The sequence below is a fragment of the Zea mays genome, chromosome 5 (assembly GCF_902167145.1).
Source record: "Zea mays cultivar B73 chromosome 5, Zm-B73-REFERENCE-NAM-5.0, whole genome shotgun sequence".
In the NCBI taxonomy this organism is placed as follows: Eukaryota; Viridiplantae; Streptophyta; class Magnoliopsida; order Poales; family Poaceae; genus Zea; species Zea mays.
The window spans coordinates 11,165,480-11,236,835 of record NC_050100.1 but is presented as its reverse complement, the minus strand read 5'-3'; the positions used below and the strand labels follow the sequence as shown (position 1 = coordinate 11,236,835).

The window sequence follows — 71,356 nt, the reverse complement described above, 5'->3', positions numbered from 1 at the left end:
AAAAACCCAAGAGACCTTAAAGGGATTCTTGAGACGGGCTCAAAACGAGTTCGGATTAAGGATCAAGAAGATAAGAAGCGACAACGGGACGGAGTTCAAGAACTCTCAAATTGAAAGCTTTCTTGAGGAGGAGGTTCCAAGTCGATCCTAAGGAAGTTCACCTTAGGGCCATGAAAAGAATCATGAGATATTTAGTTTATACACCTAAGTTTGGTCTTTGGTACCCCACGAGATCCACCTTTGATTTAATAGGATATTTCGATGCTGATTGGGCAAGGTGTAAAATTGATAGGAAGAGCACATCAGGGACTTGTCAGTTTTTAGGAAGATCCCTGGTGTCTTGGGCTTCAAAGAAACAAAACTCAGTAGCTCTTTCTACCGCCGAAGCCGAGTACATTGCCGCATGCCATTGTTGCGCGCAATTGCTTTGGATGAGGCAAACCCTTAGGGACTATGGCTACAAATTGAGCAAAGTCCCTCTCCTATGTGATAACGAGAGTGCAATCCGCATGGCGGATAATCCCGTTGAACACAGCCGCACTATGCACATAGCCATTTGGTATCACTTTTTGAGGGATCACCAACAAAGGGGGATATCAAGATTGCTTATGTTAGCACCAAAGAACAACTAGCTGATATCTTTACCAAACCATTAGATGAGAAAACCTTTACCAAACTTAGGAATGAGTTAAATATACTTGATTCTCGGAACTTTGATTGACCCTTTGCACACATAGCTCATTTATATACCTTTGATCACTTCTCTTTTATGTCTACGACTAATGTGCTTTCAAGTATATTTCACGCTAAGTCGTAGATTGAAAGGGAAATGGAGTCTTCGGCGAAGACAAGGCTTTCACTCCACTCTATCGGTATTATTTACCCTTCGCCGTCACTCCAAACCACTCTCCACTTTGGTATAATCTTCACTCATACTCATGTGTACCATTGGGGGAAAAACTCAGAGGGCTCTCAAGAGTCTCCGTCTTTGGCGATTAATGCCAAAGGGGGAGAGAATATCAGCCTAAAGCAAAAGGACCGGACCACCACCAATTTCAAAGTTTTTTTTAAAAGAAGTTTTCAATTGGTATCTAAATCTTTTTCATATTGGTAAAGCCCTCTTGAACACTAAGAGGAAAATTTCATCCAGGGGGAGTTATGTTTTAGTCAAAGGAAAAGCATTTGAAATAGGGGAAGAAAATTTCAAATCTTGAAAATGCTTCTCAAAATCTTATTCATATACCTTTGACTATTTGCAAAAAGATTTGCAAAAACAAAACAAGTGGTGCAAATGTGGTCCAAAATGTTAAAAGAAACAAAGCAATCCACGCATATCAAGTGAAAGTATAAATTGGCTTAATTTCAAGCAACCTTTGCACTTATCTTATGCAAACTAGTTCAATTCTGCACTTATATATTTGCTTTGGTTTGTGTTGGCATCAATCACCAAAAAGGGGGAGGTTGAAAGGGAAATAGGATCAAACCTTTTCCTAAATGATTTTGGTGGTTGAAATGCCCAACACAAATTACTGGACTAACAAGTTTGCTCTAGATTATATGTTCTACAGGTGCCAAAGGTTCAACACAAAACAATAAAGTGATCAAAGTTAGGGTTCAAAAGAAAGGAGCAAAAAAAAACTGAAGAGAACCCTGGTCTGGCGCACCAGACAGTGTCCAGTGCACCAGGGGCCGTACAGACTTAACTCTTCACCTTTGAGTTTCTCAGGCGCCGCTCCATTATAATTCACCGGACTGTTCAGTGCGCCAAGCGGAGCAACGGCTAACAGCGCAACGGTCGTCTGCAAAAGTGTGAACAGTGCGTGAACAGTGCGCGCAGAAGTCAGAGGCGCACAGGACAGTGAACAGCACCTGTCCGGTGCGACATGAAGTCAGCGCTTCAACGGTCGAAACCGTCAGAACCCTAATGATTCGGTGACGTGGCTGGAGCACCGGACTGTCCAGTGCGCCCATCGACAGACAGCCTCTCCAACGGTTGAATTGGTGGTTGGGGCTATAAATACCCCCAACCACCACCACTCCAAGCATCCAAGTTTTTCAGACATCTCATTCAATACAATAGCTAGTGCAATCAATACAAGACACAATTTAATAGAATCAAAGCCTCTCAAAGTCCCAAATCCACTCCAAACAAATAGTGACTAGAGAGAGTGTTTTGCTCGTGTTCTTTGAGCTCTTGTTCTTGGATCGCTTTCTTCTTCCCCATTCTTGTTCTTCAAGCACTTGTAATCAAAGCAAGAGACACCAATTGTGTGGTGGTCCTTGAGGGGTCTAAGTGACCCGTTTGATTAAGGAGAAAGCTCACTCGGTCTAGGTGACCGTTTGAGAGAGGGAAAGGGTTGAAAGAGACCCGGTCTTTGTGACCACCTCAACGGGGACTAGGTTCTTTGGAACCGAACCTCGGTAAAACAAATCACCGTGTCATTCGTTTTATTTCTTGGTTGATTTGTTTTCGCCCTCTCTCCTGGACTCAAATTTTATTCTAACGCTAACCCCGGCTTGAAGTGTGCTTAAAGTTTGTAAATTTCAGTTTCTGCCTATCCACCCCCTCTTGGCGACTTTCATGGGGCTAACACAATGTGTAGGCATGAGCCACTGAGCAGCCCACACGTTGGTCCTGTAACCATATAAATGAATGCATGTTGTACCTGAAAATACAATAACCTATATGAATCAAAACCAACAACCAAGCACGAGCGGATAGCAAGACCACATTTTGAAGGCCAATGTTGTAGGTTACAATGCCTACCCCGATATATAGCTGGTATAACAGTTGACCTGCAAAGGAATAACCATGACAACGTTTGTATTAAATGTGATATTATGGGCATGCCTTTACCCTAACATGTGAATAGGGAGCAGGTGTACACAGGGTCACTGTGCATACATAGTTTAGTAAATATCTATGCACCCAAGTAGGCAATCTTGTCTATCGAAGGACTAAGAGAATCCTTGTTGCTAGTGCAGAACACTGTGGGGGGCATGCTTGTAAGAAAAGCTACAAGAAACCATAAATATGCTAAGGGAAGACCAATGTGTGCATGACTCGTCGAAATGATTAGGCTACTGTACACCAACTGCGGGATACAAGACCGTGATCCAATGATAGGACATGGATAGCTGGCCCTATGACAGACAGGGACCACAAGAGGTATATACATGTAATATTAATACTTCTTTGGACTATAAAAGGGGGTTGTAGAGCACCTTTCAATTTAGATCTCCCCACAAGAGTTCCAAGTGAGATCAACCAAACCTAAGCCAAAGAGAGTTGAAGACAATCCGGTCAAGGTGGCAATAGTGAGTGATAGTCTAGTATGTCTTATTCCTCTCCTCTCCAAGGAAGAATTAATCCTCTTTAGATTAAGGTTGTGAGCACCACCTACATACAATAATCCATGATTAACAAGAGATCATATCTATACGAGTGGGGCTTGTAAGTCTAGCGAGATTACACCAACTGCATTTATGGTGTGGCCGCCACATTGTGCTAGAAGGAATGAGGTCCACATCATTTCATCTAGAAACTTGATAGTGAAGATAACGACGAGCATCCGAGAGAGACCAAAATTGGAGCACCACTTGTGTATGGAAACAATCTCGAGGCTATCCATGGAGTTATTGATCGGAAGCTTGGCCCTCATGTGTGGGCATTCCTTTTATGTGGGGCTCCAATGAGGATTAGGGGAAGTTTGCACCCTTTTGATACCTCTATAGAAATATTGGCTGGTCAACTAAAGTTTGTATTTTTATTGCTCTTAACCTTCTACATTTATATTGTGTTACCTTGGTTATATGTTTTATCTTTCTAGTTTAGTTATATACTAGTAGATAGGTTTGGAGCCTATGTTGCATAACTCTTTGCGATAGAGATAACAACTCTTAGTTAGAACCATAATTGCACATAAGATTACTTTGTTTTTTTGTGTAGGTTTTAACTAGTAGAAAAATAGCGGCCATATAACAGGAGAAAAAATAGATTTCCTAACTCACCCCTCCCCCACTTAGATGTCACCGTTCTCTACACATTTGTTACCTAGCACTAGATTTCTTAAGTTTGCATCATCACTCATCACTAGGATTAACTAGGTTAAGATATCCATCCATGCCTCTGTTTATAGTATGGGTAAAGAAAAAATAAGACTCTATCGCTAATGTATAGTATATAGCCCGTGCTAACACTACGATCACGATAAGGGGAGAGGCGGCAACTGCGCGAGGGAAGGTGTTGACGACATCGATGGCGCGAGGGGAAGGTGACGGGGACACGGGGGGAGGGGAGGAATGGGGAATGATCCAAATAATATTGTCCATTGGTTTTGATGGTGTATTACGTCTTGTTGCAATTTGTTTGGTGGATTTAGTGGCGGTTATGGGTATGAGGGTGATTTGGTTGGGTGGGGTTTGCAAAGTTTAAACTGGTGGATTATATAGTGGAATAGATGTGTATAACAACTCTATAACACTTAGAACTAACTAATCATTAACCTCTTGTTCATCCTTCAAAAATCAATAGTTGATTTTCACTAATAGGGGTACAAAAACCATATAATCCTGATCAATCTCCATTAGTGTGACTGTCAAAACCCCAAATATGGGGTACCCACTCCTGCTGAGTCTAAGCGAGACCCATGTGGCTATCCATAGCCATATGATGACGGGCAGTCTACTCCAACTTAGAGTTAGGGCTCGACGGGGCCACTAGCCTCTAGGCCACCAGCACCATCACACACCCCATCGATTGGATTGCTCAGTGTCTACAGTCTAGGGCCTGACCCCTATGGGACGGTGCTGGACCCTTACGTGTGCTATCCAGACCTTTGGCTAGGGGATGTATGGTGCCACCACATGTCTAGGCCATCACGGATGGGACCTAGACCTCCACAAGTGCCTTCCGGTCCCCCAACCAAGGAGGGTCCATAACTGCCATGTCTGCATGCGCTCCCAAGTCCCAACCACTACTCTTCACCCAGGCGGTGGTGTCGTGCTGCCATGGGGGTCGAGACATATTGCGGAAGCTGTCAGACATCGCTTGATGTGGGCCTCTGACACGGGGCCCACCCACATTAAATATGGGCAGGATGTGTACTATCCACACCAAGGGCAGGTAGCGTGTGACACGTATTAAATGCGACGATCTATGCAATCCGTAAGGCCTCAGGCGTGTAGTAACCCACGCGTTACCGAGGCAAATACCATTGACCCACTGCGCCAAATGTGTGGGTAACTTCAATCACGACCCCTGTTGTTCCCACTACAGCACCAGGCGAAGAGACTGGCGAAAGGGACAGGACAACACCGTCCACCTACTCCCCTACGTAAGTCGACGAGCCAACCTAAGCCAGATCCTTCACCCACATGCTGACAAGACGGGGCGAAGGCGAGTCTGGCTAGATGAGCACCTGTGACGACCAAGAGAAGATTCATGTCCACCGCGGGAGAAGTCCTTGGTCCACCAGCCTTATTCAATGCTCCACGCTTCATATTATTGTATTCCTGGCCCACCTGTCGAGACCTAGATCTCTTGTATGTGTCCCCATTAGTCTATAAAAGGGAGGGCACTTGCGTAGCCAAGGGGGACACACACCACACTAGACTAGAGCCAATCTAGGGACTCGGGGACACGACATACTCACTTTAATCCCCACGGAGGCATCTCCAACCAGTACCAGGCTTCTCAATCTATCATCAATATAACTCACAAGTAGAGTAGGGTATTACGCTACGGTGGCCCGACCCACTCTAAATGTTCGTGTGTTCTTGTGTTAATCCTTCTTCCCCTAGGGTCATCCAAACTCTAGGCCATTGGCCTATTCTCTAGACCAGGGTCGTCATTTGGCACTCCATGTAGGGGGAATTCGAAATATGATTCTCCCAGCCTATCAATGAGGTTCCTTCAACGATATCCGACGAGCATGATGCACATGCTTTTCACCTCTTGGCTGAAGTCGACCCTCCTTTCTCGGCCATTCGGCGGTAGGGGAAAGTCGCACTCTGACTTCCTCTACCTGCTAATGGATTTCACGAAAGAAGCCAACAACGACAACGCCTTCGTCAACCTGACCTCCCCGGAGGTGGCTTGTTGGCTATGGGGGCCCATGGGGCCCACCACACATACCGATATGCTTTCAAGGGCGGCGCCAAGGCCTGCACGACCCTCTACGTCGACCTACTACCAGGATCCATGGCGCCAAGACCTAACGCGTCGGCAATGGCCCGAGCTCCATGGCGTTCAGATTAGCTCTCATCGGCCACCGTCAAGCTCCACCCTTGACTCGCACTGAGGCTATACGGGTCATTGCTTAACCTTCGAGACTGACGCTCATCTTTGCTCAGATGGTTAGGTCGGCCTCGTACATTCTACCCATAAGGTAGCATGAGAATAAACTCTTCCTTTGTAATATGATATCATTTATTCGTGGTCTAGCCCGGTGAGGCTTGTCCTCATAAACCCAGTCTGGCTCGTTGAGGTCCACCCTCATAAACCCGTTCTCTGGTGTTTACCGCACAAATCTCATGTATCAAGTAATAAAGGAGGAATTTGCTCTCAGTTCAATCCTTATGTATTGGTTCAATTACAATGTCTTTAATTTACGCATGTCGTTCCTTCTACCCCCACTCGAGATTCTCACTTCTATTGTTATCTCGAAGTCTGAGTTATGTAACTAACTTATCACTCAGTTTTGGATCCCCTTGATGATGAACAGGGATCGAACTGTTGGGGACTAGGTCCATGGGAAAGGTCTACGTTCTTGGGGGTGGTCCGGAGCTAGGTAGCTGCTTAGTCTGGTTCTGTACCGTAAGCCTACACCTTCCAGCACCCTATAGTAGCTGACTTAGTACCTCGGACTGGATCCCTAAAAGTCCAGACCCGTCCAAAATTAAGGGTTGGATCCCAAAACTCTGCTTAGCAAGATTCACTTGCATGATTCAATAGATTGAGTGCAACAAAGTAAGGATCACGAGGGTCCGCTACTAAGCATCGATCCTAAACCATACTCAGGATCGACGCTCTGGTCTAAGGTAGCCCCAGACCTTTGAGACTACCTCCTAGAGAGCCTTTATGCTAGGGGGCAAGTAGAGGGAAATTCTTGGCTTCAAACTAGGTTGCGCGTATCCAAGGTCCAGACCGGTAGGGGCCTATCCCTATAAACCTAGCCTACTAGCGTACGTCGCACAACTCATATATGCTGACCTTTGAAAGACTTCTTTGCTCACAGTTTTGACTTTGCTGCAGCGGCGAAATGTCACTAGGCGAACCTGAAAGGGAAATAGGCTTACACCTTTTCCTAATTGATTTTGGTGGTTGAATTATCCAACACAAATAATTGGACTAACTAGTTTGTTCTAGACTATAAGTTTTATAGGTGCCAAAGGTTCACAATAAACCAATAAAAAGACCAAGAAAGGGTTCAAATAAAAAGAGCAAAAGACAACCGAAGTGTGCCCTGGTCTGGCGCACCGGACTGTCCGGTGTGCCACCGGACAGTGTTCGGTGCACCAGGGAACCCGACTCCGAACTTGCCACCTTCAGGAATTCTGGGAGCCACTCCACTATAATTCACCGGACTGTCCGGTGTGCCAGCGGAGTAACGACTACACAGCGCCAACGGTCGTCTGCAAAGAGCAATTAATGCGCTACAGTGCGCGCAGAAGTCAGAGCAGCGCCAGAAGGCGCACCGGACAGTGAACAGTGACTATCCGGTGGCCTAGATGTCAGAAGCTCCAACGGTCAGAATCCAACAGCCAGATGACGTGGCTGGCGCACCGGACTGTCCGGTGCGCCATGCGACAGTAGCCTCCACCAACGGCTCCTTTGGTGTTGGGGCTACAAATACCCCCAACCACCCACCATTCATTGCATCCAAGTTTTCAGCCTTCAAACACCTTACAAGAGCTATAGCATTCAATACAAGACACAATCAAAGAGATCAAATCCTCTCCAAAGTCCAAAGATCATTCCAATCAAATAGTGACTAGTGAGAGAGAGACTTATGTTCATTTGAGCTCTTGCGCTTGGATTGCTTTTCTTCTTTATTCTTTCTTGATTCCAACTCAATTATAACCAAAACAAGAGACACCAATTGTGTGGTGGTCCTTGTGGGGACCTAGTGTCCCGTTTGATTGAGAAGAGAAGCTCACTCGGTTTAAGTGACCGTTTGAGAGAGGGAAAGGGTTGAAAGAGACCCAGTCTTTGTGACCACGTCAACGGGGAGTAGGTTTGCAAGAATCGAACCTCGGTAAAACAAATCACCGTGTCATCCGCCTTATTTGCTTGTGATTTGTTTTCGCCCTCTCTTTCGGACTCGTCTATATTTCTAACGCTAACCCCGGCTTGTAGTTGTGCTTAAGTTTGTAAATTTCAGATTCGCCCTATTCACCCCCCCCTCTAGACGACTTTCAATTGGTATCAGAGCCCGGTACTTCATTAGAGCTTAATCGCTCGAAGTGATGTCGGGAGATCACGCCAAGAAGGTGATGGTGACCGGCGATAATCCCACCACAAGCCACGGGAAGGCTCCATCAAGGTAGTCCGGCAACAAGAAGAAGGAGGGATCCCCTTCACGCATTAGGACGCACAAGAGTGGCAAGAAGAAGAAGAAAATGAAGAAAGTGGTCTACTACGAGACCGACTCTTCATCGCCCTCTACATCGGGATCCGACTCCGCGTTCGTCACCTCTAAGCGCCAAGAGCGCAAGAAGTATAGTAAGATCCCCCTATGCTATTCTCGCATTCCTAGACATACTCCATTACTTTCGGTCCCATTAGGCAAACCACCGACATTTAACAGTGAAGATTATTCTAGGTGGAGTGATATGATGAGATATCACCTAACCTCACTACACAAAAGCATTTGGGATATTGTTGAGTTTGGAGTACAGGTACCATCCGTAGGGGATGAAGATTATGATGAGGACGAGGTGGCCCAAATCGAGCACTTCAACTCTCAAGCAACTACTATACTCCTCACCTCTCTAAGTCCGGAGGAGTATAATAAGGTGCAAGGGTTGAAAAGTGCAAAAGAGATTTGGGACGTACTAAAGACCGCGCACGAAGGAGACGAGGTGACCAAGATCACAAAAATGGAAACGATCGAGGGGGAGCTCGGTCGGTTCATGCTCAACCAAGGAGAAGACCCGCAAGCCATGTACAATCGGCTAAAGACCTTGGTGAACCAAGTGCGCAACCTCGGGAGCTCCAAATGGGATGACCATGAAATGGTCAATGTTATTCTTAGATCACCTGTTTTTCTTAACCCTATTCAAGTACAATTAATTCGTGGTGATCCAAGATATAAACTAATGTCTCCCGAGGAAGTGATAGGAAAGTTTGTGAGCTTTGAACTAATGATCAAAGGCTCCAAACAAATCATCGAGCGAGGCGCCTCCTCCACACCCGATGTGCAACCCATTGCATTCAAGGCAACAGAGGAAAAGAAAGAAGACTCTACACCTAGTAGGGTCCCCATCGACGCCTCCAAGCTCGACAATGAGGAGATGGCGCTCATCATCAAGAGCTTCCGCCAAATCCTCAAGCAACGGAAGGGGAAAGATTACAAGTCCCGTTCCAAGAAGGTTTGCTACAAGTGTGGTAAGCCCGGTCATTTTATCGCTAAATGCCCTTTGTCTAGTGATAGTGACAGGGATAACGACAAGAAGGGAAAGAGGAGAGAAAAGAAGAGATACTACAAGAAGAAGGGCGGCGATGCCCATGTTTGCCGGGAGTGGGACTCCGACTAGAGCTCCATCGACTCCTCCTCCGACGAGGACGCCACAAACATCACCGTCACCAAGGGACTTCTCTTCCCCAACGTCAGCCACAAGTGCCTCATGGCAAAGGACGGCAAGAAGAAGAAGGTAAAATCAAGATCCTCCACTAAGTATGCAACTTCTAGTGATGAGGATAATTCTAGTAATAATGAGGAAAACTTGCTTACTCTTTTTGCCAATCTTAACATGCAACAAAAAGAGAAATTAAATGAATTGATTAGTGCTATTCATGAGAAGTATGAACTCTTGGATACTCAAGAGGACTTCCTAACTAAAGAAAACAAAAAGCATGTTAAGGTTAAAAATGCTTATGCTTTAGAAGTAGAAAAATGTAAAAAATTATCTAGTGAGCTAAGCACTTGCCATGATGTTATTTCCAACCTTAGAAATGAAAATGCCAAATTAATTGCTAAGGTTGAGGAATCAAATGTTTGTGATGATTCAATTGTTAATCTTAGAAATGATAATGATAGTTTAATTGCTAAGATTGACATGTTGAATGAATCTCTTACTAGCCTTAGGATTGAGAATGAAAAATTAATTGCTAAGGCTAAAGAGTTAAATGTTTGCAATGCTTCTATTTCCAACCTTAGGGATGAAAATGATAATTTACATGCTAAGATTGTTGAATTAAAAACTTGCAAACCCTCTACATCTACAGTTGAACATATGTCTATTTGCACTAGATGTAGAGACATTAATGTTGATGCTATCCATGATCACTTAGCTTTAATTAAGAAACAAAATGATCACATTGCTCAACTTAGTGCTAAGATTAATGAGCATGACTTAGAAAATGAAAATTTTAAATTTGCTAGAAGCATGCTCTATAATGGGAGACGCCTAGGCATTAAGGATGGCATTGGCTTCCAAAGGGGAGATAATGTCAAGCTTAATGCCCCTCGTAAAAGATTATCTAACTTTGTTAAGGGCAAGGCTCCCATGCCTCAGGATAACGAGGGTTACATTTTATACCATGCCGGTTATCCCGAGCATAAAATTAGGAGAATTCATTCTAAGAAGTCTCACTCTGGCTCTCATTATGCTTTTATTTATAAGAGTGAGGCATCTAGTTCTAGGCAATCAACCCGTGCTAAATTGCCTAAGAAGAAAACTCCTAGTGCATCAAATGAACATAACATTTCATTTAAGACTTTTGATGCATCCTATGTGCTTACTAACAAATCAGGCAAAATAGTTGCCAAATATGTTGGGGGCAAACACAAGGGGTCAAAGACTTGTGTTTGGGTACCCAAGGTGCTTGTCTCTAATGTGAAAGGACCCAAGACCGTTTGGGTACCTAAGAACAAGGCCTAAACTTGTTTTGTAGGTTTATGCATCCGGGGGCTCAAGTTGGATCATCGATAGAGGGTGCACAAACCACATGACAGGGGAGAAGAAGATGTTCTCCTCATACGAGAAAAACCAAGATCCCCAAAGAGCTATCACATTCGGGGATGGAAATCAAGGTTTGGTCAAAGGATTGGGTAAAATTGCTATATCACCTGACCATTCTATTTCTAATGTTTTTCTTGTAGATTCTTTAGATTACAATTTGCTTTCCGTTTCTCAATTATGTAAAATGGGCTACAATTGTCTTTTTACGGATATAGGTGTTACTGTCTTTAGAAGAAGTGATGATTCAGTAGCATTTAAGGGAGTGTTAGAGGGTCAACTATATTTAGTAGATTTTGATAGAGCTGAACTCGACACTTGCTTAATTGCTAAGACTAACATGGGTTGGCTCTGGCACCGCCGACTAGCCCATGTTGGGATGAAGAATCTTCATAAGCTTCTAAAGGGAGAGCACATTTTGGGACTAACCAATGTTCATTTTGAGAAAGACAGGATTTGTAGTGCATGTCAAGCAGGGAAGCAAGTTGGTGTTCATCATCCACACAAGAACATCATGACGACCGACAGGCCGCTTGAGCTACTCCACATGGACCTATTCGGCCCGATAGCTTACATAAGCATCGGCGGGAGTAAGTATTGTCTTGTAATTGTGGATGATTATTCTCGCTTCACTTGGGTGTTCTTTTTGCAGGAAAAATCTCAAACCCAAGAAGCATTAAAGGGATTCTTGAGATGGGCTCAAAATAAGTTCAGCTTAAGGATCAAAAAGATTAGAAGCGACAACGGGACGGAGTTCAAGAACTCACAAATAGAAGGCTTCCTTGTGGAGGAGGGCATCAAGCATGAGTTCTCTTCTCCTTACACGCCACAACAAAATGGTGTAGTGGAGAGGAAGAATAGAACTCTATTGGACATGGCAAGGACCATGCTTGATGAGTACAAGACTTCGGATCGGTTTTGGGCGGAGGCGGTCAACACCGCATGCTACGCCATCAACCGGTTATATCTACACCGAATCCTCAAGAAGACATCATATGAACTCCTAACCGGTAAAAAGCCCAATGTTTCATATTTTAGAGTCTTTGGTAGCAAATGCTTTATTCTTATTAAAAGAGGTATAAAATCCAAATTTGCTCCTAAGGCTGTAGAAGGCTTTTTACTAGGATATGATTCAAACACAAGGGCATATAGAGTCTTTAACAAGTCCACTGGATTAGTTGAAGTTTCTTGTGACATTGTGTTTGATGAGACTAACGGCTCTCAAGTAGAGCAAGTTGATCTTGATGAGCTAGATGATGAAGAGGCTCCATGTGTCGCGCTAAGGAACATGTCCATTTGGGATGTGTGTCCTAAGGAATCCGAAGAGCCTCCACAAGCACAAGATCAACCATCTTCCTCCATGCAAGCATCTCCACCAACTCAAGATGAGGATCAAGCTCAAGAGGATGAAAATGAAGATCAAGAAGATGAGCCACCTCAAGAGGAGGGCAATGATCAAGGGGGAGATGCCCATGATCAAGATAAGGAAGATGAACAAGATCCAAGACCGCCACACCCAAGAGTCCACCAAGCAATACAACGAGATCACCCCATGAACTCCATCCTCGGCGATATTCAAAAGGGGGTAACTACTCGATCTCGTGTTGCTCATTTTTGTGAGCATTACTCCTTTGTGTCTTCTATTGAGCCATACAGGGTAGAAGATGCATTAAGGGATTCAGATTGGGTGGTGGCAATGCAAGAGGAGCTCAACAACTTCACAAGGAATGAGGTATGGCATTTAGTTTCACGTCCTAACCACAATGTTGTAGGAACCAAGTGGGTCTTCCGCAACAAGCAAGATGAGCATGGTGTGGTGACAAGGAACAAAGCCCGACTTGTGGCCAAGGGATATTCACAAGTCGAAGGTTTGGATTTCGGAGAAATCTATGCACCCATAGCTAGGCTTGAGTCAATTCGTATATTACTTGCCTATGCTACTTACCATGGCTTCAAGCTTTATCAAATAGACGTGAAAAGCGCCTTCCTCAATGGACCAATCAAGGAGGAGGTCTATGTTGAGCAACCTCTCGGCTTTGAAGATAGTGAGTACCCTAACCATGTATATAAACTCTCTAAGGCGCTTTATGGGCTCAAGCAAGCCCCAAGAGCATGGTATGAATGCCTAAGAGATTTTCTTATTGCTAATGGCTTCAAAGTCGGAAAGGCCGATCCTACTCTCTTTACTAAAACACTTGCAAATGATTTGTTTGTATACCAAATCTATGTTGATGATATCATATTTGGGTCTACTAAAGAATCTACATGTGAAGAGTTTAGTAGGATCATGACACAAAAATTCGAGATGTCTATGATGGGGGAGTTGAAGTATTTCTTAGGATTTCAAGTGAAGCAACTCCAAGAGGGCACCTTCATTAGCCAAACAAAGTACATTTAAGATATACTCACCAAGTTTGGGATGAAGGATGCCAAGCCCATCAAGACACCCATGGGAACTAATGGGCATCTCGACCTCAACACGGAAGGTAATTCCGTAGATCAAAAGGTATATCAGTCGATGATAGGTTCTTTACTCTACTTATGTGCATCTCGACTGGATATTATGCTTTCCGTATGCATGTGTGCAAGATTCCAAGCTGATCCTAAGGAAGTTCACCTTAGGGCTGTAAAACGAATCTTGAGATATTTAGTTTATACTCCTAAGTTTGGCCTTTGGTACCCCAGGGGATCCACATTTGATTTAATTGGTTATTCGGATGCTGATTGGGCAGGGTGTAAAATTAATAGAAAGAGCACATCAGGGACTTGCCAGTTCTTGGGAAGATCTCTGGTGTCTTGGGCTTCAAAGAAGCAAAGTTATGTCGCTCTTTCTACCGCCGAAGCCGAGTATATTGTCGCAGGCCATTGTTGCGCGCAATTTCTTTGGATGAGGTAAACCCTTAGGGACTATGGTTACAAATTAACCAAAGTTCCTCTTCTATGTGATAATGAGAGTGCAATCCGATTGGCGGATAATCCCGTTGAACATAGCCGCACTAAACACATAGCCATTCGGTATCACTTTTTAAGGGATCATCAACAAAAGGGGGATATCGAGATTGCATATATTAACACTAAAGAACAATTAGCCGATATCTTTACCAAGCCATTAGATGAGCAAACTTTTACAAAACTTAGGCATGAGCTAAATATTCTTGATTCTAGGAATTTTGATTGATACCTTGCACATATAGCACATTCATATACCTTTGATCACATCTCTTTCATGTGCTATGACTAATGTGGTTTTCAAGTGTATTTCGTGCTAAGTCATAGATTGAAAGGGAATTGGAGTCTTCAGCAAAGACAAAGGCTTCCACTCCACTCCATCGAATTATCCATCCTTCGCCGTCGCTCCGCATCACTCTCCAACCTTGGTATAATCTTCACTCATATGTTATTTACCATAGGGGGAGAAAGTAGTTACAAGGGCTTATATTTCACTCACAAGTATCCGTTTTTGGCGATTCATGCCAAAGGGGGAGAAAGTATTAGCCCAAAGCAAAAGGACCGCACCACCACCAATTTCAAAAATTGTAGCCTTTCAATTTGTATGTTTTTAAAGAATTTCAAATTGGTATCTTATTTTGATACATTTTCAAATTGGTATACCCCTCTTCAAAATTAATATATAAAACCCTCTTGAACACTAAGAGGAGGATTTCATTAAGGGGGAGTTTTGTTTAGTCAAAGGAAAAGTATTTGAAACATGGGGAGAAAATTTCAAAATCTTGAAAATGCTTCTCAAAATCTTATTCATATATCTTTGACTATTTGCAAAAAAACTTTGAAAAAGAATTTCCAAAAGAGTTTACAAAAACAAAACATGTGGTGCAAGCGTGGTCCAAAATGTTAAAATAGAAGAAAGCATCCATGCATATCTTATGAGAATATATTGGTTCAATTCTAAGTAACCTTTGCACTTACATTTTTCAAACTAGTTCAATTATGCACTTATACATTTGCTTTGGTTTGTGTTGGCATCAATCACCAAAAAGGGGGAGATTGAAAGGGAAATAGGCTTACACCTTTTCCTAATTGATTTTGGTGGTTGTATTATCCAACACAAATAATTGGACTAACTAGTTTGCTCTAGACTATAAGTTTTACAGGTGCCAAAGGTTCACAACAAACCAATAAAAAGACCAAGAAAGGGTTCAAATAAAAAGAGCAAAAGACAACCGAAGTGTCCCCTGGTCTGGCGCACCGGACTGTCCGGTGTGCCACCGGACAGTGTCCGGTGCACCAGGGAACCCGACTCCGAACTTGCCACCTTCGGGAATTCTGGGAGCCACTCCGCTATAATTCACCGGACTGTCCGGTGTGCCAGCGGAGTAACGGCTACACAGCGCCAACGGTCGTCTGCAAAGAGCAATTAATGCGCTACAGTGCGCGCAGAAGTCAGAGCAACGCCAGAAGGCGCACCGGACAGTGAACAGTGACTGTCCGGTGGCCCAGATGTCAGAAGCTCCAACGGTCAGAATCCAACGGCCGGTGACGTGGCTGGCGCACCGGACAGTGTCCGGTGCGCCATGCGACAGCAGCCTCCACCAACGGCTCCTTTGGTGGTTGGGGCTATAAATACCCCCAACCACCTACCATTCATTGCATCCAAGTTTTCAGCCTTCAAACACCTTACAAGAGCTATAACATTCAATACAAGACACAATCAAAGAGATCAAATCCTCCCCCAAGTCCAAAGATCATTCCAATCAAATAGTGACTAGTGAGAGAGAGACTTATGTTCATTTGAGCTCTTGCGCTTGGATTGCTTTTCTTCTTCGTTCTTTCTTGATTCCAACTCAATTGTAACCAAAACAAGAGACACCAATTGTGTGGTGGTCCTTGTGGGGACTTAGTGTCCCGTTTGATTGAGAAGAGAAGCTCACTCGGTCTAAGTGACCGTTTGAGAGAGGGAAAGGGTTGAAAGAGACCCGATCTTTGTGACCACCTCAACGGGGAGTAGGTTTGCAAGAACCAAACCTCAGTAAAACAAATCATCGTGTCATCCGCCTTATTTGCTTGTGATTTGTTTTCGCCCTCTCTTTCAGACTCGTCTATATTTCTAACGCTAACCCCAGCTTGTAGTTGTGCTTAAGTTTGTAAATTTCAGATTCGCCCTATTCACCCCCCCTCTAGGCGACTTTCAGAACCACTAGACATGGATGTCGCAGACACGGAGCTGATGCATAGGACCAGCATGCTTGGAGCACGGTGCAGGTATGGCCCCACCTGCGGGTTCGCCACCTTACCTGAGGTGGGCCTAGGGCCTCTATCAGTACCCCAAATATGGGGTACCCCCTCCTATTGGGTCTATGCGGGACGCTTGTGGCTATCCGTAGCCATAGGATGACAAACAGTCTACTGCAACTTAGAGTTTGGGCTCGATGGGGCCACTAGCCTCTGTGCCACCAGCGCCATCATGCACCCCATCAGTTGGATTGCTCAACATCTATAGTATGGGGTCGGATCCTCGGGGGACGGTATCGGACCCCTACGTGTGGTATCCGGACCTCCAACTAGGGGAGGTTCGATGCCGCCACGTGTTTAGGGCATCAAAGATGGTACCTAGACCTCCATAAGTGCCATCTAGTCCCCCGACCAAGGGTGGTCTAGAACTGCCACGTCTGCATGCGCTCGCAACCACTGCTCTTCGCCAAGGCGAGGGTGCGGTGCTGCCACGTGGCCCGAGGCATATCGCAGAAGTTGCCAGACGTTGCTTGACACGAGCCTCCAACACAGGGGCCACCCGCATTAAATATGGGCAGGATGTGCACCTATCCACACTAAGGGCTGGTAGCGTGCGACCCATATTAAATGTGGATGACATGTGTAGTATGAAAGGCCTTGGGCGCGCCAATAACCCACATGTTACCAAGGCAAAGACCATTGACCAACTGCGTCGCGCGTGGGTAACTCCCATCATGACCCTCGTTGTTCCCACTACATCACCAGGCGAAAAGATAGTCAGAGGGGACAGGACAACACTGTCCACCTACTTCCCTAAGCAAGTCAATGAGCCAGCCTACGCAAGAGCCTTCACCCACACACTGACAAGACAGGATGAAAGCAAGTCTGGCCAGAGGAGCACGCGTGATGACCAAGAGAAGATTCGTACCCACCGTGGGAGAAGACCTTGGTCAACCAACCTTATCCAATGTTTCACACTTCATATTATTGTATTTATATGCCCACCTATCGAGACCTAGCTCCCTTGTACGTGCTCCCCTTAGTCTATAAAAGGGAGGACACTTGCGTATATAAAAGGGAGGACACTTGCGTAGCCAAGGGGGACACGTGCCACACCGGACTCGAGCCCATCTAGGTACTCGGGGACGGGACATACTCACTTGAATCCCCACGAAGGCATCTCTAACCAGTCCCAGGCTTTCTCAAGCTCTATACAATACAACTCACAAGTGGAGTAGGGTATTACACAAATGGTCCGAACCATTCTAAACACTCGTGTGTTCTTGTGTTCGTCCATCTCATCAGACAAACCCTAGATTGTCCATGTTCTTAGGATTAGACGGGTGCATTCCGCCACCCGGTTGGAGTTTTCTCTGCGACAATGACCTAACTTAATTTGTCTCTTTAAAATACATGTTAGTCATGATAATCTAAAGTTGTCATTAATTATCAAAATCTAACTAGGGGCTTCGATGCTATCAACTATGTCGTATCTTCTTCTATAAACCAAAATTACATCTATATCTTTGTCTTCACAACTTGGATTTTGGTTTTTCTCTTTCTTATTTTTAAGTGAAAGCTTGCTCAAACTGGATTGTTCAGCCATTTTGAAACCTTGCTCTCCAACTTGGTGTGGGCCTAACCAATCCTAACCACACACTTAGCAATTAAAATAGTTAGTCCACTACTTGTCTCAATTATCAAAATGAAACATGGAGCTTCCAGGTACATTGAGTTCATGAAAAAGAAGTATGTGAACATGTTCTCATGAACTATTTAGGAGTGCACCGGATGGTCCGTGGGAACAAGCGAGAGCGTAGAAATTTTAGTGCATGTGTATATTTCCCAATTGAAATTAAGATGCAAATGATCCTTATAATGATGAGGATGACCATAATTATGGGTAATGGGTCTTTTGCTAAAAATAATTCCAAATAAGCTTCTCTTGATGAGATTATGAAATTATAGTAATCTAGGCATTAAATTATATAATCTGCATCTATAATCTAGATGTTTATTTATTTATCAAATTATTTACGCCGAATTATATAATCTGAATAGATTATAATTTAAAACAAGCAGGGTCTTAGCAGGTGTAACATGGGGCACGGCTGATCGCACACGTTGGCCGACATTCTTTCAGCTAAAGACGTCGCTACCTAATACTTTTAAACCCTCTGGTCATAATAGAGAACCGCTTGCTTGATTAGTTGGTGTTCACACACAGGCGAGCTCTCATATCTCCCGCTTTTGTTCTAATAAACGCCTAACATGACAATTGGCGCCGGTACACCTCAATATTCTTTTGCCTAGTTACAAGTATTTTGCCGCTATTTCGTTTAATTAAAAAAATGCTTGTTAATCTATGATGGGCGGTACCTACCTCTCCAGATCAATTAAGCACGTGACGGTTTTATTATATGCCATGCATATGCATGGGAGACACTCGTGGGCTCGTGGCAAGTCTTCACGAGAAAATCCCAGCCACCCCTTACGAACCAGAGCCCACAAATATATTAAGGAAACCGGCTGTTTTCAACTATGGTCCACCAATAACAAATTCATGCTAAGTCCGATCGAAGCATCACCTTCTAGTTCTAGATTTTATTCAAGATAATTACACAATCAATACATCACAGATTGGTCAAAGCTACAAACACAGATAATGACTCAACGGCAGATGTATAAATAAGTAGCCGGCTAGCGATCAGACCATCGCTCGATCATTCATGGCTCTCGCAGGAGACGAGAGACTTCCGCCATTCCACCTCTCGCTGAACGTCCCCTCCCGTCCCGCCGTCCAGGAGTCGTCCTTCCGCCACGCCAACCCTCCAAGCTCGACCAAGGCTATCGCAAGAAACAAGAGACTTCCGCCGTTCCATCTCTCGCTGAACGTCCCCTCCCGTCCCGCCGCCCAGGAGCCGTCCTCCCGCCACGCCAACCCTCCTGTGGCCGCGCCGGAGCCGGCCTCGACTCCGCTCGCACGGTCGACCCAGTTCCGCCTCGCCGACTTCGACAGGCTCGCCGTCCTGGGCCGCGGGAACGGCGGCACCGTGTACAAGGTGCGCCACCGCGAGACGTGCGCGCTCTACGCGCTCAAGGTCCTGCACGAGGACGCCGGCGCCGAGGCTGACATCCTGGGCCGCCTCGCCTCGCCGTTCGTCGTCCGGTGCCACGCCGTCTTGCCGGCCAGCTGCTCCGCCGGCGACGTGGCCCTTCTCCTCGAGCTGGTGGACGGCGGGTCCCTCGACGCGGTCAGCCGCCGGCGCGGGGCGTTCGCGGAGGCCGCGCTCGCGGAGGTGGCGGCGCAGGCGCTCTCCGGGCTGGCCTACCTCCACGCCCGCCGCGTCGTGCACCTCGACGTCAAGCCGTCGAACCTGCTCGCCACCGCGGCCGGCGAGATCAAGGTCGCCGACTTCGGCATCGCCAGGGTGCTCTCCCGATCTGGCGACCACTGCACGTCGTACGTGGGCACCGCCGCGTACATGAGCCCGGAGCGCTTCGACCCGGAGGCGCACGGCGGGCACTACGACCCCTGCGCCGCCGACGTCTGGAGCCTCGGGGTCACTGTCCTGGAGCTCCTCATGGGCCGCTACCCCCTGCTTCCCGCCGGGCAGCAACCCAACTGGGCGGCGCTCATGTGCGCCATCTGCTTCGGCGAGCCGCCTGCGCTGCCCGACGGCGCGGCGTCACCGGAGCTTCGGAGCTTCATCTCTGCGTGCCTGCACAAAGACTACTGCAGGAGGGCGTCCGTGGCAGAGCTTCTCGCTCACCCGTTCATCGTCGGGAGGGACGTGCTGGCGTCGAGGGACGCGCTACAACAGCTGGTCGCCGAGGCGTAGCTAGTCCCCGGCGAGGTCGTCGTTGTGCGCGTGGCGTCGTCGATCACGCGTCCTAGCAAGCTCATCTCATCTACCGGTTATCGCGCTATGATGGACCTAGTTGCCGGTGCCATGCACAAAGACAAGAACTAACGATTTTGTTAGACCTGCAGATGCCGTAGAGTTAAGTGGTAGTTTTTTTCCTTTTTACAAAAAACTATGTAGAGCTTAGTTATCATCATATGCACATTGTTAGGATCTGGATTAGATAGCACGTAGAAATGTAAAAACTGCCGCTTTTGTTAGGATCTGGATTAGATAGCACATAGATCAGGGGAGGAGGAAGATGGTAACATAAAACAGATAGATTCAGACAAAAAATAAAGGAAGGAAAAAGAAAATAGGAAAAAAAGATGAAGACATTTCACCCGTTTTTATGTATCATGAGAAGTTGTAAACGTCGGAGCTTTAACTCCACCAAAAAACCAAAATATTGACGAACGAAGCAGAGATACACCAAATGCAAGATGCAAGCAACAAGAATAAAATATATTGGTTGTCATGTGCAGAAGCAACATACCTCTTTTTTAATATATTGGATGTTTGAATGTACTAAACTAATAGTTAGTTGATTAAAAAATTGCCAGTTGAATTAATTAGCTAACCATTACCTATTTTGCTAAAAATAGTTAATAACTAAATTATTAAGTAGATTGTCCGAATGTATTTAACTAATTTTAGTATAGTTCTAGCGTATTCAAAGACCTCCTTAATTGAAATACGTGAGCTAGTTTACCGCAATAATGGTTATGTACAGATAACTAAATAACTAATAAAACTAAACATCATAAATAATAAAATAAAAGCTACAGATAACATTCCAAACTAACATATATTGAACATAAAAATGTTTACTAATATTATAATCTGATCATAGAATATATGCGCCTACGTGTACACAAAAATTGATAATAAAAACTAAACATGTGTTTGCACTAACACATGTGTCTGCAAATGTAACTAATCTATCTAAACAACTTTACTTATGCACCAGAACCAAATTTGATTTAATCCATGTCTACCTAGATAACTAGGATTGCAAAAATATAATTAACATAGACCAAATTAATATGAATAAATTAAGGGGAAAAGGATGGATGTGTTGCCCATGAAGATCTAACGATAAATCCTTCTAAGCTTTGAATTAACAGATCAGAGAAAGTTAAAAGGATTTGAGAGAGATGATAAACAAATGGAGATCGACGTGAAACAGAGGAAATAAGATCTTGATCCGAGTGACAGGACCTCATGTTGAGCACTAAATTTGGCACTTGGTCACGGTTGGATGGTCCAGTCATGTGGTCTAAACGGTCCGCGCTTCGTACTGTCCGCGGGATAGCCTGGATGGACCGCGCGTGATCAGATTAAATCAGACGAGAGTACTTATCCCATGCATTATTATCCTAACCTATCTGCAGAAATATGTTGGACCTCATCTAGAAACATGTCCAGACCTCCTGTAAATATAAAGGGGTACAGTCAGTTGAGACCACAATCAAACCAATCCATTTACCTTATTTATCGTTCATGTCTTATGAGTAGGTGTGGCATAACTTTAGTTGTAGTTTCCACGTATCAATCTTCACCTCTATTCGACTCTACGTCGTTTAGAGACATATTGGATGGTCTGCCGACCCAAGACAATCCTAGTATTTTTCCCTAACGAGGCACTCCGGGGGCGAGATCCAGGTTATGTAGGAAGCTCTTTGCGCCATCACAGACGATTCGATGGCCTACTGCGGAGGGTCCAATGATCTACCACGGACCATCCGACACCTCCTAGAGCCAAACCTAAGGTCCCGCACATCACGTGAAGGTCATATGGTTCGTTGCTATTTGACCCTAACAAAGTGTCATTATAGAGATGTAGTTCAAGACTGCATTGTGGATAGTGTTATTTATCGCGAGCGGTCTAGTGACCTATCACAGATAGTCTGACGCCTCGTAGAGAGATTCTCCAAGGTCTTTTTCCTCGCGAGCGAGATATTGGGATCATTGGTCTTTGGCACAAAAAGGAGTGAACACACTTTTTGGCGATTCAACCAGGCTACAATTGTTGATTCTAAAGATCTCAACGACTGTCAATGTTTATGACCTGACTGCGCACCACGGGGTTCCCCCACGTGATGCTTTTATGTAGGACAACGTCGTTGATGATAATTCGATGGTACGTGTAGGTACATGTCGGATCACACAAGAGTTTATACATGTTCGGGCCGCTAAAATACGTAACACCCTACTTCCTATCGAGACCGTGTATTTGAGTATCATTGGTGCTTACGGGTTAACCTGATCATACAAAGTTTACAATATCATTTATGCATGGATTAATGTTCTGGCATTTGGATCTTGTGATCGGAAGGTGCAACTGTACCTTTCTGAAGTTCTAGATTGGTACAAGATTCTGAAGGAAGAGGGAAACTGGACAGAGAACATATTCCCCGGAAGAAGTTAATATCTACATTGGAGACCAGGCCGCACCCAGGAGCAACCATGAGGCCGTCGGGCTCCGCGCCATCGCTGCCCATTCCACGACCCCTCTGCAGCCATCTTCGGCCTCCTCGAGCCCGGTGTCGTAGCCGCCGTCGTGGCCAGCGGGCGCGCGACCCTCCTCGGCCGTGCGCAGGGGCCTGCACCAGTTGCCATCTCCGCGATCTCGTGCGATGCGGGCCTCCTCACGCACACCTCGTCGCCAACACTACTGGTGCGAGCGCGGACGCGGCGTGCGCACCGCAGCCACCACGGTCGCGGGTCCCCTCCCCGTCGCGGGCAGCCTCATCTCCCACAACAGCGAGCCTCTCGGGGATGGGACCCCCTTCATCGCCGGTCGTGGGCCCCTTCTCGGAGCCCCCCATGTTGCCCTTGCTGCGCACGCGGCCCTCCACGCTGCAATTGTCGTCACTTCCGTCGCGGGCGGTTTCCCCACTGGCCGCAGCCTGCTGAGCGCGACCCTCGGGTTGGGACCCTTCCACTTCTGCCTCACATCCATTCGTGATGGACTTAGGGCCCTTACACCACTCCCTCAGCGTCACCACGGAGCGCCGATCTAGGCTCTTCTTCACCGGCGCCAATACGTCATCGACATCCTAGAGCGGGTTGATATGTTCGACTACAATCCATGTTCCACGCCTGTCGACACACATGCGAAATTCTCTGAGGACGACGGGACGTCGGTCGCCGACGTCCTACTAAAGCCTGACCAGCGTGCTTCAGTACCTGACCTTCTCAAAGTCTGACATCGCCTACGCCGTCTAACAGGTGTGCCTGCACATGCACCCGACATCGCCCACGCCTCTCTCTTTATGTTCACAATGTATTATTGCTTTTGTGTGCCTTGATCCATTGACATTGTTGAGTTCTGGTTAAATATTTTGTTTAGGTTACCCAGAATATCTTTTGTACCACTGCAGCTTCAGATGCCAGAGCGAGCAGTTGCATATTGTGACCGCGTTTACGGGAAAAGAGAACAACAAACATCCAAGTCAAATATCTATTTTAATCTTCTACAAATTTATCTGAACCCAAGAAATGCTGAAAAGGAATTTGAGCAGAAATATATTCCAATCGCATCGCAATACTCTGGAATCGAAAAGGCTAGTGCTACTAAGCTCAAAGGGGGGCGCATGGGTAAAAAGGTCGTTGAGATTGAGGGGGCTGATGAAATACGCTTTAGCCCTAGTGGAACAGATTAGTGGCCGAAGTGATGGCTATGGAGAGGATGTAAATGACAGAGGCCCTATAATGTTAAATGAAGCACTGGAACTGTTAAGCCAACGGTGGGACAGAATAAATGGTGCTCAGGCTCTTAGGCTGTTACTAAGAGACACTAAACTCCAGGTATTTTTTCCTGGTATACTATGTATGAAAGATATTCTTGGTGTTGCTTACCACATAACAGTTGTTAGTTGCTCCTTTTATAGAGCTACTTGGCTTGGCCCTAACAGATGTTACAGATCAAACCTAATTTTATCTCTACCGGTAAGAGCAGTCCCGACCCATGAAGCCCATAAGTAGAGTCTATGCTTGTCGGCGTTTCGAGACAGGGGGGTCCCTAAGCCGACGAGTGAGTGTGCTGCGTGCCCCAGCCCAGATGGGTCGAGCGCGTGGGCGAGCGCGAAGGGGGGAGAGGCGAGGTGGCCGGAGTCGAGCGTGAGAGAGGTGGAAGTCCCGCGGCCTTCGTGTTCGTCCCGCGCCCAGGTCGGGTGCGCTTGCAGTAGGGGGGTTACAAGCGTCCACGCGGGTGAGGGAAGCGAGCGGCCCCAAGAGAGCGCCTGTCCCGTCCTCGGTCCCGCGCGGCCAACCTCCTCTGAGAAGGCCCTGGTCCTTCCTTTTATAGTCGTAAGGAGAGGATCCAGGTGTACAATGGGGGGTGTAGCAGAGTGCTACGTGTCTAGCGGAGGGAGAGCTAGCGCCCTAGGTACATGCCAATGTGGCAGCCGGAGAGATCTGGGCACCCTGCTGGCGTGATGTCGTGGCTGTCGGAGGTGCGGCGGAGCCTGGCGGAGGGACAGCTGTTGGAGCGGTCGAGTCCCTGCTGACGTCGTTCTGCTTCCGTAAGAGAGCTGGGGGCCACCGTCGTCATAGAGCTTGTGGAGCGCCATTATTGCCCCTCCGGCGGAGCTGGCCGGATGGGACGCCGGTCTTGTTCTCCGTGACCCGAGTCGATTCGGGGTAGGATGATGATGGCGCTTCCTGTTGACGTGGCGGTCTGTGCCCTAGGCAGGGCGACGTGGGGATTCCTCCGAAGCCGAGGTTGAGTCTGCCTTCCGTTGCCGTGGCCGAGCCCGAGCCATGGGGTCGGGCGAGGCGGAAGTCGTTCGGCCAAGGCCAGGGCGGAGTCCGAGCCCTGGGTTCGGGCGAAGCGGAGTTTCGTCGTCTTCCGGGTCTTAGCCCGAGTCCGAGCCCTGGGGTCGGGCGGAGCGGAGTTCGCCGTCTTCCGGGTCTTAGCCCGAGTCCGAGCCCTGGGGTCGGGCGGAGCGGAGTTTCGTCGTCTTCCGGGTCTTAGCCCGAGTCCGAGCCCTGGGGTCGGGCGGAGCGGAGTTCGCCGTCTTCCGGGTCTTAGCCCGAGTCCGAGCCCTGGGGTCGGGCGGAGCGGAGTTCGCCGTCTTCCGGGTCTTAGCCCGAGTCCGAGCCCTGGGGTCGGGCGGAGCGGAGTTCGCCGTCTTCCGGGTCTTAGCCCGAGTCCGAGCCCTGGGGTCGGGCGGAGCGGAGTTCGCCGTGGCGCCTTTGTCAAGACCTGACTGCCGGTCAGACTCACTCTGTCGAGTGGCGCTGCAGTCGGAGTGGCGCAGGCGGCGCTGTCCCTCTGTCAGGCTGGTTAGTGGAGCGGTGGAGTGACGGCGGTCACTTCGGCTCTGCCGGGGGCGCGTGTCAGGATAAAGGTGTCACGCCACCTTTGCGTTAAATGCCCCTGCAATTTGGTCAGTCGGTGTGGCGATTTAGTCAAGGTTGCTTCTGAGCGAAGCCAAGGCCTCGGGCGAGCCGGTGATGTGTCCGCCATAAAAAGGGGGCCTCGGGCGAGACGGAAGTCTCTCGAGGTCGGCTGCCCTTGGCCGAGGCTAGGCTCGGGTGAAGCGTGATCGGGTCACTCGTGTGGACTGATCCCTGACTTAATCGTGCCCATCAGGCCTTTGCAGCTTTATGCTGATGGGGGTTACCAGCTGAGAATTAGGCGTCTTGAGGGTACCCCTAATTATGGTCCCCGACAGTAGCCCCCGAGCCTTGAAGGGAGTGTTAGCACTCGCTTGGAGGCTTTTGTCGCACTTTTTTGCAAGGGGACCAGCCTTTCTCGGTTGCCTTTCGTTCCGGCGGGTGCGCGCGAGCGCACCCGCCGGGTGTAGCCCCCGAGGCCTCGGAGGAGTGGTTACACTCCTTCGAGGTCTTAATACCTCGCGTAACGCTTCGGCTGGCCTGGTCGTTCCCTCATGCGAACTGGCCGTAGCCCGGGTGCACGGTCGGGGCCCAAGCTCTCGGGCTGGTATGTTGACGCTGTCAACGATTTGGCCGGAGCCGGTTTTTGCGAGAGCAGCCCCCGAGCCTCCGCACAGGGCGAGAGGACGATCAGGGACAGACTCGACTTTTTACATACGCCCCTACGTCGCCTTTCCGCAAGGAGGAGGGGGGAGTGCGCCATGTTACCCTCGATGGGCACCGAACATGGTGTCTCCGGTGAGCTGCAAGCGGGTAATCCGAGTGGACGTCCGTGCCCCGTTCGTTGGGGGTCGGCTAGGGGCCCGGAGGCACGCCCAAAAGTACCTGCGGGTGATTTGCCGGACCCGGTCCCCTGGCGACGGGGTCCGAGGGCTCGATGCCTCCCTCCGATGGGATTCCGTTACAAAATCGTTCCCGCTGGTCTCGGAAATGTCCTAGGGTACCTCGGGAGCGCAGCCCGAGCCTCGGTTATGTATCGAACGTACCCCTGGTCATCCCTCGCTCGGTGTCTGAGGCGACTGTGAACCCTTCGGGGGCCAGCCTTCGAACCCCTGATCAGTAATGGGCGCGGAGCCCGAGTAGCCTGAGGCGGCCATGGAACCCTTCGGGGGGCTGGCCTTCGAACCCCTGACCAGTAGTGGGTGTCGGGCCCACGCGATCTGAGGCGGCTGTTGAACCCTTCGGAGGGCCAGCCTTCGAACCCCTGATCAGTAGTGGGGGGCTCGGAGCCCGGTTCCTTTGCGGAGAAGGATCCCTTTCGGGGCATCCCCCTTTCCCGGTCCCTGTTGCAAGAGATAGAGAAAGAGGAAAACGGAAAAGGATACGAAATCGGACGACGTGGCGTACCTTTTCTGACGCGGTTATTATGGCGAAGGTGAAGCGTCGCGCGCTCCTCCCGTCAGAGACGCCGCCTGTCCCGCCGCGGAGTAAATGCGACGGGGCGAGTGGTTGGCGGGGCGGCCGTTGCGCGCGTGCGATCCGTTCGAGGAACGGGTCACGGGTGCACCGTTTCCACGCCGTGAGAGGAGGCTCTCTTGCTGTCCCGGGATGGGACGTGAGCCTGGCTGACGACGTGACCGCTGCGCCCGCCCGCCTGCCACCGCTATTACTACCGGCCCACTTTCGGTCGCTTTGACCGACACGCCAGGCTGGCGCTGTTGGGTCGCCTCGAGTCGTGGCATTGGCTCCGCAACCGAAGAGGCGCGATGGTGGCACAAGTGGCGGTGCGGTTGCTTGCATGCAGCAACTGGCGCGCCGGTTGCCCGACGCGTGGGCCTGGGTTCCCAAGCTGACGTGTCAGAAGTTGGAGAAGCGCGTCCACCTGGCGCGGTTGCATGCCGCCTGCATGGCTGCCCGCCCCTTCTGCCCGTTGGTCTGGGCGAAAATGGGGGGTCGCTTGTAACCGCTGGACGGTCGTGCGCACCACGCGCGGCGGTTTGGCTTCTTCTGCCCTGAGCCGGCTTGCATGACATGCGGGACCCAGCCCCCGAGTCGCAGGGGAGGGCCTTGGAGCGTGTTGGAGAAGACTCAGCCTGTGGCGCCTGGGGGCGCACGTAGGGAGAGTTGCCTTTAAAAGGAGGGAGACTCCTTTCGGAAGGCAACCATGTCTTCTTCCTCCCTTAAGCGTCGTGTCTTCCCATCTCCCAAGCCCCCGGATGGGGGGCATGCGCCGCCTTTCCGCCTCCTCGTTGGAGGAACGCAACTCCATGGGAGTTGGTACCTCTCAGCCATCGTTCGGCTTCAAGGATTTTCATCATGCTGCCCGGCTGCTCCCCTCCGCCGGCGTTCACCTGAGATGGCGACCTCCGGCTTGATGGTGGGGGAAAGCGAGCCGGGCTGCGGCCTCTTCCCCTCCCTCAGCCTCAAGGATTTTCATCACCAGGGCTGGGGAGGGGAGTGCGCCGAGTTGAGGTCGGCCCCCGCGTGGGCGGCGGCCCGCTCCTTCACTCAGTGATCGGAGGGAAAGGCGGCCGTCGTCCGTGGCGCTGGCATCTGCAGCGTGCCTGGCTTTCAGGCGCGAGTGGCTTCGGAGCCGCTCGCGGTGCCGGCATCCGCCACGGCAGCTTGAAGAGGTTCTGCTGCCGGCGAGATAGCCAGGACCGGCCACGGGCTGACCTCCAACTCTACGGCCTTCTGCCCGTCCTTGCCTCACGAGTTTTGGCATGGGCGGGGGCCTCCTGGCAGCGGCATCGAGCCTGAGGTCGGCGTTGCCGCTGCTTGGTCCCTCGGAGCAGAAGGCGTCGTCGTCGCCGCTGCTGGAGCAGGTGACGGCGCACCATTCGTCGGCCTTCCGTTGCTCCGCAGGCCTTCCCCCTCGGAGTGGGGTTGTTCGTGTCTGCGGAGGGGGGAACCGGAGTTCCGTTGGTAATGGCATTTCGAATGCCAGTGTTTTCTGTTCATTGTGGCTGTCGGGGCCTGAACATGTATGTAATTTCGGCACGGAGCCGTGTTTTTTCCTCATTTTCGAGCACTAAGTCTCGCCTGTTGATTATCTGAACCGCTTTACCAAGCATGAGTCGCCCCGTGTTAAGGTGACGGGTGAGGTATCCGTATCCCGGAGGCGTAGGAATCCCTCGGCCCGTTCGACCTTGTTGTCTGGGGCTCCTCTAGCTTAGTTAAAGAGACCCCTCGGCCGCCCTTCGGTGGACCGAGGCCAGGGGTAGCGATATCAGTATGATCAGAGGCGGAGTTGGCTCGAGAATGGGAACCTGGTTGGCCGGAGCCTAGCCGTGTTGTCCGTCAGCGGAGCCGACGCCAAAGTCGATCAGTCGAGGCCTCGGGTCGGGCTGGCGCCCTTGGAAGCCGGTTGACCGAGGCCCTAGGGGTAACCGGTCGAGCCGCCTGCTCGGGCCGGATTCCCGGAGGAGTCCCTGGGCCGCGTCGCCGCCCGAGGCTGGGTCGGGCTTTGCTGAAGACGTCGTCGATGCCGAGGGTGCTACAGCTCCCTTCAGCGTGAAGACCTGAGCCTGCAGGATCAGATCATCTTGTAGCGTGTGCTTTCTGCGGCCGCCGAGGCCAGAAAAAACACACCCTCGCCACGCTTGCGAAGCTGCGCCTTTTTTCCTCTTGTTTCGAGCATCTGGACTCTGTCGGTAACAGGGATGTTTGTGTGAGCGAGAGTTGCTTTTCACGGAAGGGACGAGTGAGGTATCCGTATCCCAGAGGCGTGGGAATCCCTCGGCTCGGTCAGCCTTGCCGCTTACGCGTACTTTCACCCGTCCATGAGGCCCTGTCCCCGACTTAGCCGAGAAAGCTTGAAGGACTGCTTCGGCAGGAGAGCTTCCGAACGTGAAGACTTGTTCGGTCCACGGAGTCGCTTTATCCGAGCGCAAGTTACTTATCGCAGAAGGTGATGAGTGAGGTATCCGTATCCCGGAGGCGTAGGAGTCCCTCGGCTCGGTCAGCCTTGGCTGCTTACGTGTACTCCGTCGTTTCCAGGATCCGCTTTTCGAAGTAGTCAAGAAGCACGAAAGAAATCCTGCTAAAAAGAGATCCTTTTTCGAGGAAAAATTCGACGCAGAGGGGGTCTCCCCCCTTTTAGCCCCCGAGGGAGGGTCGGGCTTTGCCGAGGCTAGGCCGACCCTTCCTTGACGACTAAACTTTGCGTAGGTGCGAGGTATATGAACAACTTGAAAACATCTTAAGGGTAGGAGCGACGTAGCTGTTTGATGTTCCAAGCGTTGCCGTAGATTTCGCCTTGATTGTTGGCCAACTTGTATGTTCCGGGCTTCAGAACTTTGGCGATGACGAATGGCCCTTCCCAGGGGGGCGTGAGCTTGTGCCTCCCTCGGGCGTCTTGCCGCAGCCGAAGCACCAGATCGCCCACCTGGAGTTCTCGGGACCGGACCCCTCGGGCGTGGTAGCGTCGCAGGGACTGTTGGTACCGCGCCGAGTGTAGTAAGGCCCTGTCCCGAGCTTCCTCCAGCTGGTCCAGCGATTCCTCTCGGCTAGCTTGGTTGCTTCGTTCGGTGTAGGCCCTCGCCCTCGGGGAGCCGTATTCCAGGTCAGTGGGCAAGATAGCTTCAGCCCCGTAGACCAGGAAAAACGGCGTGAAGCCCGTGGCACGACTCGGCGTCGTCCTTAGGCTCCAGACCACCGAGGGGAGTTCCTTCATCCATCGCTTGCCGAATTTGTTGAGGTCGTTGTAGATCCGAGGCTTGAGCCCTTGTAGAATCATGCCGTTGGCACGCTCTACTTGCCCATTCGACATGGGATGAGCCACGGTGGCCCAGTCCACCCGGATATGGTGATCCTCGCAAAAATCCAAGAATTTTTTGCCGGTGAACTGGGTGCCGTTGTCGGTGATGATGGAGTTCGGGACCCCGAAGCGATAGATGATGTTGGTGAAGAACGCCACCGCCTGCTCGGACCTGATGCTGTTCAGAGGTCGGACCTCGATCCACTTGGAGAATTTGTCGATGGCAACCAGCAGGTGCGTGTAGCCCCCGGGCGCCTTCTGCAAGGGGCCGACGAGGTCCAGACCCCATACAGCGAAGGGCCAGGTGATGGGTATTGTCTGCAGAGCCTGAGCGGGCAGGTGCGTCTGCTTCGCATAGAATTGGCACCCTTCGCAGGTGCGGACAACTCTAGTGGCGTCAGCCACCGCCGTTGGCCAGTAGAAGCCTTGCCGGAAAGCATTCCCGACAAGGGCTCGGGGCGCTGCGTGGTGGCCGCAAGCCCCCGAGTGTATTTCTCGCAGCAGTTCCCGACCTTCGGCGATGGAGATGCATCGCTGGAGGATGCCCGAGGGGCTGCGATGGTAGAGCTCCTCTTCGTCGCCCAGCAAGACGAATGACTTGGCGCGTCGCGCTACCCGCCGAGCCTCAGCTTGGTCGAGGGGTAGCTCTCCTCGGCGGAGATATTGCAGGTACGGGGCCTGCCAATCTTGATCTGGCGTGGCCCCGCTCTGCCCTTCCTCGATGTTCAGTGCCCCGCCCTCGGGAGCCGAGGGTACCTCGGGCTGTGCCGAGGGTACCTCGGGCTGTGCCGAGGGTACCTCGGGCTGAGCCGAGGGTACCTCGGGCTCGGGCGCGTCGTCGAGCTTGACGGAGGGTTGATGCAGATCCCGGGAGAAGACGTCCGGGGGGACTGTCGTTCGTCCCGAGGCTATCTTAGCCAGCTCGTCTGCGGTTTCGTTGTAGCGCCGAGCGATGTGGTTGAGCTCGAGCCCGAAGAACTTGTCTTCCAGGCGCCGAACCTCGTCGCAGTAGGCCTCCATCTTCGGGTCGCGGCAGTGGGAGTTCTTCATGACTTGGTCGATGACGAGCTGCGAATCGCCGCGGGCGTCGAGGCGTCTGACCCCTAGCTCGATGGCGATCCGCAATCCGTTGACCAGAGCTTCGTACTCGGCCACATTGTTGGACGCCGGGAAATGGAGGCGCAGCACGTAGCGTAAGTGCTTTCCGAGGGGCGAGATGAAGAGCAGGCCTGCGCCAGCCCCCGTCTTCATCAGCGACCCGTCGAAAAACATGGTCCAGAGCTCCGGTTGGATCGGAGTCGTTGGCAGCTGGGTGTCGACCCATTCGGCCACGAAATCCGCCAACACCTGGGACTTGATGGCCTTCCGAGGGGCGAACGAGATCGTTTCGCCCATGATTTCCACCGCCCACTTTGCGATCCTGCCCGAGGCCTCTCGGCACTGGATGATCTCCCCCAGGGGGAAGGATGACACCACAGTTACCGGATGAGACTCGAAGTAGTGTCGCAGCTTCCGCCTCGTCAGGATCACAGCATACAGCAGCTTTTGAACTTGTGGGTAGCGGATCTTAGTCTCGGACAGCACTTCGCTGATGAAGTAGACCGGCCTCTGAACGGGCAATGCATGCCCTTCCTCTTGCCTTTCGACCACAATCGCGGCGCTAACCACCTGAGTGGTCGCGGCGACGTAGACCAAGAGGGCTTCTCCGTCCGCCGGGGGCACCAAGACAGGCGCCTTTGTAAGGAGCGCCTTCAGGTTGCCGAGGGCTTCCTCGGCCTCAGGGGTCCAAGCGAAACACTCGGCCTTCCTTAAGAGGCGGTACAGAGGCAGACCTCTTTCGCCGAGGCGTGAGATGAAGCGGCTCAGGGCCGCGAGGCATCCCATGACCCTCTGTACCCCTTTTAAGTCCTTGATGGGTCCCATGCTGGTGATGGCCGCGATCTTCTCCGGGTTGGCTTCGATGCCTCGCTCGGAGATGATGAACCCTAGGAGCATGCCTCGGGGCACCCCGAAGACACACTTCTCAGGATTAAGCTTGACTCCTTTCGCCTTGAGACACCGGAATGTCACTTCGAGGTCGGAGAGGAGGTCGGAAGCCTTCCTTGTCTTGACTACGATGTCATCGACGTAGGCCTCGACTGTGCGACCGATGTGTTCGCCGAACACATGGTTCATGCACCGCTGGTACGTCGCGCCCGCATTCCTCAATCCGAACGGCATGGTGACATAGCAGTACATGCCGAACGGCGTGATGAAAGAAGTCGCGAGCTGGTCGGACTCTTTCATCCGGATCTGGTGATACCCTGAGTAGGCATCGAGGAAGGACAGGGTTTCGCACCCAGCGGTGGAATCCACGATTTCGTCGATGCGAGGCAGAGGGTAGGGAACCTTCGGACATGCTTTGTTGAGACCAGTGTAGTCTACACACATCCGCCATTTCCCCCCTTTCTTCCTCACAAGCACAGGGTTGGCAAGCCATTCGGGATGGAATACCTCTTTGATGAACCCTGCTGCCATTAGCTTGTGGATCTCTTCGCCAATCGCTCTGCGCTTCTCCTCGTCGAATCGGCGCAGAGGCTGCCTGACGGGTCGGGCTCCGGCCCGAATATCCAGCGAGTGCTCGGCGACATCCCTCGGTATGCCGGGCATGTCCGAGGGACTCCACGCAAAGACGTCGGCGTTTGCGCGGAGAAAGTCGACGAGCACTGCTTCCTATTTGGGGTCGAGCCCGGAACCGATCCGGACCTGCTTGGTGCTGTCGCCACTGGGGTCGAGAGGGACGGCCTTGACCGTCTCCGCTGGCTCGAAGTTGCCGGCGTGGCGCTTCACGTCTGGCACCTCCTTGGAGAGGTTCTCCAGGTCGGCGATGAGGGCCTCGGACTCGGCGAGGGCCTCGGCGTACTCCACGCACTCCACGTCGCATTCGAACGCGTGTTTGTACGTGGGGCCGACGGTGATGACCCCGTTGGGGCCCGGCATCTTGAGCTTCAGGTAGGTGTAGTTGGGGACGGCCATGAACTTCGCGTAGCATGGCCTCCCTAGCACGACGTGGTAGGTTCCTCGAAACCCGACCACCTCGAACGTCAGGGTCTCCCTTCGGAAGTTGGAGGGTGTCCCGAAGCAGACGGGGAGGTCGAGTCGCCCGAGGGGCTGGACGCGCTTCCCAGGGATGATCCCGTGGAAGGGCGCAGCACCTGCTCGGACGGAGGACAGATCGACGCGCAGGAGCTTGAGGGTCTCGGCGTAGATGATGTTTAGGCAGCTGCCCCCATCCATCAGGACCTTGGTGAGCCTGACATCGCCGACAACGGGGTCGACGACGAGCGGGTATTTCCCCGGGCTCGGCACATGATCGGGGTGGTCGGCCTGGTCGAAAGTGATGGGCTTGTCGGACCAGTCTAGGTAGACTGGCGCCGCCACCTTCACCGAGCAGACCTCCCGGCGCTCTTGCTTGCGGTGCCGAGCCGAGGAATTCACCACATGCCCTCCATAGATCATGAAGCAGTCGCGGACCTCGGGGAATTCTCCTGCGAGGTGATCTTCGTTCTTGTCGTCGTCGCGGGCCCTGCCACCCTCGGCGGGTGGCCCGGCCCTGTGGAAGTGACGCCGAAGCATAACGCACTCCTCGAGGGTGTGCTTGACGGGCCCCTGATGGTAGGGGCACGGCTCCTTGAGCATCTTGTCGAAGAGGTTCGCACCTCCGGGGGGCTTCCGAGGGTTCTTATACTCGGCGGCGGCGACAAGGTCCGTGTCAGCGGCGTCGCGTTTCGATTGTGACTTCTTCTTGCCTTTCTTCTTGGCGCCGCGCGGAGCAGATGCCTCGGGAGCCTCTTCCGATGGGCGGCCCTGGGGCTGCTTGTCTTTTCGGAAGATAGCCTCGACCGCCTCCTGGCCAGAGGCGAACTTGGTGGCGATGTCCATCAGCTCGCTCGCCCTGGTGGGGGTTTTGCGACCCAGCTTGCTCACCAGGTCGCGGCAAGTGGTGCCGGCGAGGAACGCGCCGATGACATCCGAGTCGGTGATGTTGGGCAGCTCGGTGCGCTGCTTCGAGAATCGCCGGATATAGTCCCGGAGCGACTCCCCCGGCTGTTGCCGGCAGCTTCGAAGGTCCCAGGAATTCCCGGGGCGCACGTATGTGCCTTGGAAATTGCCAGCGAAGGCTTGGACCAAGTCGTCCCAGTTGGAGATCTGCCCCGGAGGCAGGTGCTCCAACCAGGCGCGAGAAGTGTCGGAGAGGAACAGGGGGAGGTTACGGATGATGAGGTTGTCGTCGTCCGTTCCACCCAGTTGGCAGGCAAGGCGGTAGTCCGCGAGCCACAGTTCCGGTCTCGTTTCCCCCGAATACTTTGTGATAGTAGTCGGGGGTCGGAACCGGGTCGGGAATGGCGCCCGTCGGATAGCCCGACTGAAGGCCTGCGGACCCGGTGGTTCGGGCGAGGGACTCCGATCCTCCCCGCTGTCGTAGCGCCCCCCACGCCTGGGGTGGTAGCCTCGGCGCACCCTTTCGTCGAGGTGAGCCCGTCGGTCGCGTCGATGGTGCTCGTTGCCGAGGTGGCCCGGGGCCGCAGGCGCGGTGTTGCGCGTGCGCCCGGTGTAGACCGAGGCTTCCCGCATGAATCGGGAAGTCGCGGCATGAGGTTCCGAGGGATAACCTTGCCTTCGGGAGGCAGTGCTCTCGGCCCGCCGGACCGCAGCGCCTTCCAGGAGATTCTTGAGTTCTCCCTGGATTTGCCGACCCTCGGTGGTTGACGGCTCCGGCATCGCGCGGATGAGCATTGCTGCGGTTGCCAGGTTCTGACCAACCCCGCTAGATGCGGGCGGCGGCCTGATCCTGACATCGTTGGCGACGCGGTGCTGGAGACCTTGGGGCAGGTGACGTATTTCTCCGGCCAGGGGTTGGCCCACCCACGCCTGTCCGACGTCCCGACGGATTGGCTCAAGCGCTCCTGTTCCCTCGTTGAGTCTGGCCTGCGCCTCGCGGACTTGCTCGAGTTGTGGGTCGTAACCCCCCGCCGGAGCGGGGACCACAGCTAGCTCCCGTGGGATGTCGGCGCGAGGCACCGGCCTAGGGAGATCACCGTCCTCCGGCATGCCAAGATGGTTGCCTTCGGAGGGATCCCCTAGCTCGATGTGGAAACATTCGCGGCTTGGGCCGCAGCTCTCGTTGCCAAGGCTGCGGCTTCCATCGGAACAGTCGGATAGGCAGTAGTCGCATGCGGTCATGAAGTCCCGCACGGCACTGGGGTTGCCAAGTCCGGAGAAATCCCAACCGATGCTGGGATCGTCATCTTCCTCGGACCCAGAGGGCCCGTAGGTCGAGACGTCCGCCAGTCGGTCCCAAGGCGACCGCATACGGAACCTCAGTGGGGTTGCACTCGCCTCAATGAGAGCGCCCGCCAAAACGAGGTCGTTTGGCGGGTTGAGGCCGAGTCGAAATGACGCAAGACGGGAGTTAGTCGTTACCTTTTGGTCGACGAGGAGCGACGTAGTCACATCGGGGACTGGTTGCACCATCATCTCTGGTCCGAGGGCGACGTCCTGCAGGCTTTCCGCGAGCGCGCCGGCGTCGTCTTCTTGCTCGGGGTCAGCGTGCCGCGGGGGGACGGCGCTTGCCTCCGTCTTGAACGCGAGGTCGACGTCCGGCGTGCCTTCCGTCGGGGTGTCGGGGGCGTCGATTCGCTCGACGGCCGACGAAGCGCGGCCTCCCACCTGGCCTTGACGGCCCCGTCTCCTCCTCCGTTGGCGGGGGAGAGAACGGAGCGAGCCCGAATGTTGCCCTTCCACCACGCGGGGAAGACGTCGTCGATTCCGCCGCCGGCGGGCGGGTTGTCGGCCGCCATTGTCGTAGTCGCGCGGCGGTGGAAGAAGTATCATGTCGTAGCTGCCGTCGAAGGACATGAACTCAAGAGTCCCGGAACGAAGCATCGTCCCGGGGCGGAGAGGTTGCTGGAGACTGCCCATCTGGAGCTTGACGGGGAGCTGTTCGTCAGCACGCAGCAGGCCCCTACCTGGCGCGCCAACTGTCGGCGTTTCGAGACAGGGGGGTCCCTAAGCCGACGAGTGAGTGTGCTGCGTGCCCCAGCCCAGATGGGTCGAGCGCGTGGGCGAGCGCGAAGGGGGGAGAGGCGAGGTGGCCGGAGTCGAGCGTGAGAGAGGTGGAAGTCCCGCGGCCTTCGTGTTCGTCCCGCGCCCAGGTCGGGTGCGCTTGCAGTAGGGGGGTTACAAGCGTCCACGCGGGTGAGGGAAGCGAGCGGCCCCAAGAGAGCGCCTGTCCCGTCCTCGGTCCCGCGCGGCCAACCTCCTCTGAGAAGGCCCTGGTCCTTCCTTTTATAGTCGTAAGGAGAGGATCCAGGTGTACAATGGGGGGTGTAGCAGAGTGCTACGTGTCTAGCGGAGGGAGAGCTAGCGCCCTAGGTACATGCCAATGTGGCAGCCGGAGAGATCTGGGCACCCTGCTGGCGTGATGTCGTGGCTGTCGGAGGTGCGGCGGAGCCTGGCGGAGGGACACCTGTTGGAGCGGTCGAGTCCCTGCTGACGTCGTTCTGCTTCCGTAAGAGAGCTGGGGCCGCCGTCGTCATAGAGCTTGTGGAGCGCCATTATTGCCCCTCCGGCGGAGCTGGCCGGATGGGACGCCGGTCTTGTTCTCCGTGACCCGAGTCGATTCGGGGTAGGATGATGATGGCGCTTCCTGTTGACGTGGCGGTCTGTGCCCTAGGCAGGGCGACGTGGGGATTCCTCCGAAGCCGAGGTTGAGTCTGCCTTCCGTTGCCGTGGCCGAGCCCGAGCCATGGGGTCGGGCGAGGCGGAAGTCGTTCGGCCGAGGCCAGGGCGGAGTCCGAGCCCTGGGGTCGGGCGAAGCGGAGTTTCGTCGTCTTTCGGGTCTTAGCCCGAGTCCGAGCCCTGGGGTCGGGCGGAGCGGAGTTCGCCGTCTTCCGGGTCTTAGCCCGAGTCCGAGCCCTGGGGTCGGGCGGAGCGGAGTTTCATCGTCTTCCGGGTCTTAGCCCGAGTCCGAGCCCTGGGGTCGGGCGGAGCGGAGTTCGCCGTCTTCCGGGTCTTAGCCCGAGTCCGAGCCCTGGGGTCGGGCGGAGCGGAGTTCGCCGTCTTCCGGGTCTTAGCCCGAGTCCGAGCCCTGGGGTCGGGCGGAGCGGAGTTCGCCGTCTTCCGGGTCTTAGCCCGAGTCCGAGCCCTGGGGTCGAGCGGAGCGGAGTTCGCCGTGGCGCCTTTGTCAAGACCTGACTGCCGGTCAGACTCACTCTGTCGAGTGGCGCTGCAGTCGGAGTGGCGCAGGCGGCGCTGTCCCTCTGTCAGGCTGGTTAGTGGAGCGGTGGAGTGACGGCGGTCACTTCGGCTCTGCCGGGGGCGTGTGTCAGGATAAAGGTGTCACGCCACCTTTGCGTTAAATGCCCCTGTAATTTGGTCAGTCGGTGTGGCGATTTAGTCAAGGTTGCTTCTGAGCGAAGCCAAGGCCTCGGGCGAGCCGGTGATGTGTCCGCCATAAAAAGGGGGCCTCGGGCGAGACGGAAGTCTCTCGAGGTCGGCTGCCCTTGGCCGAGGCTAGGCTCGGGTGAAGCGTGATCGGGTCACTCGTGTGGACTGATCCCTGACTTAATCGTGCCCATCAGGCCTTTGCAGCTTTATGCTGATGGGGGTTACCAGCTGAGAATTAGGCGTCTTGAGGGTACCCCTAATTATGGTCCCCGACAATGCTGCCACATCATCAAGACATGAGTTGTAGAAACTATATCTTCCAACCCAAACGGTGAAACTCACACATGTCAAGGGGTCGCAAGCTGCGTGCATGTCATCCGAGGATTTACTGTGGTCCCCATAAAACATGTGGTAGAAGTGGTGTCTTGCCCTCCAACGCATTTGGGGCGGTGTCCTATTTCATTAGAGATTGAGCCGACCAGTGGCGAATCTAGCCGAAAATATTGTCGGGGTCATCAAGAGCAGCTTTGCTATATTATACAAATTTTTATGAACTTTAATAGAGTTTTTCTAAAGGATTTATAAAATTTATCGGGGTCGGCTGACCCCGATAAACCCCCCTAAATTCGCCCCTGGAGCCGACATGGTTCCCTGCATGAGACCTAGTGTCTTCATTTTTTTTCCTTCTTTCATTAACGCTCTTGGCACATCATCATTTTGCCTATGTGGCAGTCTATTTAATGTTATGGAAACCCTTGAGGGTTGGGACTGCTCTAACAATCCCCTAATGAATCCGAACTAACCTTACCCTTGTTACCCAATCTTGTCCCGCAGCCTTGAAGCCTAGTGTGCTGTTCGCGTCACAACTCCATCCGTCCTTTCACAATTGACACTCGAGCTGTCGTAAGGTCTATCATCACAGTTCACATACCACCGTCCTGTTAGAATGTACAATGGGGTTGTTTAGCAAAAAAAAAAAAGATATGAATGTGTCTGCCTGTTAATCACCTGTTCCAGTATGTTTTTCTGAACGTGCAGTATAGCATGGTGTATTGCTCGAATCGGGTACCCTTGTCTTTGTCAAACCAGGTTTGGTTGATGCCAGCTTGTGGAATTCCTTCTCTTGGCTTTCACACTGGATCTGGAGTGGACTGCCTCAGACTGCTTCAGACCTTTATAACCGTGCGTGTGTACTCGCTCTCTGTTTTCTGGCGAGCGTATTGAAAAACTGGGAGCCCCCTCTGTTTTGGTTTTCTTGTATAGAATGTAAATGACACTGTAAAGTTTCAGTCATCAGATTGATGGTCTTGATTATAGTGCTGCAATGTGTGCTCCAAAGAGGTTTGGGCATTATATATATCCCTTTGTTTTTATCATGTCAGTGATAGCGACAGCAATGTGTGTGTGCTGTAGAAAGTTCCACATTGGAAAAGAAACAAATGAGTATCATTATATGTAGTTGCATATTGTTGCCGATCGTTCCTGCATTATCACGTAGGCTTCCCTCATCGTGCCGGCCGCGGCCTAGCAAGAAAAAGAGCATGCATAAGCGCCCAGGCAAGTTTGGGGAAGGGCAAAAGACACAGTTTTGGATGATCACTTTAGGGCCCGTTCGATTGTATAGGAATAAACCTGGATTCGTTTCAGCTCATCAAAATCTATATAAATTAGAGAAATAATCCGACTAGGAATCAATTCGAAGCTTCGATCCATAAAAACCGGACAGGGCCTTAACCATTTATTTCTACTATACAAATGGCTTGTACTATAGGGTTTGAAATAGGAGAACATATCTTATGCACATGGAAGATTGGTGCACATGGTGCACATATTAAATCATCACCACTCATTTTAGATCTAACGTCTCTAGTTGTTTGGTATATTTTGCTAAGGACACCCTCCAACGTGGTGGTGTGTAGTGGTGGAAGGTGTTATTTGTAAATTGAATGATCAACTAGATACGTTAGATTTAAAATGAGTGATGGTGATTTAATATGTGCACCATGTGCACCAATCCTTCATGTGCACCAGATATGTTCTCTTGAAATAGGAGATGTAATGCATGTCGACAACACACATGCAAACCGCCTAAAAAAGCATACAAAACAAAACAAAACAAAAGTTGGCAAACCATCAAGTCAACAAACATAGGATCGCATCAATCACAGCGGTTTTGTCATCCAACCTCCTCGGCTCCTCCTTTGATCAAGAGTTACCGGAATTGATGCGCCACGAGTTCTTCAGCGGCTTGTCCAGCAACGCCGAGAGATACATCTCCTTCCTGTCCGGTCCCCTGTCGAGCTTCCTACCCGTCACCCACCTCAGCTTGCCGAACCCGATGCTCTCCACCACACCCACGTACGTCGCCATCTCCGCCTCCCCGCAGAAGAAGTGGTCAAGCCAGAACATCCCGCCAGGCCGGAGCACCCGGTACACGTCGAACAGAGCGAACTGCAGCGCGACGGGCGGGATCCAGCCGCTGAGCACGTGCATGGAGTGCACGATGTCCAGCGTGTTGTCGAAGAAGGGCAGCCGCGCAGCGACGCTCACGTAGAGCGGCACGACCCCGCGCGCGGCCACGAAGGAGCTGAAGGGGCCGTTGAGGTTCACGGTGGTGGCCACCACGGTGACGCCGTGCTCGCGCATGCGCACGGCGAAGGTGCCGGACCCGCCGCCGATGTCGAGCCCGATGCGGACGGATCCCGGCGGGGACGCCGCCAAGAGCACCTCGTCGACGGAGAAGTTGAGCGGGTTTCTCTTCTTGTCTGTGGCGTTGGGCTTGACCCAGCGGTACCGCTCCGGGCCGCCGTCTAGGTCGAAGCAGTCCTTGCAGTCGTCGAAGCGCGGGGAGCGCGCGCGGTCAACGAGGCAGCGGAAGGACTTGCACGTGTAGGCGGACCAGTGGACGGAGCGGTCGGGCGGCGTGGACCAGAGCGCGTCGGGGAACGGCAGTGGCGGTGCCGGGTCCGGCGGCGCGGCGGGGCGGCAGCGTCGGCGCGGCAGGGGCTCGCAGCCGCGGAGAAGGAGCCGCTGCGCGTGGAGCTCGTCGTCGGGGCAGGAGCCGTTGACAGGGTACGACATGAAGGCGGCGAGCAGGTGCGGGAAGGCCAGGCACGGGTGGCCCACGGGCGGCCGCAGCTCGGCGGTGCCCCAGTTGGGGTTGCGCCCATACGGCAGCGCGTGCGGCCCCGCGAACGCGTGGAACTCCAGCGGGAGGTCCGCCAGCTGCTCCGGGACGGTGGTGGTCCCTGGAGTAGCCATTTTCGGTGCCGCCGTGGCGGCCGGAGGCGTCGCACAGGAAGAATAGCGGGAAGAGAAGAGGAACGTGGCCAGGTTAGAGCCAAGGAGGACGGCGACGTAAAGGATCGCGCGGCGGAGGGGGACTCCGGTGCCGGGGTCCACGTACGCGGCCAACCTTGTGATGGACATGGAGCCCGAGCTTGCGAGCGCTTGTTCGGAGTCGGAGAGGAGGAGCAAAGCTGCAAAGGTGGTGACAGTGAGCGAGGCCAGGTCCAGATGGATTCGCGAGGGGCAGATAAAAAAAAGGTACGGCAAGACAAGTGTGGAAAGTTTTAAGTGCTAGTTTAGTAACTCTATTTTCTTAAGTGATTTCTATTTTTATATAGAAAATGAACTAATTTTACTTTATAAAATGAAATTTTTTCTGAAAAAATAAGGTTCCCAAATTAGACCTAAAATTTTTTCCGACCTTAGAGGAAATTTTCTATACACTCCACATCCGCAAGAGCCGAGACCCGAACCTCGAGTAGTACTGTAGTAGAGGCATAGCCAAAAAAAATTAAGACAACTCCAGTAACTCATATTTAACAAGTTGCTAAATAACTATTAGGAGTAAAAAATAGCTTGATCTACAACAATTTCTTATATTTAGACAATAGTTTAATTTTAAATCTAGTTTTAGTAGGTCTGCGTCTGTCGAACCTGGCTGACGGTAGTGTCGAGGTAACAAACATTGAGGGCAGAGGAGAAGGTTGGTCGACGTGACCTGTAGAAAGCGATAGTCCGACGACGTGACCTATGGGTGAGCAGTGGTCTGACGATGGAGTAGAAAGTTGTGTCACGCGTGTTGGACCTGGCTGCCTCGTTGCACGGAAAATAAAAAGGAATATGTGATATCTGACTACCTTATGCAGGGAATGGTAAAATGAATATGTGGATGTGAAGAAATCGATGAAAATTGGATTTAGAGAGTTGCTATCGAGTTGCCAAATCTAGAGAGTAAATGAGATTGATAGCAAGTAACTAAGTGTGTGTTTGGTTGCAGGACAACCAGGACATCCCATGGCGTCCTCTCTTGTCCCTCCAGTTTTGAGGGACAACTGAGGACAACACTGAGATAGTCATGTCCTAACCCTTGTCCCTGAACCAAACAACTTTATTTAAAGAATCGTCTCCCGTCCCATCCTGTCATTGCAACCAAACACACTCTATATTTAGCAAGTCCACTTAAAGAATTATTGGAGAAATATTTTTCTGATGGCTTCTTAGATTTAAGATTTAGAGAGTTGTTTAGAGAACTTTAGAGTTACTCTAAAATTTATTAAAATGAGGATGAGACCCTTAGAGACGTATTCGCCGCTATATACCCATAATTATAATATCAATAAATAAAATATATAATAGTCGTTAGCTATAATAATGTATGCGCCAAATACATATAAATTTTAACTCGTTAGAAATTAACCTATTTATTTTAGTCATAGATACAAATTAACCTATTTATTTTAGTGTAGGCAGTGGCAGATTCAGAAATAGGTTAAGTGAACTGATTTTTTTAGTAACTAGTGATGAAGACAAGATAAACCGACAGAGGCTCTTTTTTCTCTTCTTTTTCCACCTTCTCTAGCCACCACCACTTTCCCCAATAAAATGGATGACTCATTTTTATGTCTTAGTTTTCCTCTTTTCTCCTCTATTCCACACCTGTTTATCCAATAGAGTTAGATGGATGTAACAGGGTGAACCCCCTTCAGATAACCTCCAACCAGGGGTGGACCTATATAGGTTCGAGTGAGGGCCTAGGCCCCGCTCATTTTCTCCTATGCAAGCAGTAGAGTCTAAATTTTTACCATGAAGTCTCCTGCTCAGCGTCATTTAGATACCCCTGTTCTAGTATTCTGGTGCCCATCTTTACAAGTATGCCCTACTTTCATTTTGTCCTAGGTCTGCCCTTGCCTCCGACGTTCCACCCCAAAACTCGCACCGTATGTTTGGTCGCTTGTAGGAGGGTTTTGGTGTCCAATGGTTCTCGTTCCCTAGCCCCATATCCAATTAGAGAGAACTCCCACCATATATAGGTGGACTTCTAATCTCACCTATTCTTTAATTACTCTATTTCTTTATAATATTAACTGTTTTGAGCACCATAATCTGATAACAATGTGTATTATGGTAGTACAAATAGTTTATGATTTTTTTAACCTTCAAAAATTGATGAAAAATATCAAATGACTGGATTATAGTAATATCTAGCAGCTGAGGCTAACTGCAGCGCTTCTCGCGCCCTCTCCCCTACGCTACTGCAGGGCCAACAGGACAACACTAAAAGCTACAACGCCATGTGCTATGTGCTCCACTAAGTGCTACGGTTCTAGGAAAGCGAACAGTGAATCGCCAGGGATAGGGGAGCTACAGCCAGGCCCCTTTGGGTCGATTTCCGTGCACACCGGTATTAGTTAGTTGAGGAAATATATATAAAGGATGAGAAATGGGTATGAAAAATGGTCATGGTAGGTAGGGATGAAAATGGTCGGTAACGGTCGGGAAAGTTCTCCAACCACTTTTAAATCCATATTTAATCTGAAATCGGGAACGGTAACGGGATCACGGGTCGGGAAAACGGGAACCGGAGTAATGGGATGACGGTAAACGGTACATCTGGTGAGGAACATATAGATAACGGTCGGGAACTGGTAACTAAAATAGGAACAACCATGCAAGTTTGCACTTTACTGATAAATACGAACATGTGCTCTATTATCTTAGCCAGTAGTTTAATATAGCATTCTCATTTCAAGTTTTCAAGCGCATAACATTATTAGCAAGACTATGCTATGAAACTAGAATATGCAGATACCTCACAAAATCACAATTCAGTTTTGAAGCAAGGACCGATTTTCAAAATTCAGTTTATACTTTATACCATACCTCACAATTCAGTGCTCGTGTGCGTGGATGGGGCTGGGGCTGCTCACAACTGTGCCTATGCATGCGTGTGACAGTTTACGAGATAGGGTATTTGGGATAGACTTGAAAATTAGGCTTGCATGAATGGATGTTGGTTGTTGTTACTTGGGCTGAAACGTATTGGTTGGCAGGTCTTAGGTAGGCTAAACTGTGTGGATAAAACGAGAATATTAATGGGATTTCCCGTATAAATACGGGTTCCATAAATACGGTCGGAAAACGCCTCAACCATCTACATTCCCGATTTCGCCACTTTTTCCTGGGGATTTTCCATTCCTGTTTTTTTGCGAATATGGTATATGGTCATTATTACGGTATACGACATCGATCGGTACAAGATTTTTCCATCTTGTTTTCATCCAAATAGTTAGGTATACAGAGAAATTTAGGGGGAACCGTTACGGGAAGGAGAAAAGTAGATGATGAAATCTAAACAACGTGGCTGCATAGTGTGATACAAGGGGTGAAATTTAGGACACCGTTGCAGATAGTCTCAATAGAGTGAATGGTTGTAGATGTCTTCTATACGAGGTGAGTATCTTTTGGGTGATTTAGTAAAATATAAAAGAAAGTATAGATAGCAGGAGAAATGTAGGAAGAATGGTTGAAGATGGTTGACCTCGGCCGGACGGCTGCCATGGCAACGGCAAAGGGATTTCGGCGAGCAGAGAAGTACACAGGGGCGGCGGCTGGGCGCAGGGCGAGCCATGGAGATGGGCGCCGAGCTGGAGGAGCAAGGGGCGCGCCAGGGAGAGGCGACCGCGGCCACCATTGGGAACAAGCCGGAGCTGCGCGCGCTGGAAAATCACCAAACAGAGGACGGCAACCTCGAGACCCTGGATCTCTGCACTTCCTTTTCTCGTCTCCAAGCTTCCACCGGCGAGTGGTCCGTCGCCGAACCCGCCCAACCTCGAGACCTTGGATCCCAGCTTCGCAGAGGTGTCCGAGTACAATCCGCCAGGATCCTACCGGCGTCGTTGACGAGAGCTTTGCTACAGGAAGAGGGCGTGAGAGGAAGCTTTCGTCTCCGCGCGGGAGGGAGAGAGACAGTGTATAGCGGACGTCTGAGATCCGCCACATTTACAGTCTCTGGTCACGCGCTCTAAATTTACCGGACGTTTTGCCGTTCGTTGTTGGGTGGATGCAGAAGGTCGCTGACCGCCAGATTTAGCGTACAGAACCATTTACCGGCTCTTGTTGGAGACAGTCTCAGTCTCTCAGATCCACCCTAGGGGCTAGGCGTAGGGTGGTGTGTTTTGGACGCGATGTCTTGGATCTTCCCCTGTTTTGCTTGGAATTGGAGCCCGGCTTGCTGCAGAAGGAAGCAACGGGCGCAGAAGCCCGGTTTCTTCACGTCCGGAAATGCTCTCCATAGGCCCAGTGGCCCACCCAACCTGATTACCAGATCTACCCCCTCCAACCCCACCCCACACCCAACAGTGTGTTCGATATAGCCTTAAAAAAACTATTCTGTGATTTGTCCCGAGAATAACGGCTATCAGACTTGTATTCGCCCCAACACACGTCAATCCACTAAAGCTTAGGGCTAGTTTAGAAACCACAATTTCCCTATTTAGCATGTAAATTAAGCTTAAAAAGCTATTTTGTAATTTAGCTAAAAAATCACTAAGATTTTGTTTGGATACTTTAATATTTATTTCAATCCACATATAGTAAAGTAGATTAGGGTGTAATTTAACTTAATTTATACCCTATCAACCACAGTACATGTAGATTAGAGTGTCCAAACAAACCCCTAAAGGGCTACTTTGGGAACCTCAAACCCCCTTCGGGAATGGAGGGGATTAAGGTAAAAATAAACTAATTTCATCTTCAATCCCCTTCAATCCCGAAGGAGATTTGAGTTTTCAAAGGAGCATGTGAAATGGAGAGAATTGAGGGGGACTATAATCTCTTGTTATTCAAAATTGAATAGCAAGATATTATAACCCCCTCAATTTTCTTTATCCCAAACAAGCCCTAAGGTTGGTTTGATGAGCAAGAAAATTGAAGGGATCATGGGAAGAAATCCTTCGATATTCAATTTGAATAGCGAGATAATTCCTTCCTATAGATCTCCTCTGTTTCCAAACTAACCTTAGCACTAGTTTAGAAAACCTATTTTACCAAGGGATTTCTATTTTTCACAGGAAAATTAATTCATTTTATCTTGAAAAAACAGAAATCACTTGAGAAAATATGATCTCCAAACTAGCCCTATTGTTTTTTTTCTTGAAAGACACAGGAGAGCTGCATCAAGCTTGCTAACGCTGTTGTGCGATTAAACCCCCAGTTGTGCGATTAAACCCTCTAGTTATGTGGCAGTGGCAATGGAATCAGACGTGCCCCACCCTCAGAAAAAATAAAGCTAGTGCATTGGGAAAATGATGAACATATCTTATCTGGAAGACATGCACCAGGGAATAGCACACAAAAACAGACGCAACGCGAACAACCTTATCGAGCTTCTGCTGAACACGAAAGTACAGTTTGTTTCTTTTTTAAAAAAAATGTATAAACATGTCTTACATCACAGACCAGAACATCTTGGTTAGGTGACAGCAGATAGTTTTGGATGAAGCTGAGCTATGCACAAACGGAGGTCAGAAGTCTAAACACCACAAAATTTGACTAATCTGTTCCTCGAATCGACAAAACCCTTGGAAGAAGAGACTATAATATTCATCTGCGCTGTACTATACTATGAATACTTCTGTCATATAACTCTCAGCAGCTGCAGTGCTTGCTGCACTTCATGCACCACAGCAAAATTTCTACTCACAGATGTAACGATAGCAGCAGAATTGTGGTGCCATGTACTCAATCCACGTGTTGTTTTCTTGTGAGCCGTAGATTTACATACCAATTTGCAAGGCAGCGCAGTATCAATCCCACGATTATCTTGAATATGGCGAGCATAAAATAGGTCAGAACTGACCAAAGTAAAATCCAGAATATTCTCCAGATAAAAGGGCCAGCAGGAAGGAGGGTAGCATATACTGGGGTCAATACACGAATTACCTAAAGAAACAAGGCATTTTTCCCATGTAAGTAGTCTGTACAATGTAGAATGGGACGATACAGCATGGTTAGTTGGGTGTGTACTTACAACACAAGCTGGGGCAAGTGGGATGAATGTTAGGTCCTTCTGACGGTCATCAGGTTTGTCATTCAAAATCTGTAGAGAATATGGTCATTAATGGTAGTTTAATTGATAATAATCAAATTCTAGGTAATTGAACTTCAATGACACAAACTTTTGGTATGCTCAATCAATCAAAGCAAGGGAAACTGTGCGGCTGTGCCCCAGGAGGACCTGGAACATATTGAAAACTAATGCTCTATGCAAGTCAATCATCAGTTCAAATGGCAAGTTGACCTTTTCAGTAAATGCATCAAAAGGTCACTGGCAGAGAATTACAGAAATCCAGTAAGCAATGCGGCAATAGTATAGCCATCACAAAGTACATGTCACTTAACAAAACTAAACTGTTATGTTTTTGTGCATATAAGTTTTATTTTCTTTAACAGTTTAGCTTCATAATAATCAAATACCTTTTATTTTTGAAGATGAACAGCTACCTAATTATTGCTTAGCTATCAATTATTTTATCAAATGGCACACATCATTAAGCCTGAAACACGGATAGAATTGAGATAAGCATCAACGCCTCACCTGCTTGCAAAGATCTTCCAAAAATTCTGAATATGCAACTGGCTTTATCTCATTAAATTTTGCAAGGAAAGAATGTTTGATAGCATCGATAAGTACTTCACACAAAAAAACCAATGACGCATTCTGTGGTGGTAACAAACAAAATATTTGAACGAGTTTTTGGATTTGATAAAAAGAATCTTTGCATCAGGGGTACTGCAAATGGAAGAATGCTAAACTTACAATAAGAAAGCTGTCAAACCATGGGCCCTCTGCTTCCAAGATATTTTGAGCAAGAACAAATAGCAGAAAGGCCATGATGTGAAATCGCTCAATGATGTCTGCAATTTACAATGTTATAAGCAAATAAGCAGCATCTTCATATGAATATATTATCAAGAAAAAAGCATGTAAGATTGAACAAAGGTGAATACTGATAGAGGTGAAACCCTAACCCTAATCCAGGATTGGGTGTGTATTGTATGATCAATAGGTGGGCCAAGCCCATTACACAGGGGTAGTCAGGTAAATACAAGAGGGAGGGCTCAAGCCCAAACCCTAAACATGAGTCTAACAAATATGAAGTTTGCTCAATTTACAACAACATGATGATTGCAACAACAGCAATAAAACCTTTTATCTCAAGCAAGTCAGGGTAGGCTAGAGTTAAAAAGTCAATAGAATCCATAATTCAATTTTCGAGCACATAGATAGTCGTTTTCCTCTTATTCAAGGCTAAATCTTTGGTATATCCCATCCTTTCAAGTCTTCTTTTACTGCTTCTTCCCATGTCAACTTTGGTCTTCCTCTTCCTCTCTTATTTTTGCTATCGCGCCTTAGGATCCCACTACACATTGCACCACTAGAGGTCTCCGTTGGATATGTCCAAACCATCTCAACCAGTGTTAGACAAGGTTTCTAAATTAGTGCTACCCCTAGTCTATCACGTATGCCAGCATTACAGACTCGATCCTTTCTTCTATGGTCACAAATTCAACACAACATATGTATTTCCACAACACTTATCTGCTGAATATGTCTTTTTTAGGCCAACATTTTGCACCATACAACATAGCAAGTCTAATCGTCATTCTATAAAACTTGCCTTTTAGTTTCTATGGTACACTCTTGTCATATAGAACGTCAGATGCTTGACGCCACTTCATCCACTCTGCTTCGATTATATGGCTAACATCTTCATTAATATGCCCATCTCTTTGTAGCATTAGTCTTAAATACCTAAAGTTGTTCTTCCAAAGCACTAATTAACCTTCCAAACTTACATCTCCTACCTCATCTGTAGTGCCAAAATCACATCTGATATATTCTGTTTTAGTTGTACTAAGTCTAAAACCTTTGTACCCTAGAGCCTCCTACCCCAACTCTAGTTTCTTATTTAGTCCTATCCGACTTTCATCAACTAGCACTACATCGTCTACAAAAAGCATACACCAATATACCACCTTCTATGTCCCTTGTATGTAGGGGTGGGCACATTTTTACCGGAAACCGAAAACCGAACCGAACCGGAATTTTGGTTTTTTCGGTAGTTCGGTTTGGTTTCGGTTTTTGTATCCGTTCAATTTTCGGTATCGTAATCGGTTTTCACCGTATACCAAACCGATATACCAAAAAACCGAATTACCTAACTTTATCAATTCTAAAATTTGGCTATTCGATTATGTGAACTAAATGTGTGAAACAATTAAATTGTTATTCACTTATTTATATGTGATGTATGATGTATCTCTAAATATTTATACATATATAATTTTGACCTTTTAAAATTATGTGTAATCTATCATATAAACTTTTTGTATGTGTTGTCTTGAGTATAAAGTTTGGTATTCGGTTTTTACCGAAAAACCGAAGTAAAAAACCGAAACCAAACTTCTCGGTTTTTCATTTTCAAGAAAATCGATCGGTTTCTAATGTGTAGAAAACCGAAGTTTTTTAAAACCTAAAAACCGAACCGAAGTTTCAAAAAAACCGAATGCCCAGCCCTACTTGTATGTCCCTTCCAAACTAACATTGATAAATGGTTAACCTTACATTTGTCTGCAAAAAGCATACACCAAGATTGAATTTAGAGAATATGTATGGTTTTTTACCATCAAACTGCTGGTTGAAGCTAGTTGTTTAGATCAATGGTTTTGAACCTTACATTGATAAAAATGTACACAAAGCTGTTTGAAGATGGTTCAGTTTTTGTGAAGAAGCCTATGTAGATAAATATTAAAGTCCAGCTTAGCATTTTTTTAACATGGCTAAAAGGCTAAGATGATGAAGTAGCTCAGCACATAAAGAACCAAAGAACAAATACAAAAGCACATGGTTTGGAATAATATGCGTATAAATAAGCACACTCACCATAGTATACCAAATTATGAAGATTCTCTTTGCTAACACGCTTAAATACATTACTTTTAATCTCAGCAAAATTGTTTGATACCAGTAGAGCCAATAATGCATTATTGTGGGCAATAATGCATGTTGACAGGGTGATCGCCTGAGCTAACAAGACAAATGAATGGACAAGTATAACTTATTAAGGGATTCAAAATTCGATGTTTATATTATAATAGCAACAGTATTGATAATACAATTAAATTTTACAATGTAATTAGAGCTCATTGATGTCAAGCAAATCCATACCACTGTATATTCAATTGAAAATTTTGCTATTGCAATCACTAGATTCACCACCAGATCTGTGTGTGACCTTTATCATTAGGCAGTCAGGTGTCTATGATCTTATCTAGTTCTAATTCAAATTACACCTAACATTTAAAGGGAAATTAACTACTGACAGATTAGAACTCAACTAACTTAACCTACAGTGACTAGCAAGAAAATTAACTGATGCAATCTGCAGAAAAGGATATCAAATGCAACAACGGCTATAGCCTCATCCAAAATGAACCGCATCAGTTCAAATGTCACATTATCTGTCGAGCATGCTGACAACCCCTCAGCTGAGTTGAACAGAACTTGCAGCACATCCTCACCGAATGATTGACAGAGTTTGTCAAAGATCTAAAACAAAAACACAGGTCAAGCACACAGTATTAATAATAAACAAACATATACTATAAATAAATAGTATACTCACCTCTAGTACGTTGTATACGACATAAAGCTTGATTGTGCCCTGACCACGAATGACATGGTAAATTAAGCTAATATCTGACACCAAAAAAAAACAATCGTAGGCCGATTAACAAATACGTAGGATGGCCACTTGTTCAACAAAAAACGGTTGGGGGGGGGGGACCTATCATTTGCAAAGAGGCAACTCCAAGGGCTAGAACTACAAAACATCCATAATCTGATAAATCAGCAGCATTTGGCCGCCGGAACTTCCTGTCACAAATACATTGGATAAATAATTACATGATCTAATATGTCAACCAAAGAGGGACTGAATGGGAAAGAGTGGCCTTGTAAAAATAAAGCTGGTAAAAAGTCAATGGTAGAAAACACACAACTACAAACAAGTAGAGCATCAGGAAAGGAAATGATGTAAAACAGTAAATAATGCTGGTGGTTTCTTGCACCTCTAAAGTTTATTATAGTAAATGCTACAAACATAAGTATATAAGCCAATCTACCCAGTAAACTAATATTGACAATGGAGGATACCAAGCATAAAATAGCCACTTGATTGGAAAATAAAAATAAAAAATACTTTTGCCTTGTTTTGCAAAGTATTGCTTCGAAGCAGGTTATCTCTGTTTATAGCAATTATTCCATGGTTCACATTTCCTCTCAAAGTAAATCATGTACTGTACAAGGAGCTCAACTTCTTTCAGAAAGCTACTGCTGGTCTGCTGCATTTCAAACTGAGATTATGTTAACTAGGAAGTGAGTTCCCATACTTGTAAAGTTCCCACATGCAAGTTCTCTAAAAAGTAATATACTAAAAAGTAAATCATACTTGTACATCACAAATGTACTAAAGCTCTCATGGTTGGGTTAAACATCCCATAGCAACTAGGGTGCTGTTTGGTTCAAAAAATGTAACGCAAATGGTAATGGTAATGGTTTCGGCTCGATTACACAAATTTGAATAGGCTGGTATCAAATTTTAGTGTGGTATCTGATTACGGTTGGACTAAAACAAACATGATTTAACGTTATCCGTTACCCATTACATTACAAATATATGAACCAAACGGCACCTAGCTTATCAGAAAGTTGTGGTCAAAGTGCATTAAGTTTTCACTGCAACAGAGTACTAGGTTTACGGAGCAAGGTTAACTAGCTTAAGCAGAAGCCTCCCAACCAGAGCCAGAACTGGTACCCTAAGACTAGTTCAACAAGTAATGTTTAGGTGCAATTATCTTAAACAAAAATTATATCATTACGAGATAACTTTTTGTGAACATCATATAAGACAACATCTATCAGAATCTACAATTATATATCACAGAATGTTTCCGCACCGTTAATATGTTGCTAAACGATAGTTGTCGAAATTTGTTTCAGGCAACAAATAATTAAAAGATAGAACATACTTCACTTAATTTAAGTAAAACTGCAAACCCACCTGGTCTTCATCACCCGCCAGATGGTAACGACAATTCGTGCAGGCATAATTGTAAGCAATGACAGAAAGGAATCCAAGCAGACGAAGAATCCTGCGACAATTAGCTGCAGCATTTTATCATTATCAAACATCTCTCTCATCACACAAACAAGTGCATAATTACTCCTGAAACATGTGAAGTGCACACATAACCAAGTATGAGGTTCATCACAGCACATTCTGCCCTTTTTTAAGTCAATATACATTTTTGCCTATCAATACCCAAACCAGGACAAGAATTCGTTCATGATTGTTCAGTCAAAAGTATGTGATGAGTTATTGGTTTCATCAACATGCAAAATTAGTTTTTAAAAAATGCCAAATTGTGAATAACTCTTGCATATTGGATCCATTTTCCAGCAATGCCTGACACCAAGCAAGATAATAAACTAGAACAGCATCAATACTCGAAAGTTCAAATAACATACATGAGGTTTACACAAGTATTGCCATTAGAAGTGCAGATGCATACCCGTTCACATCTCCATGGGACATGAAACATAGTGTTGTACACCCGCTGCCGCTTCTTCTCATTGCCCACTGCAATTGTGCTTCTCAGTGAATTGCCACCATATAGTTCCCCAAGAAAGTATCTGAATGGTGATTTGTCAAGGCGCTCAAATTCTGCAACAGCAAATGGTTTATAGATGTGTGAATATGCATATCTAGGGCTTGTTAACTCAATATACAATAGCATGGTATTAAATCAGAATTCAATTTGAATCTACCAGTGCAATGAAAATTGGTCCACTAAATCCATTATTCTGTTTTGTGATCAGATCTCCCAAATTTAGTCAGATATCAAAATCCGCCAAGAATGGACCAGCAATTAGTATTTCAGACTGTGACGTCTTTCCAGCCTAATGCTCTAATTCTCTAGGATGCAACAAACTTCACAGGCAGCATGTCATGTTCTACTTTGTTCATATCACAGAAATGAAGCAAGACCATCTAAGAAATTCAGGGGTTCTCTAGAACGAGGAGTGGTGAAAGGACCATCAAATTATCACAATAAAAGGCATGTGGCTCTGCAGAATTACAGTGAACAGTGAGATCTGAACCTCCGAGAATTTTGTTATTGTCCTTCATGTACTTCTCCCAGTCCAGCGACGACTCCTTCTCCAGCTTCTTCTTCATGCCGCCATTTGCCTCAGGCCGCCACGCCATGGCTGCCACATCCGCCACAGCCGCAGCAGCTGCGGCGCTCTCCCGCGTGCTGCTTCCGCAGCTGCTGGTCCCATCATCCGCGGACGCTGCCACCACCCTCCCGCCCCCGGAGACGCTCCTCTGCCTCAGCTCCACGCCAACATAGGTCACGCAGCTCGCCGCAGACCTTTCCGCGTCCGAGCTCTCGCACACCGTCTCCGCAGTCGACTTCAGATCCAGGACCCTGAACGCCGCGGCCGAGTTGCCGCCGCCCTCCACGCGCGGCTGCTGCTCCCCCTCCGAAACCGCCTCCTGGATCGGGGGGCTCCGGAACCCACGCTTGCGCTTAGACCGCCTCCTGCGCCGGCGCTGCCCATCGGACGATGTATCGGGCAGGGAGCGCGGGGAGATGTCGTCCGGGTCGTCGGCGGTGAGGTCGCCCGCGAGAAGCTCGAAAGATAGCTGGCGGCCGCCGGATCGGAGCGACATGGGAAGCAGCGGCGTCGGTGGAGGGGGACGGTGTGGTGCACGGCAAGGAGGATTCGGGAACCCTCTCACGAACCCTAAGATTGCACGTCGCCGCGCCGCGCGGCGGCGAGGAGCGGAGGCGGCGGGTGGAGTAGGGGCGCAGAAAAGAACAATGTCCTTTTCCGGTCGGGGTTTATTAATTGCTTGTTTAATCGTTTTCTTTTTGTTTCCCGACTCTATCCCAAATTAAAATTCGTTCGTTTTAGTTAATTAATGATAATACTTCAGTGTATATTATACTTCATCCGTTATAAAATATAGTTTTTTCTAATTCACATTTTCGTTCACATTCATTCAAATAATAATATATATAGACATATATGTAAACTACATTTATATATTACTACTAGGTATATACACGTGCGTTGCAACGGGGGACACTTGTGCAAGCATATGTCACTATTTAGTGATGCTATCAATAATCAACTCAGCAATCATAACAAACATCGAAATCTACCATTTCGAACAACCAAAATTGGCTCAATACCATTGTTAATTGAAATAGGCAAATCCTAAGTTCATAATACATGATATGATGATATACCATGGCCTCCATATAACATTTTTTCATTGTAGGGTGAAAAATATAAAAAGGAGATCCTAAGCCTATTGAAAGAGGATGGTGAGTTGTGATTATCAAAATTATTTTAGCACTCAAATATGGACCTCTTATGTTGTGGCATGATTTCTACATTACTACATAAAGACAAGTAATATAACAATATTCAACTCATCTAAAGACGAATTCTCTAAAAGCAGTCAGAGCAACTGAAGCTGTACGCATTCAAATTCACGGGTTCCTTACATAAACCATGAGGCAACCATGTAAATTTTATTGGAGAGCATCTCGCAACATTTAGATCAAACAATTAGTGCCATCTTCTGCATAGATCAAACAATTGTGTTAGTTTGTTTAAGCAAATTGTTAACTAATATGAATCTACATGTGAGGTTCTCAACAACATAGTTTTGTGGACCGGGGACATGCTCAGTTGGGCGAACCATCGTGCTAACGTTGATGTCGATAGAATTCACCATAGCTCAGTTGACAGAAGAGACAAAGTACAATCCCAGTCGAGCACGCGAGTCAACTCGTTAGAGAATATTTTGCTGCCAGTGAGTCCATTTTGAGGAGCGACTGGTACACTAAGGCTACTGGCACCTCCGGTACGACGCTGCTGGTAAAACTTATTTCACCCTCCTATAGGAAAGGGAAGAGACAACATTCTTTCGCATAAGCAGACGTAGAGCCAACATTCTTTCGCATAAAGTTCTGAACCGATGGCTACGAACTATTCTAAAAATTGACTTGCTAATTTGTATACGGATATATATTTCATTAAGATGTGGAAACAATTTGCAAGTATGTGTGATATGTTGCTTTACTAAACGACTTGACCAATCTATATTTTTCGGTCCAAAACGACTAAAAAGTAGTTGTCATAGTTATATCTGATATTAAATGCATTGAAAACTATATAGATCATCAAGGTAGCAAATTCACGTAAAAAAGTATCATGGTTGGCCTGATCATGACCCGGTTTTATTTTTCCCCTATTTTTCATAAGTCTCTATATTATATTTGAGTATAGAGTTTAAAATAAAAAAAATGTGTGTGTTCTAGTGGCTAGGTGGATGTGAATATGAGTTTAAAGCAAATAATCATGGTTCAAATCCTATTTACATATATTTTATCTTATTTTTACCGTTTAGTTCCTTGAAACTGTTCAAACACATGTGCTGATTAGCACATTTATTTTTAACATATAATTCCTACCGGGTATCAAACACATGCTCAGTCACTCGCATGCGCAGCAGGCTTTGCATTCACGCTTGTGCACATGCAGGCTTTGCATGTAGTGGTGGCATTTGCATGCACGGTTGTATGCGCAGCTTTAGTTGCATTCGTTGCATGTGTGGCTGGCTGGGCTTGCATGTACGTAGAGGACGGAGCTTGTATGTATGCAGAGGCTTGCATGTACGCAGAGGGCGGGCGGGGGCACGAATCTGGCCTACATTAGCCTCTTATAGCATCTCCAACAATGCCTCAAACTAGTGCCTCAAATTGAAATATAGGGCTCTACACAGGAAAAATCACTCCAACAGTGCCTCAATTCAACAAATTTTGTCAAAAAATTATAGGGCACCCTCTCAAGTGCCTCAAATATACTACACCGTAGTGGGCTGCCCTATAATCTAGATTTGGGGCTTTACTGTTGGAGCGGAGTGCTTTGTTGGTGCCCTAAATTCTATAAAATTTACTTATTTTTAAATTATAAGGCATTTTTATAGGTCACGTTGTTGGAGATGCTCTTAGTAGATAGTATAGATTTAAAATATATATAATTAGTCTAAACAAATTATATTTTAGTACAAGGGAGTATATGCGTCTATTATATTTATTCATTTGAAAATATTCTTATTATATTTATTCATTTGAAAATATTCTGACCAAAAATATTAGTCGTTTTAGTCCTTGAATTATATATATATATATAAAGTATAAGTATATATTAAATATTGTGTCTCTATCTCTACTACTCTATAAGTTTTGACTGTAGGCGTCCACATCTGGTGCACCATGCCCCGCCCTAACCCTCGTTCGACGCCCCCCACCTCTGTTCCTCGCGGCTTTGGCGTCGCGATCGTCACGCCACCCCCCCCCCCACTCTCGTCGGTACAACCGTCGTTCTCACCCCACCCCGCCCAACCCCCTCGAGCAGGAGGTATTCTCCTTCGTCGAGCCATTTCACATTGTGGTCCTAAGGTGAGTACAGACTAGCCATCCCTCTTCTCATTTGGTGCACTTCCAGGCGAGCGCACAACCCTACCGCTTGACCAGTGGTGGGCCTAGGATTTAGAGGGTGTGTATTCAAAAAATTTGTAGGATGATTCTTTTGGAAGACTAAAACATGTCTATCGACATATCACATATATATTTAATATATATATATGTATAGTGTATAAATAAGTACACAAGCTATGGTCATAACTGATTCAATAACTAGTCTACTAAGCTCAAATTTCACATAACTATTTCAAAACTTTTAAATCGAAATACATTTGTTGGTTGTTGCTCAGTTGCTAATTGGCTGCTTGTCCTCTTTGGAATTTCCAATCACTAATGCCCCACCTGTAGCCCAGTATTGCAAGCGGCAAAGCAGGGGAGTCGGAGGTCAGGGTCGGGTGGCCACAGATTGGGCGGACATTGGCACGATGGGACCTTGCCCCTGGCTATCTATCCTGGCACGCGGTGACACCCTGACTATGGTGAATTGAAGCCTTGGACGTCGGATGACGCAACAACGAGGCTAGACGCAATGCAACGCAATGCAATGACAGTTAACCGGTCAAGTATGGGCACCTAGCTACGTCGCGGAGGTAAGATGGCGCAACGGAGGTGCTGGTGTCTCCATGTCACATGGGGCTGCAAGACGTGACCACGACTTGGTGGCTAGCGCATCTGGTGGCTCTGTCGTGGTGCGACTACAATAGGGTTTGGGGTTTTTGAAAGTCGCCTAGAGTGGGGTGAATAGGGCGAATCTGAAATTTATAAACTTAAGCACAACTACAAGTCGGGTTAGCGTTAGAAATATGAACGAGTCCGAGAGAGAGGGTGAAAAACAAATCGCAAACAAATAAAGAGTGAGACACAAGGATTTGTTTTACCGAGGTTCGGTTCTTGCAAACCTACTCCCCGTTGAGGTGGTCACAAAGACCAGGTCTCTTTCAACCCTTTCCCTCTCTCAAACGGTCACTTAAACCGAGTGAGCTTCTCTTCTCAATCAAACGGGACACAAAGTCCCCGCAAGGACCACCACACAATTGGTGTCTCTTGCCTCAGTTACAATTGAGTTGATCACAAGAAAGAATGAGAAAAAGAAGCAATCCAAGCGCAAGAGCTCAAATGAACACAAGTCACTCTCTCACAAGTCACTATTTGATTTGGAATGAACTAAGGATTTGTGAGAGGATTTGATCTCTTTGGTGTGTCTTGTATTGAATGATATAGCTCTTGTAAGGTGTGGGAAGTCAGAAAACATGGATGCAATGAATGGTGGGTGGTTGGGGGTATTTATAGCCCCAACCACCAACCTAGTCATTTGGTGAAAGCTGCTGTCGCATGGCGCACCGGACAGTCCGGTGCGCCTGCCACGTCACTTGGCCGTTGGATTCCGACTGTTGGAGCTTCTGTCTTCTGGGCCACCGGACAGTCCGGTGGTGCACCGGACAGGCACTGTTCAGTGTCCGGTGCGCCATCTGGCTCTGCTCTGACTCTGGCGCGCACTATAGCGCATTTAATGCCTTATGCAGACGACCGTTGGCGCGAAGTAGTCGTTGCTCCGTTGGCACACCGGACAGTCCGGTGCGCCACCGGACACTGTCCGATGCTACACAGGACAGTTCGGTGAATTATAGCGGAGTGGCCTCCAGAATTCCTGAAGGTGAGCAGTTTGGAGTTTGAGTCCCTGGTGCACCGGACACTGTCCGGTGGCGCACCGGACAGTCCGGTGCGCCAGACCAGGGCACACTTCGGCTGACTTTTGCTCTCTATATTTGAATCCTTTTTCGGTCTTTTTATTGCTTTGTTGTGAACCTTGGGCACCTGTAGAACTCATAATCTAGAGCAAACTAGTTAGTCCAATTATTTATGTTTGGGCAATTCAACCACCAAAATCAATTTAGGAAAAGGTGTAAGCCTGTTTCCCTTGCAATCTCCCCCTTTTTGGTGATTGATGCCAACACAAACCAAAGCAAGTATAGAAGTGCATAATTGAACTAGTTTGCATAATGTAAGTGCAAAGGTTACTTAGAATTGAACCAATATTAATTCTCATAAGATATGCATGGATTGTTTCTTTATTTTTGACATTTTGGACCACGCTTGCACCACATGTTTTGTTTTTGCAAATTCTTTTGTAAATTCTTTTCAAAGTTCTTTTGCAAATAGTCAAAGCTAAATGAATAAGATTTTGAGAAGCATTTTCAAGATTTGAATTTTTCTCCCCCTGTTTCAAATGTTTTTCCTTTGACTAAACAAAACTCCCCCTCAATCAAATCCTCCTCTTAGTGTTCAAGAGGGTTTTAGATATTAGTTTTGAAAGGGTTGTACCAATTTTGAAATTCTATCAAAAATATGATACCGATTTAAAAATCACCAATTGAAAAATCTTTTCTTGACTCAATTTTTTGAAAATGGTGGTGGTGCGGTCCTTTTGCTTTGGGCTAATACTTTCTCCCCCTTTGGCATGAATCGCCAAAAAACGGATACTTGAGTGAAATATAGGTCCTTTTTCTTTCTCTCCCAATGGTAAATAAGATAAGAGTGAAGATTATACTAAAGTTGAAGAGTTGCTCGGAGTGACGGCGAAAGATGAGTAATTTGATGGAGTGGAGTGGAAGCATTTGTCTTCGCCGAAGACTCCAATTTCCTTTCAATCTATGACTTGGTTTGAAATACACTTGAAAACACATTAGTCATAGCACATGAAAGAGATATGATCAAAGGTATATTATTGAGCTATGTGTGCAAAACATCAAAAGAAATTCCGAGAATCAAGAATATTTAGCTCATGCCTAAGTTTGTTAAAGGTTTGTTCATCTAGTGGCTTGGTAAAGATATCGGCTAATTGTTCTTTGGTGTTAATATATGCAATCTCGATATCCCCCTTTTGTTTGTGATCCCTTAGAAAATGATACCGAATGGCTATGTGTTTAGTGCGGCTATGTTCAATGGGATTATCCGCCATGCGGATTGCACTCTTATTATCACATAGAAGAGGAACTTTGGTTAATTTGTAACCATAGTCCCTAAGGGTTTGCCTCATCCAAAGCAATTGTGCGCAACAATGGTCTTCGGCAATATACTCGGCTTCGGCGGTAGAAAGAGCTACGGAATTTTGCTTCTTTGAAGCCCAAGACACCAGGGATCTTCCCAAGAACTGGCAAGTCCCCGATGTGCTCTTTCTATTAATTTTACACCCCACCCAATCGGCATCCGAATAACCAATTAAATCAAATGTGGATCCCCTAGGGTACCAAAGACCAAACTTAGGAGTATAAACTAAATATCTCAAAATTCGTTTTACGGCCCTAAGATGAGCTTCCTTAGGATCGGCTTGGAATCTTGCACACATGCATACGGAAAGCATAATATCCGGTCGAGATGCACATAAATAGAGCAGAGAGCCTATCATCGACCGGTATACCTTTTGATCTATGGATTTACCTCCCGTGTCGAGGTCGAGATGCCCATTGGTTCCCATGGGTGTCTTGATGGGCTTAGCATCCTTCATCCCAAAATTGTTTAGAATGTCTTGAATATACTTCATTTGGCTAATGAAGGTGCCCTCTTGGAGTTGCTTCACTTGAAATCCTAAGAAGTACTTCAACTCCCCCATCATAGACATCTCGAATTTTTGTGTCATGATCCTACTAAATTCTTCACATGTAGATTCGTTAGTAGACCCAAATATAATATCATCAACATAAATTTGGCATACAAACAAATCATTTTCAAGTGTTTTGGTAAATAGAGTAGGATCGGCCTTTCCGACTTTGAAGCCATTAGTGATAAGGAAATCTCTTAGGCATTCATACCATGCTCTTGGGGCTTGCTTGAGCCCATAAAGCACCTTAGAGAGTTTATATACATGGCTAGGGTACTCATTATCTTCAAAGCTGGGAGGTTGCTCAACATAGACCTCTTCCTTGATTGGTCCATTGAGGAAGGCACTTTTCACGTCCATTTGGTAAAGCTTAAAGCCATGGTAAGTAGCATAGGCAAGTAAAATGCGAATTGATTCTAGCCTAGCTACGGGTGCATAGGTTTCACCGAAATCCAAACCTTCGACTTGTGAATATCCCTTGGCCACAAGTCGGGCTTTGTTCCTTGTCACCACACCATGCTCATCTTGTTGGTTGCGGAAGACCCACTTGGTTCCTACAACATTTTGATTAGGACGTGGAACTAAATGCCATACCTCATTCCTAGTGAAGTTGTTGAGCTCCTCTTGCATCGCCACCACCCAATCTGAATCTTGAAGTGCTTCCTCTACCTTGTGTGGCTCAATAGAGGAAACAAAAGAGTAATGTTCACAAAAATGAGCAACACGAGATCGAGTAGTTACCCCCTTTTGAATGTCGCCGAGGATGGTGTTCACGGGGTGATCTCGTTGGATTGCTTGGTGGACTCTTGGGTGTGGCGGCCTTGGAACTTGTTCATCTTCCTCATCTTGATCATGGGCATCTCCCCCTTGATCATTGCTCTCCTCTTGAGGTGGCTCATCCTCTTGATCTTCTCCTTCATCATTTTGAGCCACATCCTCATCTTGAGTTGGTGGAGATGCTTGCATGGAGGAAGATGGTTGATCTTGTGCTTGTGGAGGCTCTTGGAATTCTTTAGGACACACATCCCCAATGGACATATTCCTTAGCGCGGCGCATGGAGCCTCTTCATCATCTAGTTCATCAAGATCAACTTGCTCTACTTGAGAGCCGTTAGTCTCATCAAACACAATGTCACAAGAAACTTCAACTAGTCCAGAGGACTTGTTAAAACTCTATATGCCCTTGTATTTGAATCATATCCTAGTAAAAAGCCTTCTACAGCCTTAGGAGCAAATTTGGATTTTCTACCTCTTTTAACAAGAATAAAGCATTTGCTACCAAAGACTCTAAAATATGAAACATTGGGCTTTTTACCGGTTAGGAGTTCGTATGATGTCTTCTTGAGGATTCGGTGTAGATACAACCGGTTGATGGCGTAGCAAGCGGTGTTGACCGCCTCGGCCCAAAACCGATCCGAAGTCTTGTACTCATCAAGCATGGTTCTTGTCATGTCCAATAGAGTTTTATTCTTCCTCTCCACTACACCATTTTGTTGTGGGGTGTAGGGAGAAGAGAACTCATGCTTGATGCCCTCCTCCTCAAGGAAGCCTTCTATTTGAGAGTTCTTGAACTCCGTCCCGTTGTCGCTTCTTATCTTCTTGATCCTTAAGCCGAACTCATTTTGAGCACGTCTCAAGAATCCCTTTAAGGTTTCTTGGGTATGAGATTTTTCCTGCAAAAAGAACACCCAAGTGAAGCGAGAATAATCATCTACAATAACTAGACAGTACTTACTCCCGCCGATGCTTATGTAAGCTATCAGGCTGAATAGGTCCATGTGTAGGAGCTCGAGTGGTCTGTCAGTCGTCATGATGTTCTTATGTGGATGATGAACTCCAACTTGCTTCCCTGCCTGACATGCGCTACAAATCCTGTCTTTCTCAAAATGAACATTTGTTAGTCCCAAAATGTGTTCTCCCTTTAGAAGCTTGTGAAGATTCTTCATTCCAACATGTGCTAGTCGGCGATGCCAGAGCCAGCCCATGTTAGTCTTAGCAATTAAGCAAGTGTCAAGTTCAGCTCTATCAAAATCTACTAAGTATAGCTGACCCTCTAACACTCCCTTAAATGCTATTGAATCATCACTTCTTCTAAAGACAGTAACACCGATATCCGTAAAAAGACAGTTGTAACCCATTTTACATAATTGCGAAACTGAAAGGAAGTTATAATCTAAAGAATCTACAAGAAAAATATTGGAAATGGAATGGTCAGGAGATATAGCAATTTTACCCAATCCTTTGACCAAACCTTGATTCCCATCCCCGAATGTGATAGCTCGTTGAGGATCTTGGTTTTTCTCGTAGGAGAACATCTTCTTCTCCCCTGTCATGTGGTTTATCCACCCGCTATCGATGATCCAACTTGAGCCCCCGGATGCATAAACCTACAAAACAAATTTAGTTCTTGATTTTAGGTACCCAAATGGTTTTGGGTCCTTTGACATTAGATACAAGAACTTTGGGTACCCAAACACAAGTCTTTGACCCCTTGTGTTTGCCCCAACATATTTGGCAACTACCTTGTCGGATTTATTAGTCAAAACATAGGATGCATCAAAAGTCTTAAATGAAATGTTATAATCATTTGATGCATTAGGAGTTTTCTTCTTACGCAATTTTGCACGGGTTAATTGCCTAGAGCTAGATGTCTCACCCTTATACATAAAAGCATGATTAGGGCCAGAGTGAGACTTCCTAGAGTGAATTCTCCTAATCTTGTGCTCGGGATAACCGACAGGGTACAAAATGTAACCCTCGTTATCCTGAGGCATGGGAGACTTACCCTTAACAAAGTTAGACAATCTTTTAGGCGGGGCATTAAGTTTGACATTGTCTCCCTTTTGGAAGCCAATGTCATCCTTGATGCTAGGGCGTCTCACACTATAGAGCATGCTTCTAGCAAATTTAAATTTTACATTTTCTAAGTCATGCTCATTAATTTTGGCATTAAGTTGAGCTATGTGATCATTTTGTTTCTTAATTAAAGCTAGGTGATCATGAATAGCATCAACATTAATGTCTCTACATCTAGTACAAATGGAAACATGTTCAACGGTAAATGTAGAGGGTTTGCAAGCTTTTAATTCAACAATCTTAGCATGTAATATGTTATTTTCACTTCTAAGATTAGAAATGGTAACATTGCAAACATCTAAGTCTTTAGCCTTAGCAATTAATTTTTCATTTTCAATCTTAAGGCTAGCAAGAGAGACATTCAATTCTTCAATCTTAGCAAGTAAACTAACATTATCATCTCTAAGATTGGGAATTGAAACATCACAAACATTTGAATCAACCTTAGCAATTATTTTAGCATTTTCATTTCTAAGGTTGGCAATAATATCATGGCAAGTGCTTAGCTCACTGGATAGTTTTTCACATTTCTCTACTTCTAGAGCGTAAGCATTTTTAACCTTAACATGCTTCTTGTTTTCTTTAATTAGGAAGTCCTCTTGAGAGTCCAAGAGTTCATCCTTCTCATGAATAACACTAATTAATTCATTTAATTTTTCCTTTTGTTGCATGTTTAGGTTGGCAAAAGGGTGCGCAAATTATCCTCCTCATCACTAGAATTATCTTCATCACTAGAGGATGCATATTTAGTGGAGGATCTTGATTTTACCTTCTTCCTTTTGCCGTCCTTTGCCATGAGGCATTTGTGGCCGATGTTTGGGAAGAGGAGTCCTTTGGTGACGGTGACGTTGGCGGCGTCCTCGTCGAAGGAGGAGTCGGAGGAGCTCTCGTCGGAGTTCCACTCGCGGCACACATGGGCATCGCCGCCCTTCTTCTTGTAGTATCTCTTCTTTTCTCTCCTCTTTCCCTTCTTGTCGTCGCCCCTGTCACTGTCACTTGATATTGGACATTTTGCAATAAAGTGACCGGGCTTACCACACTTGTAGCACACTTTCTTGGAGCGGGACTTGTAGTCCTTCCCTCTCCTTTGCTTGAGGATTTAGCGAAAGCTCTTGATGATGAGCGTCATTTCCTCGTTGTCGAGCTTGGAGGCGTCGATGGGGAGTCTACTTGATGTAGAGTTGTAGACTCTTTCTTCTTCTCCTCCGTCGCCTTGAATGCGACCGGTTGTGCTTCGGGCGTGGAGGGGCCATCTTGCTCGATGATTTTCTTTGAGCCTTTGATCATCAATTCAAAGCTCACAAATTTTCCTATTACTTCCTCGGGAGACATTAGTGTGTATCTAGGATCACCACGTATTAATTGTACTTGCGTAGGGTTAAGTGTAACGCCCCGAATTTTGCAGTTGAATTTTTTCTTTTCTTTACTCGCCAAAATTCGGGCGTTACCTTTTCTTTTTCTTTTTCCCTCGCTAAACCTTGACCTTTTCCAAAGTTCTAGCGGGATTCGGTTTGGAATTCCCGTACGTATAAAAACCCTAAATACTTTATGTTGTTTGATGCACCATGCCGAACCTTGCATTTCTTTTGATTGCTTTGAAAGTGCAAATGCATTCATGTAGAAAGATCGGATTTCGAAAATGTTTTCTTTCTCTTTTCTTTCTCTTTTCTCTCTCTCTTTCTCTCTCCTTTTTTTTCTCTCTCTCCCGCGCCGTGGGCCGACCCCGGCCGGCCCAGCCGCCCCCTGGCGCCCCCCTCTTGGGCCTAGTAGGCCCAGCCGCCCCCCCCTCTTTCCCTTATCCCCTAACCCTCTCCCTCTCCCCCCTCATTTTCTCCCTCCCCACCCAAGCCGCCGCCCCCTACCCGCCCCCTGCCCTAGCCGCCGCCCCTGCCTAGGCCGCCGCCCCTCCCCGTCGCCGATCGGCCGCCCCGCTCGGCCGCCCCGTCCCCGTCACCGGTGAGCCCCCCCCCTCCTCCCTCTCCTCCCTCCCCCTCTCCTCCCTCCCCTTCCCCTCGCCGCTCGGCCCCATGGCCGGTTCGGCCGCCCGCCCCCCCCCCCCCCCCCGCGCGCGCCCCCGGCTTGGCCGGCTCGGCCGCTCGGCCGCCCCCGCGCCCTGCCCCGCGCCCCTGCGCGCCCAGCGGCTCGGCCGCCCCGCCCCTGCGCCGCCCCCTGCCCGGCCGGTTCAACCGCCCTAGGGCCGGTTCAACCGCCCCCCCCCCCTCTGTTTTTTATTTTTTTTATTTTATTTACTTTCTGTGATCATAATTACTGTATTTTAAATAGGCTAATCACTGTTCATGCTATGGGAAAATAGGAAGTTTAATTTAAAATTCCGTTATGTTATTGATTCACGTAGTTAATTGTTTACCCTGTGCAATGTTGATCAACTAAAAGTGATTAGGTTTCCATTAGTGTATATGCAACAGAATTATTTTGTTAAAAACCAATTGTAATTGTGTCATTAGTGCATAAGATTTAACCCCCCCCTGCGAGACCTTTCCCGTTTCTTTCTAGCCATAACAAATGCGTTATCGAATGTCATACTTGATGCATATTCGCTTTATTTGTTATCTTGTATGGTGTACTGTTCTTTTGTATTAAATATGTGGATGTATGTATGTATGTTTGCGCTCGCATAGAGAACGATCCGGTCGAAGAGCCCGAGGAATTCGCAGGAGAAGCCCCTGAGCAGCAGTCGTTTGGTGGAGGCAAGTGTCCTTTGACCTATCTATGTCCTATTCATTCTTTAATTCACCTCCCGCTTTACACATTTATACCTAAGGATTGACTAGCTTTTGTTATCCATGTCCTTGTTTACCTATTTGGGTCGGATTATTACTACTTAGTCTGATGCTATTGCTCAACTCTAATCAATGAACATGATGTGATTATCTATGATACGCTGTTTTCCCGTTCTTCTTTATGATATACTTGTGGTTTTCAAGGGGACTCGAGCGGTTTCTCGAGTGCCTCTCCGTAAGGACCTGTTCTATGGATGACCGCCCGGGAAAACAGTGCAACCATGAGGGTGGAATGGGGTGCCCTTAGCTGAATAATTAGAGGATCCGGGGTGTAGTTCACTTAGCCGTCGTGCCGTCAATGGGGCTCGGTGTATGCGGGTCGCTCTGCCAAGTTTGGGTTCGCCCCTTGGGGAGGAGTGCGGTGCATTTAGGAAACCTAACGGGTGGCTACAGCCCCGGGGAATCTTTGTAAAGGCTTCGTAGTGATGCCCTGCTGGATCACCTTGGTAGTGATCAATGGAGAGTCATGATCTCCGGGCAGAATGGGAATCACGGCTTGTGGGTAAAGTGCACAACCTCTGCAGAGTGTTATGAAACTGATATATCAGCCGTGCTCGCGGTTATGAGCGGCCAAGGGAGCTCCAATGATTAGTGGTACTTGATCAGAGACATTGTGGTACAGGTGGTTATGAGATTGATGGTTCTGGTTATGATTATGGTGCTGGTAAGTGGTATTCTTTCCGTTTGGAAAGGGTACATCGGGTTAATAACTTGGGTTAATGTTAAAACCTGGCTTTCTACTAGTAAGTAATAACCTGACCAACTAAAAGCAACTGCTTGACTTATCCCCACATAAAGCTAGTCCACTACAGCCAAACAGGATACTTGCTGAGTATGTTGATGTGTACTCACCCTTGCTCTACACACCAAACCCCCCCCCCCCCCCAGGTTGTCAGCATTGCAACCACTGCTCAGGCGAAGATGAAGCTGTGGAAGGAGACTTCCAGGAGTTCCAAGATTACGACGAGTTCTAGGTGTGGGTTAGCGGCAACCCCCAGTCGGCTGCCTGTGAAGGCCGCGTTATCTACGTTTCTTTTCCGCACTTTGATTTATTGTAAGAACTATATGGACGTCTCAGACGTATGATGTAATCGATTATTTCCCCTTATTAATACTATTTTGAGCACTGTGTGATGATGTCCATATTATGTAACTGCTGTGTACGTGAATAACTGATCCTGGCACGTACATGGTTCGCATTCGGTTTGCCTTTTTAAAACCGGGTGTGACATAAGTGGTATCAAAGCCGTGCTGACTGTAGGACCGCTAACCTAGAGTAGAATGGTCGTTCTAAGGACTATAGACCTCCGTCTCTTCCTTGACTTTGATATCCCTTCAAAAGTTGGTCCTACTGACCAAACCTATGTTCTACTATATATTATACCTTGCTGAAAATTATGTTCTATTCCAATCCTTCATCTATTTATGATTCATTATTTGCTGGTCATATTAATTCTGTTCTCACCCTTTTGCTTGCGATGTCCTTTGTAGATGGCTCGACTTAGACACACTGCACGAAAGTCAGTCATCCCCTTCTTACCCTCCCGCCTTGCTGAGCGTCCGCTTCGCCGTCCCGTGGCCGGACAGTCCAGCCACTTGGAGAGACTACACCACCGCCTGCGTGAGGAGCAGGAGCGTCGACGACAGGAGCAGCGGAGCTCTTCCCTCTCGCTCCACCAGGAGATAGAGTCTGTGAGGAGCTGCTCCCCTGTGCTTTCTCTGAAGCCGCCCCCTGCACCACCACTGGGCGCCCCAGCTTCTGGAGTAGCTGCTGGAGGAGACCCAGACGACGGAGGAGGCGACGACAGCTCGAGCCACGACACCGACTTCTCTGCTAATCCTGAGCCGGAAGGATGGGTTGCTCGACCCATCACTCGCGACGCTGCTCGCGGGTGTCACTTCCATGATGCGCTCGACACCCTGCTACGTCGGGCATTTGACCGGCATACTTGGTCCGTCGAGTATCGCTGTGTGGTCTACCAGCATAGTCGCGGGGTCTACCCGGACCGCTGGGAGGCGACTTGCTTGGTGCGCTGCCCGGAGGACAGTCTCCAGGGTGCAGAGGCCTGTTCAGAGCACTATTCTATCTCTGAGCGGGACTCAGCTGAGGCAGCCATGCAAGATGCTGCACGGCGTGCGCTTTCGCACTACTGCTCGGTTTTCGGTGGGGCAGCTGACGGTCTTGACCTGAAGTATTACCCCCGCCGTTCATCTGGCAGCACAGGAGGCGTGATTGTCTCACCTGTCGGTGAGGGCAATCCTAGGTTGAGCAGCACAGTCAACCTAGCCGCCGTGCTAAACACGGAGCTGGACCATGCATTAGACGAGCTGAGTAGGGCTCGTGCTGAGATCGCCCTGCTGCGGGCTGAGCGCGCGGAACGTCGTTTTCTGGATGGTGGTTCCCCCGCTCCCGTTGGGACTCAGCACCCGTACCGCTCACCTCAGCGTGGACACCAGTCTTATGGCAATCCCGCCTGCAAGACCAAGATAAACCTAGAACCATAGATCGTTAGAGTTGGATCTTGTAATTAATACGAAATAAATATATACATGGAAGCTTCAGTCTTAGCGTTAGTCTCGATCTTAGTTAGTTTTAGTTAGACAGGGTAGTTTGCTATATCCTGTGCATCTATGTTTGTCATGATGAACTATGTTTGGTTTGGATCTTTGTAATGATTGTCACCAGAGTGTGGGTATCCCCTGCATTTTGGTTTACGTACTATGTCAATAAAGTTAGTTATATAGTTGGGAAACCCACTATTCTCCTTTCCTCTTTATCTGAGAAGCTGTGTGGTCTGTGTTGGAGATCAGTGAAGATGCTCATCTGTTCAGTGCTGTTGGAGAATTCTATACTCTTTTCTTATGCTGCAAGCTTTGCCAGATCAGTTCTGATGTGTGGTTGCGTTCTGCAGATGTCAGAGAACAGGCGTAGAGGAGGAAGGCGTGCTCAGCAGGAGCGAGCCGCTCCGCAGGATGAGGTGCCCCAGCAGCAGCACCTGCCGCCCCCGCCCCCGATGTCGATTGAGCAGATGTTTCTGATGCAGACTCAGGCAGTTCAAGCTATCGGTCAGACTTTGGCCGCCATTCAGCAGCAGCAGCAGCAGCAGCAGCAGCAGGCTCCACCCCAGCCTCAGATGCCTCAGATGCCTAGAGATAAGCGTGCTGAATTCATGAGAGGTCATCCACCAACGTTCGCTCACTCTTCTGACCCCATGGATGCTGAAGATTGGCTGCGCACTGTGGAGCGGGAGTTGCATACCGCTCAGTGCGATGACAGGGAGAAAGTTCTGTATGGTCCCCGTCTGTTGAGAGGAGCAGCCCAGTCATGGTGGGAGTCTTACCTCGCCACCCATGCCAACCCCGACACCATCACCTGGGAAGAATTCAGATGTAGCTTTCGTCAGTACCATGTGCCTGCAGGTCTGATGACAGTGAAGAAGGAGGAGTTCCTGGCCCTTAAGCAAGGGTCATCGTCTGTCAGTGAGTATCGAGACAGGTTTCTGCAATTGTCTCGCTATGCTCCTGAAGATGTCAACACCGACGCCAAGCGACAGTACCGTTTCCTGAGAGGCTTGGTTGACCCTCTGCAGTATCAGCTGATGAATCACACCTTCCCGACATTCCAGCACCTGATTGACAGAGCAATCATGACAGAAAGGAAGCGCAAGGAGATGGAAGATCGTAAGCGCAAGATCAGTGGACCCCAGCCTGGAAGCAGCAGCCGTCCCCGTTTCTCAGGCAATCAACCTCAGCAGTTCAGGCAGAACCAGCGTCCACCTCAGCAGCATCAGCAGTGTCAGCAGTATCAGCAGTTCCAAAGGCAGTACCCTCAGAATCAGTACCAGAACCGTCAGAGCAATCAGTCAGGAGGTCAGTTTCAGAAGCAGAATCAGCAAGCACCTCGTCTTCCTGCCCCAGCAAATCAGCAGAACAGTCAGGCAGCACCAGCTCAAGTTGGAAACAGGGCATGTTTCCACTGTGGAGAGCAAGGCCATTGGGTGATGCAATGTCCGAAGAAGGCAGCCCAGCAGCAGTCAGGCCCCAATGCCCCAGCAAAGCAGAATGTGCCTCAGCCTGGAGCAGGCAATCGCTCTCAGCAGCGCTATAATCATGGAAGATTGAATCACTTGGAAGCTGAAGCAGTTCAGGAGACCCCCGGCATGACAGTAGGTATGTTCCCAGTCGATTCCCATATTGCAGAAGTGTTATTTGATACTGGAGCAACACATTCTTTCATTACTGCATCATGGGTAGAAGCACATAATCTTCCAACTACTACCATGTTAACCCCCATTCAAATTGACTCAGCCGGTGGTAGAATTCGAGCCGATAGCATTTGTTTGAATATAAGTGTGAAAATAAGGGGGATAGCGTTTCCCGCCAACCTTATAGTAATGGGTACTCAGGGAATAGATGTCATCCTAGGGATGAATTGGCTAGATAAGTATCAGGCAGTTATCAGTTGTGATAAAAGGACAATCAAGTTAGTGTCCCCACTAGGAGAGGAAGTGGTGACCAAGTTAGTCCCGCCTGAGCCAAAGAAAGGAAGTTGTTATCAGATGACCGTTGATAGCAGTGAAGCAGACCCGATTGAGAGTATCAAGGTTGTGTCCGAATTCCCAGATGTGTTTCCAAAGGATTTACCGGGTATGCCACCAGAGCGGAAAGTTGAATTTGCTATAGAGCTTCTTCCTGGAACCGCCCCTATCTTCAAGAGAGCTTACAGAATATCTGGACCAGAATTGGATGAACTTAAGAAGCAGATTGATGAGCTGTCAGAAAAAGGTTACATCCGGCCAAGCACCTCGCCTTGGGCCGCCCCTGTCTTGTTCGTGGAGAAGAAAGATGGCACCAAGAGGATGTGTATCGACTATCGAGCTTTGAATGAAGTCACGATCAAGAACAAGTATCCTTTGCCCAGAATAGAAGATCTGTTCGACCAGTTGAGAGGAGCCAGTGTGTTCTCCAAGATCGATCTGAGGTCAGGTTATCATCAGCTCAGGATCCGACCTTCGGACATTCCGAAGACGGCATTCATTACCAAGTATGGTTTATATGAGTTCACAGTGATGTCTTTTGGTTTGACCAATGCGCCAGCATTCTTCATGAACTTGATGAATAGTGTATTCATGGATTATCTTGATAAGTTCGTAGTGGTATTCATTGATGACATTCTGGTTTATTCTCAAAGTGAAGAAGAGCATGCAGATCATTTGAGGATGGTATTGCAGAGATTGCGAGAGCACCAGTTGTATGCAAAGTTGAGCAAATGTGAGTTCTGGATCAGTGAAGTCCTGTTCTTGGGTCACATAATCAACAAAGAAGGATTGGCTGTGGATCCGAAGAAAGTGGCAGACATTCTAAACTGGAAAGC

General features: G+C 48.2%; 3 protein-coding genes across 4 annotated transcripts; 1 reads left to right on the top strand and 2 right to left on the bottom strand.

The window, feature by feature from the left end:
- Positions 1-19,103: 19,103 nt before the first annotated feature.
- LOC103628000 (mitogen-activated protein kinase kinase 9) lies at positions 19,104-20,216 on the top strand. Its single transcript, XM_008648293.1, has one exon. It carries the CDS (start codon positions 19,104-19,106, stop codon positions 20,214-20,216), a length of 1,113 nt encoding a protein of 370 aa, XP_008646515.1.
- Positions 20,217-39,505: 19,289 nt separating this feature from the next.
- Positions 39,506-41,402, bottom strand: LOC103625944 (S-adenosyl-L-methionine-dependent methyltransferase superfamily protein). The gene has a single exon (XM_008646350.2). It carries the CDS (start codon positions 41,239-41,241, stop codon positions 40,018-40,020), a length of 1,224 nt encoding a protein of 407 aa, XP_008644572.1. The 5' UTR covers positions 41,242-41,402; the 3' UTR covers positions 39,506-40,017.
- A 5,087-nt stretch (positions 41,403-46,489) lies between these two features.
- Positions 46,490-54,054, bottom strand: LOC100383976 (uncharacterized). 2 transcript variants are annotated; one of them, NM_001362236.1, is made up of 11 exons: positions 53,324-54,036; positions 52,735-52,886; positions 52,224-52,327; positions 50,949-51,037; positions 50,787-50,860; positions 50,560-50,710; positions 50,045-50,212; positions 47,918-48,015; positions 47,696-47,818; positions 47,129-47,197; positions 46,490-47,040 (listed from the first exon to the last, which is right to left on the bottom strand). In NM_001362236.1, exons 1-11 carry the CDS (start codon positions 53,895-53,897, stop codon positions 46,840-46,842), a joined length of 1,803 nt encoding a protein of 600 aa, NP_001349165.1. In that variant the 5' UTR covers positions 53,898-54,036; the 3' UTR covers positions 46,490-46,839. The 2 variants fall into 2 exon arrangements, with proteins under 2 accessions (NP_001349165.1, XP_008644131.1); XM_008645909.4 differs by lacking the exon at positions 47,696-47,818 and having other exon boundaries at positions 46,492-47,040; positions 53,324-54,054.
- Between the last annotated feature and the right edge of the window lie 17,302 nt (positions 54,055-71,356).

What these genes read in the sequence shown, in the direction of transcription:
- LOC100383976 (NM_001362236.1), bottom strand. Translation starts at nt 53,897, where the DNA reads ATGTCGCTCCGATCCGGCGGCCGCCAGCTATCTTTCGAGCTTCTCGCG. An exon ending in TGGCGGGTGATGAAGACCAG is followed by an intron (nt 51,038 to 52,223) that starts GTGGGTTTGCAG and finishes TATTTGTGACAG; the next exon opens with GAAGTTCCGGCGGCCAAATG. An exon ending in TCGTATACAACGTACTAGAG is followed by an intron (nt 50,711 to 50,786) that starts GTGAGTATACTA and finishes TTTTTGTTTTAG; the next exon opens with ATCTTTGACAAACTCTGTCA.
- LOC103628000 (XM_008648293.1), top strand. Translation starts at nt 19,104, where the DNA reads ATGGCTCTCGCAGGAGACGAGAGACTTCCGCCATTCCACCTCTCGCTG.
- LOC103625944 (XM_008646350.2), bottom strand. Translation starts at nt 41,241, where the DNA reads ATGTCCATCACAAGGTTGGCCGCGTACGTGGACCCCGGCACCGGAGTC.